This window comes from Rhea americana, unplaced genomic scaffold (assembly GCF_003343005.1).
Source record: "Rhea americana isolate MKP2758 unplaced genomic scaffold, rheAme1 scaffold_4, whole genome shotgun sequence".
In the NCBI taxonomy this organism is placed as follows: domain Eukaryota; kingdom Metazoa; phylum Chordata; class Aves; order Rheiformes; family Rheidae; genus Rhea; species Rhea americana.
In genome coordinates, this window is record NW_028186534.1 from 2190159 (window position 1) to 2253301 (window position 63143).

A 63143-nucleotide genomic window follows, 5' to 3' on the forward strand; every position below is an offset into this window, starting at 1 on the left:
AACGGCTTCAAAGATGCGAAGTGGGAGCCAGTGGTGTACTTTGTACTTTGGTTGTGGTGTACTTCCTAGAAGCCTCAGTCCTGACTCCAAATGCATCTTCATTAAATGTAGGTGAGTACTTCTGTCAGATTGCATTRTATTTTTGTGATGTGAGAAGAGAAAGTGGCTAAAGAATGAGTTAGATTCTTTAAATTTGTAACTGCAGAGTTAAAATTATGTGGAAAAATACAATAATTGAAAGTTTTGAGAGTTACACTAATCCTTGTCTGTTACTCAGAGATGTTGTGGCGAACAGAGGTTCACTTGCAGGAATTTTTGGCATTCTCAGGGCTACAGCTAGTAGACAACAGTTCTTGGTTKTAGTCCCCCAAAACACTTTATTGTAATAAAAAGAGTGTCCTTTCTACAACTGCCATATGAAAGAGGGACAGGAAGTGTAGTGTTAGATTTTTGCAATTCTAAAGGTCCAAGATCTAAAATTCTGAAGATACTTAGTCTTTGGCATAATAAACTCAACTTCTTAATTCTGTAGGCAGGTGGTGAGACAAATTGGCCTATTTTTTAGGGATACAGAGCAGTTGGGGCAATGATTGATTTAAGTGTATGGAAGAGTGTGATGCTGGTTTTGGATCTGATAAYATGCATTTACTTGGATTTTGATGTTTAACACTGACTTTTTGGCTGTTTGTAGTTGGAAAACTTTGAGGAAGAGCTGTCTTAAGGATTGCACAGACAGTTTGTGGTAGGTTTGATATCTACAGTGAAAGTTATGCAGATGTTCAGAGAGTCTGTTCTCAGTGGGCATGAGAGGTAGAGTTGCTTTGCACATGCAGATGTGATAACTCCAAAATAGCCTAGTATGGTATTGATTATTAAGAGGAACAAAATCAGCATAACCATTAAATAAACTCACGTTTCTATTTCCTTACTCTTCATTTTCTCTTTTTTTCACCTGTTGGCTATCGTTCTGCTTAGTTTGTAAACTCTTAGAATCAGGAACTGCTTGTATGTAACTCACTGAGCATAGTTAATTTTTAATGTGGCCACATCTGCAGCCACATAAATTCATGACAGCTGCAGTTTTGATAGTTAAGACAAAATACAACTGAGTAATGAGAAATAAGTTTAATGTACGCTGGCYGAGTTTAATGTTTGAGAAACACTGCTTCAGATGTATGTGTTCCACAAATAATTAATAAGATACAAACTCCTGGYGGAGCCCTCTTTCCTATCAGGTGTCTGAAGTGGGGAGGAAGGGACGTGCCAGGAAACAAGCTAGAATAGGCTCCGGAAAGGGTATCCAGTGTGGGCCTTGAGTCTGCCTGCTCTTAGTGGGAACTGAGCAACAACTAAGTGCAAGAAGTCCAAGTTGTCACAAAACTCTGCCATATCATCCACTGCTAAACGGAGCGAGTGCGGAGCTGCGTTGTGAGATGTGATTTATGTCAGGCTGTGGAGATGGAAACCTAAATCAGTCCCAGTTCTGGTTACTGGAAGARCTTGGATTGTCTTCTGCTGTAATCAGAGCTTGAAAGCAGCAACTTTCCCTACTGTAATATGTGTAAATACAAATAGAAGTGATTAATTTTACTTGGACAGAAGGCATGCAGGTAACCTGCATGGGAAATACTTAGTTTTTGTCATTGTACTTGATAGCCATTTTTATTGCAAAGGCCAAAATTATATCAGAACTGTCGTCTTGCCTCTCTTTTGGGAGTGAGCTGAAGCCCTTTTGTTTATAGTCTCAGAAAATAGGTCACATATAACATTCAGTGGGAAGATCTAAGAATGCAGTACCACAGCAGAGCCTAGGAAAGAATGTGCTGGATCTGTTAAGAAAGAGAATGGGATCTACCTTAATTCGGGGGGGGGGGAGACTGAGGATCTGTAGGAAAATTTGGTAAGGTTGTCAGTTTTATACATACAGCAATGATACATTAATTGCTGGTCTTGCTGGTCTCAACAATTGTAATATAGGTTACTGCAAGATACATTATTAGTATGGTGACTAGGTAAACTGATGAAATCCACAGTAATACATAAACTGTTGGGTTTTGTTTCTTATACAAAGGTGACATCTTGCAGCAATGATGAACTTGTGCTCCATTTACAATATTAGCTGTAATTTTTGAGGCAGCTTTCCAGGCTGTGAGCAGTCTGGTGGGTTCCATGGCACAGAGCAGGGAGGATCAGTTACTGGGAGGGAAGAATGGTACCAGCACAGATGATAAGGAATCTAAATTAAACCGTAAAAGAAAAGAGAAGACGATGCTATAATATTTAAAAATGGCAAACTAAATAATATATAATTTACAGAAAATGACAGGGTAATGCTGAGACTATTTTTAAATCAACAGCAAATTAGAATTCAAACCTCTGATAGGTTTAACAGATGGTCTGGATCCTAGAATCCAAAACCCACACACTGTATTTCCCAGTATGTTAAGAACAAAATAATGTTATGCAGCCTTTGTGGGATGTTTCTTGTTATTAAGCTATGTTGAAGATAACTTTAGACCAAATATGACTGGATTGGGAGTGGAAAAAACAGGATAAGCTGATCCAGTAAGAAAAAACCCCAACTATGTACCAGCATCATTGTGGACAAGTTACAGGTTCTAGGTAAGGGCAACAAGAGAAATTGGGAAGTTTAAGGAGTATGATGCCTAGTTCTTGGCTTTAGGAAAATGATTTCTGTCTGGCCCAACATAGTYTGGTTTAGTACTGAATAGTGAAAATGAGTGGATGTAATCTCTTTGATGTTTACAGATTTTTAAAAATGTCTATCATGAACACAGTACATGGAAGTATTCAGAAATGAGTGAGTTCTTCCTGGAAATATTCATGAAAACATCCTGAAAACTCTTTGCAGAGATGGGGAGAGTGCAGCTTTGCCATGACTTCCAGTCATGTAGCCAATGCGCCTTGTGTCATRGGAAGAACAACAACAACAAAAAAAGTGGTAAGAGGTTGAGAGTTTGCCAATAATAACGTTTTCTTTCTGATTTTTTTTTCATTCAAAGCAACATTGTTTTTGTTAAGATAGGAAATATTTATGTATTTCTAGGAAGGGAGAGATAGGTGGTGGGAGGAGCTTTCTGTTCAACAGAGGCACAAGATCCACGTTTAATTTCTTCCTCAGCTTCGAGAAGTGATACTGCTTCTTCCATTTTTAACCATTTTAACCATTGCTTAGAAGAATATTCTCTCTCCCCCCTGTTTTGGTACTGTTTTTTTTTTATTTACAGGAGTGCAGAACTCATTCTCCAACATAGGTTTAGGACATATACCTATGAACTGGGATGCCTGGGTTGCAGTTCTTGGTATGTGGAATATTTCTTAATGTAAAGAGGCAAAGATCCCCAAGAAAACCAGGGRACTTTTCATCCTGGTAACATGGATGATAATTACAGGCCTGGCAAATGAGAGTTACTAGTTCATATTCCTTCAGGTAGAAGAGATGCGTCTCCCAYGTTCCTGATGAACTCCTTAACCTAACAGAGGCATCTGGATAGAGCAGTAGTTACTAATGTCTTCATCTTATCTTCTTCCACTTTTTTAACCRAATATTGTATTGACTGAAAAAAAAGCAACTTTAATAATGGAAAACTTCTGCAACTGGGAGCTACTTTGGAAAACAGAGAACTCATTATTCACTTAGTGACAGTGACACTGGCACTAACTGGAAAAGATGGTGTTCACGTCAACACGAGCTGTTCAGCCGGCAAGTTCTGAGCTGCAAAGGCTTGGCTCACAGCTACTAATAAAAGTAGGGGAGTGCTGTCTGTGTCAAGATTTGTGTTCCCATTCGCAACCAGGGGACAGCAGTATTGCTGAGCAACATCCAGGTTTAAGGATGGCCTTCAGTGGCTGAACACACAATATAAATATTTAAAGAAGACATTACCACAAACTGTTTTCATCTGGACCGTGTTTATTTGAACCATTCATTGACTAACTTCTCATAATGACAATCTGTGATTGCTCAAAGATGATTCATGAATTGAACTAGGCTCTAGCAAAGTTTGTTCAAGATGACCAGTATGCATAAGATGCCTTTAAACTGTACTGTGAAGTATCTTTGTGACCAGAAATACAGCAAGGATTTGTCATGCAACTGAGTAAATGTAGGTCTCAGGATTACTTCTATGTGGCTTGTTTGACAGACACAATGATATTTTCACGGAGTGGGTTAATTTAGTTTTGTTGCAGATTACGTTCTATAGTCTATGGTAATTTGGGGAGAGCACTAGCGAAGGTGAACARGCCATTAGGCTAAGTAAAAGTCATACTGAGTAGCTGGGATGTTCTGATATGTCTGGATTAGGTGCAGAAAGAAAAGCAGAGTATTTATGAGTATTGGGGGCTATTTCTGGATGTTTCTTTTAAATGTCCTCTTTTGTCGTGCTTCAGAGCTTTGTCTGTGTTGAAGTTAGCTGTCATTTGTTTAAAGGAAAGGGTTTTTGTTTGTTTTTTTGAAATTAAAAGTTTCATTTAAATTGACACTTTCTGCTGGGACTCAATAGTTTTGATGATTTTATTCCCACAGGAAAGATCTTTTTATTCAAGGTGGAATTTCTTACCAGAAATGGTGAACAGGTAAAAGTGTAGTAGATATGATATGGAACCAGGCAGAACAAAGATGTGACCCTAAGACTTTTGTAGCRTTGGAAAATGCTCTGACCACCAAATTTTGCACTATTCTTGTCTSTGACTGTTGTCTTTTGAGGGGGAAAAAATGCAGAATGTTTTTGCACTGTGTAACTGATTTGATTTTATTATTACTACTACATTTTTTTATTTATCTGTTTGCAGGTGATATTTAGTTTTTCCTTCTTCTGGTAACTTCACTGTTTTTTCCAGAAGTGAAATTGAGAACCAGAGATAAGGATATTTTGCTTTGGGGGAGAAGTAGTGTGYATGTGTGTGTGTGCTTGCGTGTGTCCATGTAATTTAAAACATTCTCCAGCTGAATAGCTATMAATTCCCATTTAGTTTTGGCGTACRCAGAAGGTACAGGAGCYGGAGAGCTTACGTTTGTGTGAGGGGTACAGTTTAAATGGTAGCAGCACAAACATTCCTCAGCTTCGTCCATTATACAGCTACTTTATTTTTTGTCAAAAAGGAAGGTTTTATTCACAGGTGAGTGTCTAATCCCTATTCAGTCACTAGCGTCTCTGCTCAAAATGTTCTTAGTACCCGTTTCAGTGGCAATGGTTCCCTGACTGGCACCACCGTACTCTTTCACTTACTGTCCTCTTCTGAATAGGTAAATAAGAAATTGGGAATTGCCTTAGCRAATCAGATCCATAAACCTTCTAGGCCAATATCCTGCCTCCATCAGGAGCAGCCAAGATACTTCAGAAGAAACTCTGCATGATACCCTGTAACTGTGGAATTTCATTTTGCACATRAGGTATTTTTATCTCAGGCAGTTAATACTTGGCACATACCCAACCATATTTTTGTCTTTTTGTTGTAACTTATTGTTCTGATTAGCAATGCCAGTGACTAAACCTTTTTGGATCTTTATTCTTATCTCAGTGATACTTTATATGAGGCAATGAATTCCATAACCTGGCTATGGACTGCATAGAAAACAGAATATTTTTTATTGTCTATGAATTTGTTTTCATTCACCTTTACCTGATGTTCCTTTGTTTCTGTGGTATAARAGTAAAAAGAAAGAACACATGCGCTATGCTCTGTTGCTTACACTTAGTGATCTTCTCACCAAATCAAGTCTTTTCACCAGTCTCTTTCCCTGAATCTAAAACCTTTCCTTGTCCATTCTTAGGCTGCTTATTTAAACTACATCTGCTTTTTGAAATGGAGTGAGGAGTGAACATAGCCATTCAAGGAAGGGTGTGCCATCAAGTTACTGAATGTTATTAGTCTCACTATTKGCAGACTGTTCTAAAAATTGACCTATTTTCAAAATTCTACTGAAATTGGTGGTGGTGGGGAGCAGAATGTGGATTTCAAATATTATAWAATATTWTATAATATTATAAAATTAATTAGAAATATTTTTCTGAGTTACATTGGTTACCTCCATTTGGACTGGTGTCTTAGCTTGATATCACCAGAGAAATTATTTACTTTCCACCAATGGTGGGCTGAATGCAAAGAGTATAATGGCACAAATTAGTCTGAAATAATTGCAGAGACAAAAATAATTCCTTCTCTGCCTATTAAGATGCAAAAACCGTGGCCTGGATGCTTAGCTGGTTTGTCATGATTGGAGCAATGCCATTTTACACCAGTGAGGGAACTGGGCCTTCCCTCAACGATCCGCGTTCAGGAGATGGCTGGTCACACAACTGCTGGTGGCTTTGCTTAGTGACAGAAACCTGGCTGCTCTTTCAGCTGGAGAGAATGTGGGATTTGGGRAACTTGAGGAGCGTTGTGGCAAGAGTTGCCCTGAGATTGCTGATTCCATTCCTGCTTTTTTGTTTTGTTTTAGTTGGCTTGCTAGGATTGTTTTCACTCTTTGCCAGGTGCAGAGTTGAATGGCAGGCCACACTCAAAAGCGCGTCTTTCACAAATCCACCCACGCTACAGATTTCTGTGTTCATCACATTCTGTGACATGTAGCTCTTGGAAATATGCAACTTGGAAATAATATCTTTGAATCTGAATGTGCTTGGACTAGTAAAAGATGAATTTTAAACTGTCCAGAGAGGGCAGAAAGGGAAAACTACGAGAAAATAACTAGGAACATTAGATTTCCATAGAGTAGGACTGAATTGGAACATTTGATCTAAACRCAATGAATTCTGGAGGTTCAGACCCTAATAACAGAAACTGTGTTTATGTTTAAAACAAAGATGAGTCGTGGTGCCAAATAAAGATATCTTCTGAGGTTTCAATCAGATTTTGAATTCCCACAAATACATATCTTGGTGCATTTATCTGGCTTGCTCTTGTTTAGCTGCCTTACCCTCTAAGCTTTAAGATTTATTATATATTTGCTTCCAGTGATGCTTTTCTGTCTGCACACAGCAGTCAAGCCCTCTTCACTGTAGCCAGTACAGGGTGAAGTTCCCATCGGAGTTCATCAAAAATGTAAGCAGTGAGCTGAAGCATGAACAGTTGATTTTTCTACCAGAAATGCTTTTGGGACAAAAGAAAACAAAAGCAGAGCTGAATGTGTTCTATTTGGATTAATAAAAATCAGACTCTACCACCTAAATTCAGGATAGTTCTCTGCTCCCCTGCAAGACCCGATTGTCTCCTTTGTACTAATTTTACACCTGGTTAAGTTCATTGACTTTCTGGTAACTCGATTAGGATTTGTGTTGATAGTATGATAGAGAAGGCCCAGACTAGGCCAGTGTAAAATCAGAACAGGACTCTTTCTTTGGAGCATGGGATGTGGAATTTTCGATAATAAAAATATCTGAGAACTTAAGAGCACAGCAAAAGAAAAGGAGCAATAATTTTCAAACTAACATAACAAAAATAAGAAATTACAGGCAAAATTCAGAAAATTATGGGTTGAAAAGACAACTGAYGGTTTGGGGAATTTCATAATGTTTGGACAAGACTCAGGTCTGCAGTGATCATAAATTGCTACCACTGAGCTATTACCACTACTAGTCAAGATGAGGAAAATCAGCAGACATATACTGGAAACTGGATTGTATCCAGTATATCCTTATCAAAAAATAAAATAAAATGCAGAAACCGCAATTTAAATGAGGCATGATCCTCCCTAGGTTGATATTTTGGCACAGATATTGATACTGCCCTTGTGTTTTATCTTCATGGTGACTGTCTCCAAATAACAGAAGAAGGGAGATAGAGGAGGGAGRCTATGCTTTACTCAGTAGCGTTTATTTATAGCATTAACTATATATCTTAAAGTGCTTGAGATTGTCCTGTTTCAGCCTTTCTTCTTATAATCTACTAGAAAATAGTCTAGTGGGAGTTTTTTTAATATTACCCTCTGCCTGTAGCTCTCTGATTTTGATTATGCATTGCATTGCAGGTGAAATTTGGGTTAAAGATAATTGTAAATATGGTATTGATATTAAATGATGTTTTCCCAACATTGCAATAATGCTTGTTTTGTTTGCTGGAGAGTTTATTACTTTTTGATCAATAGCATGTGAGATTTGTGAGGGAAATTAGCATAGTGAATAACAATTAGGAGAAAAATCAATGGCATTCAGACAAATAAGTGACTTGAAAAAGTCCCATAGGCACACATACACTCACACAGATTCTTTAGAGTGTAATACATCTCATTTTGAATTCTAAAAGAGGAGAGAGCTATTTGGACCAGAACTGAAACTGATAGCAGTATAATTGAACTACTGTGGGGCTATTTGTTGCTATTTGGTGTTACTAATAGCTTGAATGTATGACTGCTTCATTCATTGACTCCACAAACTTCCTCTGACTTCCTTTTTTTTTTCTTTTTTTTTTTTTTTAGTCTGTACCAATCTACTTTCTTGAGGTTATCCATGCCATGTACTTGTGTCACCAAATGTACTTGCCTTTTTCTTCCACATGGTAAATTCTAGCTGTCTTGCAAGAACCAGGAGGGTTTCAAATGAGGTAGGCAGGTGAAAAGTTCAAGGTAAATAGATAGAAGTTGGTTTTCAAAGAGGAATTAAACTGTGGAAGTCTTTTCCCCAGGATATCACAAATATGAAAAGTTTTCATGGGTTCAAAAAGCTGCCCAGCTATTTCATGGAAGAAAATTCTGTYGAGGGCAATTAAACACAAAAACTCTTGACTCAGGAAGCTCCTGTACTGGATGTGGTCAGGAGGTCAGAGAGTATTTTGGTTCTCTAGAACCAACGTCACTCCATATTTCCCCTGTTCTTGTACTCTTTCCTRATCTCCACTTTTGGATGCTTCTGGAGACACAATAATGGGCTAGCTAGACCTCTGGCCTGATCCAGTAGTTTCACGTTTCTATTTTGAGACTATGGTGAGACTCTTTTCTGTTTTACCTTCGAGAGGGTAATGGCAACACTGATGAGAGGAGGGAAACATTATTTGGTGCCCTAAGTTAGTATGTCTCTATTTTCTGGCTTCTTCCACCTTATGGCAACTACAGCATTCTTTGCAGGAAGATACTATGAGTTAAATGTTCTCTGTGTATAGCTGTGTTTGACACAGCTTTGACCCRTCTTTTCATGTAGACATAATGAGGGAACTGAATTTCGCAGTGGCAGAAGACACTAAGACTCTAGGGGATGGAAGCAGCCTGTCAGAAGTGAAGCACAGCCCTGAGAAGGAGAGGATGTTGCCATCCTGTCCATAAGGAGAAAGACACTTGAACCCAAGAGGCAGGAATGTCAAGATACTCAAGGTAGCATCTAGGAAGCAGAAGTGCTTGTGCACAGATATGGTCTTCCCATACCTGTGGAAGTCTCAGGGTTGAGGACCCCAAGAARGGAGGAGTGTGCTTTCTCACAGTAATGCCCAGCAGATGAAATGATGATGCTGACAATGAAAAGAAATCAAACTGAGTTCAGCAATGCTGGTCATTATCACTAGGAAGAGAAAGATCAAAAATGGTCATCTTCTGATGATGAACATAAGCTAGAAGACTGGTGTTTTTATGTTTGGACTTCTCGACTTGCTTGGAGTGTCAGTGATACTTTTTGACAGTGAAACAGTCATCCGCAGTCATCTACTGTCATCCATGCTGTGGTGATGTGTGGCGGGCAGTCATGCAGAAGGCAGCTGAGAAAGAAGGCTTTGGGCAGTGGAGAGGATCTAATGGGAGCTTTTGTATTTTRTGCTTGGGAATTGGGTCTGAAGGAAGAGAAGGCAAGCCTAAGAGTAGAAAGCTTGGTGTTTAACTAGGTGTTCTCAGCAGCGGGTACCTTTGAGTTTTGGATGGTCACTTACTGAGCTGTGGAGAGACACAGTTAGTGCTAGCTGTGTCTGTTGCTAGGTGAGTCAAGCATAAGAAAACGAGGAAAGCTCCCCAACTTTATTAGCGTAAGCTGCCAAACAGCTACTGCCTGTATGAGACGATTTTTAGTCTCTACCACCTTGAAGCAAATTCAAAATTATAGCGACTTTGTAAGTCTTTGACCTAAACAAATAACACATCTTTCTCATGATATGAAATATTTTCTTTTTCTTTTTCTTTCTTTTTTTCTTTTTTTTTTTTTTTAATCACTCTAACATGTCTCTTGTTTTTTTAAAGGAAAACTGATTCTATGTGGAAAGCTGGGTCTTGGAACCTCCTCTTTTTCTTTTTTCTTTGGGTTGAGAAGTTTGCATGCATGCTCCATATATCTGAGCATACTCCTCTCCTGCAGTCCTGTTCAGGAATCAATGTTTAGAATAATGGCTCAGCTTTCCTCTGAATTGAGCTGGTTAATAACTATTTCTGGGGAAATCAATCAGCTCTATGATATCTTATTACTTACGCTAATTTAATCACAAGGAATGGGTCATTGCTTCAGTTCACAGGGCAAAAAGTATTTGTGGATGTGAGAGTGCATAGAGGAAGAAGCAGAGGAAAGGAGACTTCATGAACTGGAACACAAGGGATAGATACAGCATGGAATATCTTAAGGCTATAGGATGGATGATACAGAAAAAGCTCTGCATTTTTTAATCATATGTTGTTTTTTTTACCTTGGTTTCATGTTCCAAAGAACCTTGGTAGGTGGAGGCAGATGAAAGATTTCCTTTTCTTTCCTCTCTATGTTGTCTATCTGAAATCAGTGAAATTGCTTTTAGAGTTGATCCCTTTCTACTGAGAAGAAGTGAGTCAAATTCACTCATCACACTACAAGCACATGTCAGATTGTACTGAATTTCTCCATGCAAACAGCACCACTAGCCTGGCAAACAGATCTTGTACACTATTAGAAAAATGGAAAGCACTAGTGCTAACAGCTGCGCTAACACCATCTAATTCACTTTATTAACTAGGTAATGAACTAAAGCCATTGTGGTCTAATTGAAATAAATAAATACATTAAAGCTGCGAATTAAAGTAACTACATTTTGATGGTTTTTGGTTATTCATATTGCTTCAAAATGTTGTTTTTAATCCAAATGCTGCTGGACACATCTTCTTGTGCCCCAGGGACAGTATAAAGTATGTTATTGGCCTCTTTGTACTCCATTTACTTCACATTCACACTGCTTCCAGATGGTTTTTCCCTAGCAAGATCTGATAACTTAAAAAAAAAGAGAGAGAGAGAGAGATAAATGTCAAGTAACATTAATAATGAGTGCCAGAATTTGGCATTTTAGTATTAGGGATCTCTACACTTCCTTCAATGAATGTTGAAAAGTCAGATTTTCAAAAGTGTTCACTCTTAGCCAAACTCAATTTCCAATGAATTTGATGGGGATTCTACTATAGACTTAGGTAGGAAAAAATTGGGTGATGCAGGGTTATTTGAAATGCACCTTAAGTGTATTTTTCATCAAGTGCAGCATTTGGTGCAAAATCATATAATATTAAAGGTTAACACTGACCACGCAAAGCTCCTCAATTAAAGACTAATTTCCCTTCCCCTCCCACCCTCCCCAGCACACTGCATGGTCCTTTGGTGCTCTGTTGTTTTTGTGCATCTGTGCAATTCGGTTGCTTGGGGAGTGCAATGCAATGCCTATTAATCGCATTGTGTTAGACAGCTGAAAAATATATTAACTTTGTTCTTCCAGGGCGGTCAGTTGCTACAGTTTTTGCAGAGATGTTATTTCATCAGCAAGAGGGAGGGAAGTGGCCTCAATGGTTATAAGCAGGAGGAGAAGAGTGCTCTCAAGACTTTCTCCGTGAAGCTGCATTCTGAGCTGTAATGTCAGCCTTGCCCTTTGCTGAGGTTTCTCTTTCTCTGCTAACAAGGTTGTATGGCTTTACTTCAAATTTTTACTCAGCTAGCGATGAACTGGGCAGGTGCTAGTAGCAAAACCTTCTTCTTTTACACAACCTTTCTCATCCAAATGTGTCATTCTACTTAGAGCAAGAGGTGCAGGCATTCATTCTCTAGACTATTCCTCTGGACTTGTTTTTATTGGCACAAGTAGAAAGCTAGGGAAACTTTAAGTAAGAGTTCTAGGTTTGCACACAATTAAACAGTGATATAATTTATCCCTGTACATAGTTTTGTGTACAGAGGTAAGTGGTTGTTTGCTGGCTTGACCCTGTGGCTACTATTTACATCAGTCTCCTATTTCCTTCAGTGGAAAGAGCATTTGCAGGACGTGACTCAAGATTACTCTGGCACCAAAGGATGCTTGAACTGTAGGGTGAGAGAGTTAATCTTCACACTATGCAATTGATTAATCCTGGGTTTAGTTTTTCTTTTTCAGCTGATAAAGTTGACAGCCTTGGATTTATCAATTTGCAGATATCACTAAAGGAACATAAGTGAGTAATAAAAAAAGAAAGAAAAAAGAAAGACCATGGAATAAATAGATAACTTTTTTGTGGAAGCAGAAACATAAAATTACACCCAAAGGAAAGCCCTAGCCTGTAACCTACTACACTCCTGAGATACTCCATTGCCTCTATTAAATTTATTAATGAGGGCTGTAAGGTCTTAGCAGGAATGCTGGCACTGCCATTCTACTCTGTGGTTTTACAATTTTGGGGAAGGAATAATAACAAAGATGATTAATTGTAGGGGCAGGGGTCCATAGAAGCTTGAGGGTAGAGAAAGGGGCTTCTTTTTTGTTGCTAATTAATTCTATACTAGTTGTTATATAACAGACTCCTGATATCTGCAGTGTCAGAAAGCAGGGGCTGATCCTACTTCCCACTGAAATCGATGGGAGCTTTGTCATTGATGGAGCAGCTGAGCAAGTAGCTTGCAAGAATTCATTTATTCAACAAATCTGGCCGCTGCTTCTGCTTATCTCTATCGATCGTAGTCATGTCCAATCAGGTTTGTAGCATTAGCTGCATTACCTTACAATAACAGTGTAATTCACTCGGGTTATGTTCTTACCAAGTCCTAGAATCCGCACAAAGATAAACAAGAGGTATCCTAAGCAAAGATGGCTTTGGCTTCTTCCAGGATGGCCACCTCTCGTTAGCTGTACATCTCTACTATCTGTATTGCCACTTTGCAGTTGCCGGGCTAGAGGCAGAAGTGCAAAGTGGCTGTGGAAGTTCAGCTAGTACAGGAGATGATGTAGCAATGAATGTTGGCTGGGTGCTTGGGGAACCAAATTCCAGATTTCAGTTCTGCCACAAGCTTCTTTGTCACTGTCTGAGCCTGAGTCTTGTCATCTGTCAAATGGGGCCTGGATAACCTTTGTAGGGTGTGATGCAGTTGCAGGTTCGTAGCAGGCTGCACAGCCGTCTTGTGCAGGTAGCCCAGCCAGGGCTGTGCCCTTTGGCATTGCTATGCTGCTGTCAGTTGTACTTGTGCACGTAGAGGTAGGCAGCCAGCCCAAAGGAGAACCAGGAATAGAACCATGGTTCCTGTGGGGAGTCCTGTTCCCTGCATCTGCCAGCCTAGTTAAACACCCTTTGGGAAGGAGGAAGTGTGGTGTTTTCCATTTTTTTTTAAGGTGTTGCAAACCACAAGCACCAATAAAGCAAATACTTGAACATCTTCAGTGAAATGTTTGCACAAGTAAGGAAGCTCTGGCCTGGACCTGTACATGGTTAAGTGGATGCAGGGGACAGCCAAGCACTTCTTCCTCCCCGTGGGATTAGGCTCTGTTTCATCTCTTCCTTGCAATCAGGAAGAGAAAGGCAGGTTTGTTGCATACCGTGTGCAAGCAGCTGGGAGCAGAAGTGCTGCGGGGCAGGAAGTGTATGAAATCAGTGCAGAGCATTCTTTGCATTGTGCGAAGAGGCACTCTCCAGACCCTTGGACGTGTCCTTCTCTGAAGGAAATAGTTTTAAAAGGGTAGAACATCTATGACTCTAAGTCTGGTTTGCAAATAAGCCATCCAAGGGAATCTTGTGCAGAAGCAATTCTGCCAAATTTAGCACAACACATCCTTTTGCTCCAGATTCTTGCCTGAGCTGTGGGACTGAAAACCTTGATTACTGTTGCTTGTTTTTCTTTTGCTTACACTCTGAAGCCTTTGTTTTCTCAATTCCTTCTCTGCTTTCTGCAACTTGTGATCATAGAAGGTAAAGCAACTTAAACATTAACCACTTGTTTACCTTGTGCTTTAGATGTGGAGTAATTATATCTCTTTTTGTATTTCTTGGCCATTCAAGTTTTCCTTTGTTTAAGGGCTGTTGTATGCCTAGGTTTTAATGCATGTTGTATGCCGGATTATCATGGTTATCTCTCTGGACTTCAGAAGATATGTACTGATGGTGGAGCAGGCTGCTGACAAGCCTAAAGAAATCTAGAGTTCCTTTCAGATATTGTGTTTTAGTTCAATACCACTAAGTAATCAGGAGATCTAGGGGAAGTGCCTATGGGTACATCAAATATTTGAGCCCTATGTTGTTAAACCTATACGAAGTGGCAAGAMAGCAGCTGTATAGGTACACAACACATTCTGTGAGAGCATCAAGTACCTTCCAAGTCATGGCTGTTTGAGTGTCCTACTTGATGGCTCCAAGATTACCCACTGGGCTGTCATCATTTAGAAGAAGTCTGAATCTGATCCACTTCTAGTGCTATGCTTCCTACAGGGAGGAAGAGGGGTAGCTGGTCACTGTTACTGAGGTAACTGGACATAAGTTTGTCTTCTGTTCTCTCTGACATTTTCCCTTCCAGGCCAGATCTTTACTGGACCCTACAGGCATGGGAGAACATGGCCTACCCTGCAGTCATACTCTGTATTGAGGAAAACTTGCTCTATCATACAGCAAAGCATGAGGAACAGATTCTGCTCTGTTACTTTCCCATAGTGTCTCAAGAGGGATGTTAAAATTATCAAATCGTTTACTTTTGGTCCTATACTGATTTTTGCTGATACTGTTTTAATTCCTTCTCTTTCAGCTACATCCCTAACATTTTTTTTTTTTAATTATTTGAAGAAAAACAGAGCTAGGACATGATTTAGGATCGGACAAACCTCTGTGGCTTGCTTTTGCRTAAAGAAGCTGAGCACAAGATTCTGTGCAAACAGCCTTCTATTTATGTATATAAACTAATTATGGAGACCTTGATCCTGCAAAAAGCTCTGTGTATAGTGCAGTGAAGTACAGGAGTTCTGCAGTGGGGCAGAGCTTGTAATATAAATAGAGCTTACAGCCTTGCCTGTGTTAGAAAATTATACCACTTTAAGCATGCTGTTATATTTTAAGTAGTGAATTCTATACAGATGCATTTATATAAAGTTGCTGTTTGAAGATGTGTTCAATTCTGCATTCCTAGTGAAATAATTAGATTGGAGAAAGTAATTTTTATACACACATAACTGAGTCTTCATTAAAACTTTTATCAGTACAACTTCGCTGGTTCAAAAAAAATGAAGAAGAAAAAGAACTGAACTCAATATGTATAGCCAATGTACTTTTTAAAGTAAAACTGACATGTCTGTAGATGATACTGAATACCAACAGTGTTTGACAGTTAATTCCTGAATCCCTTACATTTCAGTACAGTAAAAGAAGTCGTTTATTGAGATTTAAGAAAAAGAAGTTGATGAACATTCTCTTTTATAAGTGTTTGTTCTATAGTTTAATCAAATTTATTGTTTTATTTTAGAAAAGTCTTTCAACAACTCCAAGTACCTCTTGGTTTATATAAACCCTCCAACAGATACAGCAGGGCACAGTCTTTGCCTTTCTTAAATGCAGTGGTTACAGCAGCACTTTGCCTGCCTTAAGTTGACATTCCCCAAAATATGTATTCTTGTAGTAGAACGGTTGTTGTGAAGATTACTCGGGTGATTGCTGCCCCCTCTGTGTGCTTGCATGCTGAATAATTGATAGGCTTGTGAAACAGTTCCTTGAAATGAAGCCTGCTTTCATGTGGCATTTGCTCATAGGAAACCCCATTACTGAAAAATTTGATCCACTATATTCAAGTTTCAGAAGACTTGGGACTCTTAATAAATCTCAGTATTGAACGTTAAAATGGAATTTGGCAAGAGAGGTTAAGCTGAGTTTGTTTGCCTGTCAGCTGGTTCCTTTAGTCGCTGCTCTGTTCTCAGCAGAATAATGTTATGAAAGATGCCCTGTAAATGGGAGCCGTTCTCTTCTCCTGGGGCTTGCTGCATTGCACCGCTGTGTCAAGTTTCCGGATGTCACGGACTTCACAAAGCAGCACAGATGGAAACAAATGACAGCTCCCATTTCTGCCTTGTGGTCTTGCAGAGGTTTGTTAGATAAGCAATAGGTGACTGAAACACCAATCAGTAATTATAGATTAATTGCGTTCAGAAATAGTGGCCAGCCAGTGGCAGAATGAGTGACTCATTATTCTTTAACTTGTCATTTACTGCATTTTTTACATATTTCGTATGAACTGTGGCAGAAGCAGCTTTTCAGAATTGATCTGGAAATGTGCTGTGTGGACAGAAGGATGAATATGTCTCAAGAGATTTCTAGACAAAGGGCCTTGGGTCAGGCTAATGGAGAAAGGGTGGAATCGGCTCTAGCGCACAGCTGAAATTGTGCTAAGAGGCCTGAAGGAAGTGCTGAACTTCTTTTGACTTTTAGTAGAAACCAAATCCCCAGCAGATTTAGACTTCTCTTCAAAATGCTCACTGAAATTARTAGTAACAATACACACTAGGAGGAAAACGCATTTGCTTGTTCTTTACTCCCCAGATACTTTTCTTAGATTATTCTGTCTCTCTGTTTCCCCTCTCCCCTCTATTTCATTGCATAAATTTTATTTAGATGGGTCCAGGCTGATAAGATGAATGYTGTTGGGGAGGAGTGCTAATACTGCCCTTAAAGTTTCTGCACCAATTACGAGCACATCTACAGTATGAAGAGAGGAGAGAGCTAGTGGACTGGAAGGCCAGAACGGCTTTCAGATCAATAGATGAGCTGACACTGAGGCTAGAGGACTGATAGAAGTAGTGGAAAGGATAGACATATTTGGCAGATTTCTGAAGACATTCAATAGTGACACAGAGATGGAGCTGATAAATCAATATCTCTTTGAGTACATTAGATTGATATTTTAAATGTATATGGAACTGTCTTAGCCAGGAAGACTGAACAACCACTGAGGGAAAAGATAAGCARAGAAACATTAATTCATATTTCTGTATTATTTCAGTGTGGCTTTTAAAGGAATTGTGTGGAACTTGAACTGCTTTCCTTGTTGCAGCTRGGATGCTGAATCAGATGCAACTTCGAATTGCACTATTGCTCTGGAATTCCTTGGCCTAGCTGGTGTGGGTTAAGTTAGCGATAATGAATAAGTGATTGTTATAGTGAGAAAGCATTTAACATAGAAGTTGTCAGTTAACAGCAGGACAGGATTGGGACAACTGTGCAATACTCTTAGGGGTGGAGTGGACGTTGGCCCAGACCCACCATGTGTATTATCTGTGTGTGGGTGTTCTCAAAAGCACAAGGATGTAAAGGAAGGCATTATGGCAAACCTTCAACCCACGTGATCAACAGGACTTAGAATCTAAATTACGCTGTAGCGAAGACAAGGGCAGTTTTGTCAGTGATTTCAATGGGAGCAATACTGGGCCTTTGTGCACCAGGCTTTGTACTACCTCTGGCCAATCAGGCCATCTCCTCTTGCTACCAATTAGATCAGTTGTCATAAATGAGAGACAAAAAGCTATAAAGTGGTTTTAATCATTCTGGGATTCCTGGAGTGATTTGCGGCTTTTGCACTGTGCTGATCAGTGTTTGGCTCTCCCACGACGTTCCTCTGTCTTCCGTAAACACCTACTAGAAGTTCAACTTGAAAGGTTTTCTGCAAGCGATAGTGGTGKTGTGTTCACCAGATGTTGTGAAGCTAAATTAAAGGAGAGCCTGTACTAATGGAATTTCCGAGAGTTCACAAGTGAATTATTACAGTTGGAAAACTTGGCTATTTAATATATATTTCCATAGAGSCAGAAGGGGAGGACTGTAGAATGAAATAGATGTATAATGATGAGGCAGGAAGGATGTCCTTGATTTGCCTTCTCTTATTCTGAACTTGATGGAAAGTGGATCAGCCAAAAGATGGATCAGTCGCTCATCCATCCAGATTACGTTGGTTTAATGTCTTTGTCTGCTACTGTTTCACTGTCCAGGACTCACTAGACTGGGTTGGCCTGGTCTRTTTAACAAAGAATAATTTTATAAAAAAAGAAAAAACAAAATGAAGGGAAACCAATTCCATGAGAGCAAGGTTAGAGTAATCTTGTTTTTATCTGCAAATACCACTTTATTATATTTGCATGTAAATAGATGCCAGATAAGTATTTTGAATGAAGAGACCATTTCAAAGTCATTTGCTTTCTAGGAAAAAAGAATAGCTCAGCAGAACTTGGAAAGCCCCGAACTTGAAATGTAGCTTGTTCTCTGTTGATTGATTTTGTCTTTGCTAGTTCATAACCCTTCGAAGTTATCCTGAGATACAGCTGCCTCTCTGTAATGCCTCTTGTTGATCACTACTCAATTGCAGTGTGGTATAATTAGGAAGAAAGGGGAAATGAGGCCTGGCAACAGTGTAGGGTTTCAAACACTGTTTATTGGGCTGACAGAATGGGTTTCTTAAGAAATCAATGCATTGGTAAAGAAACCACAACATCATTTTCTCTGCTAGATATTTGTGGTTGGACACTTGATCTTCATTCTCTTGACACAAACACTTGTTTCTGCTTACGTATACCATTATTGCTCAATTCATGATCATATACCAGTACTAGACAGGGCTTGGGACCAACTGGTTGCATGCCTAAGTTACTCTGTAGGCACCCTYGAAGATGGCAAGGCCTGCCTGGCTCTACTGGCTACGTATCTGTTGGGTTACAGAACCTCCCTCTGTAGCTGGCAGAGGGTCTGACCTTGGACAGGTCCGGGTGGAGGCTGAAATGTCTCCTAACTGCAGCCTAAGTGACTTTCATTGCTATGTAGTGTGTGGTCCTAGGACCCCCAATGGCTTCAGTAATCAAGCGATCACCCTGCTTGTACACATACAAAACACCAAAAGCTCTGCTGGAAGTGTTGGATTAGACCAGAATGTTTTCAGGCCAGGATATTAATGTTTAGGCTAGTTGTTTTCTCTGGTGACCCTGCATTCCCAAGTGTGGAATATGAACCATCAACTGGCTTCAGTCTGTTTGTGAAACTTGCAAAAATTGGCTACAGGTTAGTGGCAAATGTGAAACTAATCCAAAGAAATTTGGACACAGACCCACTCAAATTAGGAAAGGGGGCAGGGGGATATGTTATCGCTAAATATGGTTAAGCCTGAGGCCGAAACACTAAATGCATTAACCAGAGCACTTCAGCAGGGTACTGTACAAGAATGCCAAAACATATTTTGCCTGGATTTCTTTTTAGTTCAGCTCTTTTTAGTTTAACCTTGTCCTTGAATTTTCCTAAAATTGACTTTGAAATTATTTCAACATGGCAATTTCAATCCTACTTTCGCTTTAATTTAATTTATGCCTAGGAATGTACATATATGTACCACCTGTGCATGTGCATTCAGGCTTATGCAGTTTGGGTGCACACGGTTGCATGTAGTTGTGACCTCAGACCTAYGAGACCTGGGTTTTATTCTTGATTCTCTTCCTGCTGTGTGGCTTTGCAGATCTCCTCCCCTTCTGTATCTTGCTTCCCCTCTTGCTTGTGGAGGCCATGGCTTTTAGGGGAAATCTTGCTCTGCTTTGCTTTCAGCGCATGGTTCTACTAGGTGTGTTTTGCAGGTTGTTGATGGAGATGGGGACTTTTTGGGCACTACCAAAATCGGGAGGAGGGGTGAAACCTTAGGGAGTGTTCAGCTGCAGGCTTATGTTAATGATTAGAGAACAGCTTACTATTCATGAGTGTTAGAGTTAAAAATAAAAACATCTGCAGGGTTTAAACTGACATCCAAGCCTARGGAGGACTAAACACATCCCTTGTGTAATGTTCCGCAGGCCTTGCATTTGGCCATCTCTTCTGCAATTTAACCGCTCAAAGACGAACTTCAGTTGTTAAAGATAAACAGCCATATGCGGTGTTCCCCGAAGCTGCCCGGGCCCTGGACGCTGCGCTCTCCCGGCTCCCCACCTCGGTCCTGCAGGGCCGTGCTGCAGCAGCCGGCAGGCTCCGCTCCCCCTCACCGCGGCGAGCGCCGACGGTCGGCTGTCTGACGGGCGCGTGCTGCTCCGGCTCCCTTGATGTCGCAGACAATAGATGGACGCATTTGTCATAATTATGCGCGAATCTCTGTTAATTGGAAAGCATGTTTCTCGCCCTCAAGTCTGTGTGGCTATCGACGGCAGATCACCACGCTGTGGTTCCCAGGGGAGACTATATCCAAAGAAAACAGGACTGCTTCCAAAGAGCTGAGCAGCTGCACCCTGTCAGCCTGTTGAAAAGCAGTCTGCCTTAGCGATAGACTAAAACACGAGCGCTACTGTACGGACATCACAGGCTTACCCTCCCTGAGCAGTATGTTCGTGTATCTCGGGGCTGCCACATACAGGACCTTACCCATCCATCAATATCATCACTTTAGGAAGAAAAAAAAAAGTCGCAGAGATGTTCCAAATGGTTTCACACTGAAAGGAAGTGGCAGACTTTGCATTTGGCACAGCGTGCTGGAAGTTCCCGTGCTGGGCAGCACCTCTCACCGTGGATGGGCAGGCTGAGCCGCCTTTGGGACATACTGCCTTTGATTAAAACTGGCAATTCCGAATCTCCTGCTGCCCGAAGGCAGCTTGGTGAAACGTGACTGTTTGTGACAGCCCAAGTGCAGAAGCCTGTCGTTCGGTTTCCAGCCTGCCGCAGCGTCGAACCAAGCCTTGCCAAAAATAGTTATCCACAGTAACACTTAACAGCAAAATACCCTGTTGTCCTGCAACCTTTGCATTAATGAAATGAAAATAGATCAAGCAAAATCAAAGGTTTTCTTTTGGTGATTAAACCACAATTTATGTATCGAATATCCTCTGTTTGTTTACAGAAAATGTTGGCTTCTGATTTAATGCTATGCCACAAACTGCAGCCACAGGCTGCGCTAGAGCTCTTGAAACCAGACTCGATTCTCCCCATGATAGCATTGCCCCACATTGCCTCATCCCCTCCCTTACCTGCCTTCCGCTAGGCAGAGTGGAGGCAGGTTTAACTGCAGAGCTGAATCTTATTGAAAATGTAAAATGAATATCTAATAACAAGGCAATTTAATAGAGCAATTCCAAACGGCTGAAAGCAGATTTATATCAGCACATTGATTAGTTGCTGGAGACTTGCAGAATCTTGTATTTCTGATTGGTCCTGGCCAGATGAGCTCTATTTGAGGATATTATTCCTGTTGAGTTTTACACCAATCTCTCTTTATTACTCTCATTTCCTTTCCAAGTAAATCTGTGGGTATCAAGAGTTTGAGCGCTGTGGTCATGGCCCACCTGAATTCCATAGAATTTGAAACATATCTAAGAAATTCAAACTTCAGAAGGACAAAGAAGATTGTAACACAAGCAGAGGTGAGAAACGGAAATTGGATTTACCTGCTTTGGTTTTTTGGTTTTGCTTGTGGAGCTCAGATTCTGTGAGGACAAAGGCTGGTGGGATAAACCTGAAAAGAGAGGATAACTAGAGATAGCCACAGAATGAAAGGTGCAAATATCAACTGATACTTTAGATATCTCAAGGTAGGGAAGTATTGGAGTGGAAATAGYTGGAGCAGCTACTAGTTCCGTGCAAGTTGTTACTTGCAGGCATACGGGCATAGTGTTGGAAAAGAGAAGGCTTCAGAAGTCAGATGGATGATAGGTTCTGCAGTGAAAGCAGGGAAAAGCTATTGGACTTGAGTGAATCCTAGTCAAGACTAAGGACTGAAGCAGCAATGAGATTGCAGGTGAGCTCTCCGATACAGAATAGAATTGGGCTCCCCAGCACATGGAGTGCTTCTTCGTAGCGTGCATTACTCCTCAAATATTTTTTTTCTTTATCTGAGCTGTTCAGACAGTCAACCTAGGTAAAAACCAAACCTTTTCTTTTTTTCTTTTTGCTAACGAGTTGAGTCAAGTCTTAATCAAATTTCTTGAAAGTATATTTAAGCCTTCAGCACCAATGAATCATCTGATATGAAATAGAAAAAAGGGAAAATAAACACATTTTAAGATTTTATTAGCATTTTGATCAGCATCTAAAACTACTTCAAAATACATATAAACTGCCCATCTCAAGGAGTCCAGATAATGCTGCGTGGTGCTAGAACATGACCAAGCAGGTTGTACAGAAATCATGAGGTATTGGGTAAAGCAACATGTGGCAACACAAAACTGCAGATTGCTGATGTTGCCATTGAGCGTACTGAAAGGTGCTGGCAAAACTGTTGCTCTTCCTCATGATTAGAGGTAAAGGCCATGGTTTTCAAGCTTATAAGGCTCTCCTTCAGCCCTGATGAGAGTGCAGACACCTGAACTTCCTCTGAGTTCAGATATGCCAGATTGCGTGCTGGGTTAAATCATGCAGCAGGAGTGGCTATCTGGTTCACTGGCCTTTGTAATGGGTTCGGGCTTCAGCTCTGGGTTGCAGCTGGGCAAGTACCTCCATGTAGTGTCCTTTGAACATCGCTGCTCCTGCTGTGCAGTCCCAATGAGTTTCCCTCCTTAACTCAGCTGCTCAGCAGATCATAGTTCAGCCATGTCTGACGTGGGGTAAGAGAGCGGGAAAAAGATCATAACACTGCTCTGTGAATTCATGAGATGGTTTTACCTCTGCAGAAAGCGATGGTCTCCAGATGCCGCAGGCAGCTTTGAAAATCTCAACCTCTGTGATGCTGAAATTCTGATCATCAAATAATTTTCATTCAAATCCCCTTTCTTCCATCCCATACTTTGTGTGCTGAAATTTTGGCCAAGCTCTGTAGAGCAGACTGCCCTTCTGCGGGTGGGATGCCTAATGTAATAGGATCCTCAATGAAGGCAACAAATAATCTGAGCTTTCTAATTCTATGGCTTTGATTTGGGAATGTTGAGTTTTTGGGCTAGCTTGGGTTTTGTCTTTCTCACCTTAACTGTTCAAATTAATACTCTTCACCAGCTGCTGATACAGCTTAGATCAGAAGGAAAAAAGACCTGAAAGTTCATACAATTTCTACTGTGAACTTTGACCCTTGAAAAAGAGATTGGTAACTTTTTTAATAAATATTTTCCATTTTTACTCAGTTCACTTCCTGGCTATGCCTGGGAACAAGAAGCAGGAAGCACCATAAATCTTGTGGAAAAGCCTGTTCTGGCAAATTTCCTAGCCCAGCTTTCCTGATCATTGAGTTTTGGATCGTTTGGATAAACTTCATGTAAGTAACCAAGCTCATGTACTTCTTCAACCTATTTGCAAACTTCAGATCCCATGAAGCCAGCTCATTGCTTACTGTAAGCAGCCTGAACTCTACCTTCTTTTGCCCAGCTTGTATATAAAGCACAAGTTTAGGGCTGCGTTGTTTTTTTGGATGAGCTTTGTGCTAAAATGACTTAGAATCTTACAGTGATTGCTACAGCCAAGTGTAACGTAAGCAGGCGTCTTGCAACCTTCCTCTGTGCAGCTTTGCTAATGCATCCTAATCCTGTCTGGTGATACCTTGTGCTGTTCAGAGACTGTACTAACCCCCAGCGGAGTTTACCAGTTGCGCTAAACCACCATAAAACTGCTGCATAACAATCCAAGGCTCAGTTTGAAGCTAACAAGTTGTTCCCTGTGCAACAGAAAAAAACAAGTTTGAACCCTGAAGAGAGAAGCAGCTCATGAAAAATGACTTAAGAATAGATTTTAAAGTTCCTTCTCTTCCCCTCTAAGGGTGACATATGGTTCTGTGATAAACAGTTMAAGTAAGTTAGCGTGGCAGGCTACCAAGGATCATATTGCCAGAGGCTGCGCGTACAGGTACATGTATAGTCAATATCCCCAGATGTTTGCTCAGTAATGCTAATAGGCTGCTATTATTCTCTCAGGCATTAGGTCCATTTTAGTCCGGGAAGAATATGGTGTTTGATTAGGGCAGTACAGCACACCCTGACAAAGGGGTCTACTGCCTGTCACACCTTGACTTGTTGAGCGCTAACACAGCCTGGGGGATCACAAAGCTGTCATTACAAAGCATTAGCATGAGAAAAGGAGCACTCCTCGTGTTTTGGCATGTCACACCCAAGTGACAGGGAGCACAAATACAGTCAGGCACACAGAACAGTGCAAGTCAACGTCGGCTTTGACAGTGTTGGGCACCAAGGCTGTCACTCCTTTGACACAGCCCCTCCTTCCCCCCAACCCACGCTGCCATTCGCAACAGCAGCTCGCCCACCGCTTTTATTTCTACACAATGTGTCAATAATTACTTGTCAGGCCTCTGCTTATAGACCTGGGATGGTGAATAAACGCTTATTATGCCTGAAAAATGTTGCAAGCTTTACCATAAATCTTGCGTTACAAATGCGCACAATAGGGGCTATTGACACAGAGGCAAACACTCACATTAACATGTAAAGTCATGCTGCCCAGAATGGAGTTTGACAAACTAACTTGCAGCAAAGGATTTGTTGACCTTTTCTTTGCCTTCCTGGCAACTGGACCAGGTTTGTGTGTATTAAAAACCCAGATGAACGGGAGATGAGAGAAGATACTACGCATCTTCCTCTTTCTCTAAGAAGCAGCGAGGTAACTTTGTATCTGAGAGCACTGCAGAAATGGTGTTGTTTGATGTCATTCTGCAAACATCACATAAGSTGCTGTAGTCGCATGCTAAAAGCGTTTTTAATTTTTTTTTATGGGAGTTGAGCAAATTTAAAAGCAAAAGTTGGATGTATTTGAATATAGCAGCCCATAGACTTCTGCCTATGCCTGCGTACCTGAGAAGGGCTTAGCAGCTGAAGCGTTATTCTGGACTGCTAGCTATTCATGGATTGCCTCTACAGGTTGCATCTCTTTAGTTAGCTGTCTACCAATTTAGGTTTCAGATTCCTTCTTGAAATGGACTGGAGGTTTGATTTGGTATACTGGAACAAATTGTATGAGTGATACTCTCTATGCCAAACTTCTTGAACACAAGCATCTACACTCTGTACTGTTAATAGGGATAGATGAACATCTCCAGAGTATGATCCTAACTGCAGGTAATCTGAACTACCCTCTATAACATTTCATTGGTTTCCCTTTATTTCTTTGTTTTCTAATGGCTTACTTTATCTATTTCATCTGCATCTTTCATACTTTGAAATACTCTTGTTTAGGTCATGCCCATACAGATGTCTGGGATCTGGTGACTGAAGATATCCTATAATTGTGCTTAACCCTTTCATGTTTTCAATAATCTTCCCCCCACAGCTGTTTTCTATCTTTTAATATCTTTCTCTTTCCTTTTTTATTTATTTTGGCATTGAAAGCTCAATTTCATTTTTATTAGTGAGTTTCYCATAAACTTGCTGTCCTAGATATCATATCTTCAGTCAGTGATCTAGAATTTGTGTTTCAAATGGTAGAAAAGAATACTTTTAAAGAAATACTGCTTAAATCACAATGCTATTAAGAAAATAGGAACATATTTCTTTTGATTGTAGCTTTTATGGAAAATAGCTTCTTTTAAGAAAACAAGATTCTATTTTGTTTTTAAGAACATWCCACCTGAACTGTGGAATGAATTTGACCTAATCCCTTTAAGCAATCCAAAAACTCTTTGACAAATAAAGTTTACATTGTATATGTAAATGAGTGATTTACATGCATGTTGTGGTACACAGATGAATATGTAAAGGTGTACATARATGCATAGGTACCAACCACAATCAGAATTGCATGGGAATATGCATATCTATATGGCTTTCAGTTTACCTTGTAAAGTCATTCTAAGGTTAAGATAGCCTTTGAAAAAACATAAGGCCGGCATTTGAGGTCTGGTTCCACCACAGTTTAAACCAATCTGAACCTGTGCTGCTGTTGTCCCACTGTTCCCTCCTGAAACRCGCACGTGTGTGTGCACACACACTCCTCCTCCCTTGCCTCTGGTCATGGGCTTGGTGAGTTGGTTCAGGGAGCTAAACTGGCAGTGAACTATTGGCTTTTTTGTATGATTAWTTTTCTTTTGGTTTAGCTCCCCGAACAAGTTCTGCAAAAGCACTAATGTCAGCACAAGAGAAGGGTCATAAATGCAGCGAGAGGAGGGAGGCAGGGCGGGAAGAGAGTTTTAGGTTCTGTAGAACCGCACCTTTAGGCTGCAAGTAATTCACCGAAATAAGTCTAATTATCCTTGTCTCCTTCTATAGTCAGTGAAAGCAAAAAGACACCACTAGAAAGCTTTTCAGATCTTAGGGTTCCCCAAGTTATCTGTCCTGACATTCCTTCGTTCTGTGGGCATTTGACACAATGAATTTTCATCACTGTTATCTTAAACAGACCTTGTCTGCTTTGTTTTAAGTTACGCTGATCTCAGTTTAGGATAACTCCATTGACTGCAAATGTTTTTATCACTGTAAATTAGATTATTGGATTGCCCTGTTGCTGCAGTGAACTAGGAAGCTCACCTCTGCTTGCTTGCAGGAAGGAAGGTTTTTTTCTCTTTTGACTCTGACTTCCCTTGTCATGTGAGAGCATCTGAAAGGCTGGATAGCTGTATCCTGGGGCCATGCTGAGCTGACCTAAATTCTACCTAGAGTCCTGAACCTAATGTTTTCTAATGGCTAAGTTTCTAAGGCCCTGGGGCTAAAGCACAGAGAGCCGTGTAGCAAGACCAGATGTATGCAGCCTTGATAAAATGACTTCTGTGAAATTTCTGTATAGGAAGTGGATCTCTTCCATACCTTTTTGAGACCCTCATTCTCCTGTAAGAGTGGTAAAAAGCCAAAATCCAAAACATGGGCAAATTGGGCTCTTTAAGCTCTGCAGAAGTTCAGAAAGATGAGGGTTGTTAGGGTAACTTGTAGCACAGAAAAGTCATCTGCATTTGAGAGCCCTTTTTGCTTTACCTGATATGTAAAAAGAATACCATGTGTGTTTTGTATTGTAACGTTTATGGCTTTTCCCTGTAACCTAGTGCACAAGAGGGTTTTGACTCACTTTAGTCTTCAAAATAGTGAATGAGGTGTACAAGCGAACAAATACGACTGTGCTAGTTCATAAGCTTGTTTACAGAGCGTTATGCTAAATGAAGATCCATGTTCCACGGATGCACAAAAGTGATAGCTGTCTCACCGTCTGCTGTCTGTTAGTGAACGTTTCAAACTGTTTACCTGTTTCACTAAACCAGATAAAAACCTGTTGATCTCCCCACACACACCATGCCAAGTTTCAAACTTTATGGAAAGCCATAATCATCTCAATCACTGAATTCTTTATTCAAATATAGATACATATATTCCATCCTCTCCGTCCATCACAGAAACAGAAGGTGCCCTGGAGCAGAATATGGATGCGGTTTAATCGTACAGTTAGTGAACAGTGCATCTGACCTAACCTTTTCTGCCATTAACAGTTGCAGAGAGAACTTGAAAAGACAGAGCTTAATGATGACCACTGGAACTTGGCCAGAAGAGAAAACTAAGCCCAACTCGTAAATAAAATATTTTTTTCTTGAATACAAGCGGCCAAGAATTCAGTCTTACAAAGGGGAGTTTCCAGCTGAAAGGCCTCCAGTTCTTGGGGCTCAGAAATGTTGCTGCCCTGCCCCGGGTATCAAGATGTTGACATTTTAAACTGAGAAGCTTTCATTCTCTACCTTTTTGCCTGTGGCTATTTACAATGTTGATTTGGTGCCATTMGGGAAAATAGAATAAACAAAGAGTTAGTCGCCTTGTTTTGTTTTTCTTTTCTTTTTTTTCTTTTTTTTCCCTGCAGTTTCTGACTTTTTAGTTGATTGCAGTCTTGTTTCAGGGGCTGTGTTCTATAATAGAAAGCCTGTGCACAAGTTCAGCTAACAGAGTCTCTGTCGATAGCACAGGCATCTGCTAACAGGGGCATACCGGGCAGAGATGGGCTGTGTTGGGATTCCTGGCTGACTTAGCTATTCTAAGAGAAGTCGCTAGTGTAAGTGTAGTTATACAAAGCTTCTAGACTGTAGTTTTGTCACTGTATGACATGACCTTTTCTACCCCAGATAAATGGAAAGCTGGATTGTTGTCTAACAGCCACTGCCTCCTGTATGGGCTCCTGAGATCTTCATGTGTAGCTGTCGGTGGGAAATGGGCAAAGGGCTAGTGCTGGTAAGTCTCTATGGATAGTGATACACTTTTTATGACCTCATGAAAAGTCTTTTGATGCTATTATACTTCTGTGTTGAATTCATGCACTAGCTCTCTTTAAATATAGAACTCCTGAGGTCTCAGGCATGCAGTTTTTAAGGGTGTCTGGTAAAATATAGGTACTGATCCCTTTCTTTGTTTCACCTTAAAGATTTATAAAAGAGGAACAGTAGAATGGGAGAACCTCTTTCTCTGGAGATGGTAAGATCTAAGGTCTGCATGCAGCTCATCAGAAGGATACTTATTTTGGTAGCGGCATTCAAAATGTACTTTTAAAATGTGACTTAATCATTTACTCACTGGTCCTGGCATAGTGTCAGTTTTTTAAATTTCTCAAAACAGGATTTTAAGAAGCGTTACCATTTTGTGTGTTAATCATTTTTGTCTTAATAACTAGAACTACTAAAGTCACCATATTCATATTCAAACTGTTAAAAGATACTTCTTTTTTAAGTCATCTCAGCATAGCTAGAAAATGTCATCTTGTCGTCAGACCTGACCTTCCAGTTCTGAGACTAATATTCCCTGAAGAAAGATAGTGAGATAGAACAAAATAAAGTGTGTTAGTAGAACCCTAGTAACAAGTCTATGGAGAAGCTGATGCTTCATATCTGGAATACTGAAGCAAAATGCTCATCAGAATTTTGGATGGTAAGGAAGCAAGTGTCTTTTAAAACCCTTTAGTAACTGTTAAGGACTCATAAACATCAAAGGCACAAAGTGGTGCTTTCGTTGGAGACAGTGATTTGGGGAATGCTGGACTACATATTGGTTTTCATACTGTCTGGTTTCTTTCACTCCAGAGGCTTGATTTGTAGTGATTTGCTCTTTGCTTCTTCAGTTCCCCAATCTCACTATGATAGACATGTGATTTCCTCCCTCTATGTGATATCCTCTCCCTCTGCTCAGCCCTGGTGAGGCTGCATCTGAAGTACTGTGGCCAGTTCTGGGCGCCCCAGTACAAGAGAGGCATGGAGCTACTGCAGTGAGTCTAGAGGAGGGCTGCTAAGATGATTAAAGGACTGGAACATCTCTCTCATGAGAGAGGCAATGGGCACAACTGAAACACAGGAAGTTCTGTCTGCACGTAGGGAAAACTTTTTTACTGTAAGGATGACTGAGCACTGAAACAGGTTGCCCAGGAAGGTTCTGGAGTCTTCTTCCGTGGAGATATTCAAAAGCCATCTTGACACAATCCTGGGCAACGTGCTCTAGGTGACCCTGCTTGTGCAGGAGGGTTGGACTAGATGATGTCCAGAGGTCCTTTCCAACCTTAACCTTTCTGTGACATACCATTTTAGAATTTCAGATCCACGTCTAGGTCAGACTTTATACACCATACCAAACAGAGGGCTTTGGCTGAGATACTGACGCTTGCAGTTCCCCATGGTCAGTGCTAATTTCATGCCATAGTGTACAAGTAATTCCCAGTAACTCAGTAAAATGTTTCAGGAAGCAAGACTGAGGCATCTAATATGGAGTCTGAATTTGGCCTTGTTTTATGTATGCTCCGAGCAACTGATCTGGAATTTCTGTATGAATTATAGCAGATAATTGATAAAGTGCAAGATGAAGAAGAAAAAAACCTTGTGYTTATTTTTCATAAGCATTACCATGAGTCAGCTGCATATGACTGTATCCTTCAAGGTTACATCTGCAGGAGAGGACAAGAAGTAGAACATTCTGTTGTCCTGAGCGCGAGAGCACGCTTTCAGCAAATTCCCTGCCCTTATCTCTTGCTATTTATTGCTCCTTTGGGAGGATTATGACCTTCTATCCCCTTTCCACTGAGGGCGGATTGTGTTTTGAAATTATCCTTTTCTAGATGAGTGTCACAGCCAGTTGGACTCACTTTCAGAAACCTTACTTCTCAGAACGTAGTACCAGCAGACTATTGGTTTTTTTACTTAAAATGGTGATGAGTCCCCTAACTATGGAGTGCATTAACCTCTCTGCTGCTGCAATTTTGTGTATTCTGTTGTTTGTTTTCTGAATTTATTTGCCTGAATCGGATTTAACCACTGTGAAACTGAAAACCTCAAGTTTAAGTGCAGACTACTATAAACTATTATTTTCCAGTCTCTTGTAGTGGCATACCATTGCTACAGGGCAAATGTATGTGTGGTTACTTCAGATTATAGTTCTGTCCTTTTAATTATTGAGGGCAAAATATATAGTTTTAACTAGTTCCTGCATACCAAGCCCAGTTCCTATGCTTTCTATTAGGTATGGAAGCTCCATTCTTTTTTGGAGAAAGTTACCTATAACTGCTATCTCTCTGTAAAATAATCTTTCCAACAGAATGGCATTATTTTGCCATCATTCTATGCTGAGCTTTCAGCATCTTTATTTCAAGAACAATTTGTAAATTTTGTTACAACTTCTCAGATATTCTGGTCTTTGGGAACGAGATATGGGAGAATCTCACTGTTTAAAAAAAAGAAAGAAAAAACAAAAGAAAAAAAGGTTTTACATGGCTCATCTTCGCCTCTGAGTCTATAATCATTTGGTAGGCTTGAACTGTTTTGAGTGAAAAAGGTCTTCAACCCATGTCTTTTAACTCAACCTCTAGCCTATTATACAAAAACATGCTATAGCTGCTGCTAACATCTGCTCTACATGCCATTTTTTTTCAATGAAGAGAGCTTTAATTGTGGTGTTTYGTACTGATCATGGTGTTACTGGTATGTTAAGAATGCTTAAGGCACAACTACTGTATAGAGCTCCTTAAGGCGCTCTGGGATAGCCATAGTAGCAGGTCCTGAACTACTCAGCTAAGACAAATAAGTAGCAAAAAATAAGTGCCAGGATGGGATTGCATGGATTGCTCTTTCAGTTAAATGCCTGAATTCTACCCAAGTGAGAATAAGTAATGACTCTCCCATCTATTTTTCATTCTTTCTTGAATAACTAGTCCCGTAGGTTAGGAGAAAAAGTAGCTGTGATAGGTCTCAATTTTAGTGAGACTTTTGACAGTGTATCTTAGAGACAGAGTAGGGAAATGTGATCAAGATTAAGTGACCATAAAATTAGGTACACAGTTGACTGAAAAAAGGCTTTGAATTAATGATTGTAAGAGGTGTGATGTCAGACTTGGAGGACATTTCAAAGGGGGGGGGTAGTTCACTCTCCTGGGCTCGCATATGATCAACATTGTTAATGAGTATCTTGGGTTATGCATTAGAAGAATGAAATGTGCTATTTACAAATAATAATGAGCTGGGAAAGGCTACCGAAGTTCTTAAGCATGATGCTGGAATTCAAAAGTTCCTGATAAATGGAAGAAATCTTTGGAAATTAAGAAGYTGAAATTCAGTAAAGTGAAATGCAGAGTATCATATCTGAGAGAAGAGAAAGGTGTGGATACTTGTCAAACTACAGAGGTGGATACTTGTCAAATTTTACATCCTTCTCTGCACTATTACATGTTGAAAAGGATGTGAAACTTGTAATGATTCTCAGACTGAAGATGAGTCAAGTATGCTGTGCGGTTGCACAAAATCTTCTAGCACAGATYTGTAGTGTATGGAAAGCTTAGGAGGTGGTTATCTTTGCTGTATGTAGGAAGAAAACAAGGATATTTTCCACCGTATCAGATGGAGTAAGTCAAGAAGTAATTGGATTCAATTACTGCAAAATTGCAAGTTGATTTATGCCAGATATTAAGCAGAATTAAATGATGAAAGTTTTGAGGCACTGAAAGAGGTATCCAAGGAGGCTTAGAATTTCCTTCACTGTACATTTTTAGTAACAAATTAGATCGAAATCAATCAGGAATGGTCTTGAAATACTTACCCAACTGTTGTACAAGGGAAAGAACTTGCTGACCTTTTGAGTCTTCCTTTTCAACGTTAATCTATCACAAAAATCAATTCCTGCTATTTTGCTGGCAAGAAAATTCACAGCTTCTAAAATTGTCATGTGTTTCAAGCTATTTTTGTGACTGTTTTTGGCTTTTGTTTTTTCCCCTTACATGTTTTGGGGGATTTTTTGCATCACACTTGTGAATGCCTGTTGGCATTAGACTTGCACAGAGCTGGCTGGAAGATGACTTATTCACATATTTAAAATAGTGARATTTTTAGGATGCTTTTATCCACCTATGAAGAAAGAAAACTTGCTGAAAAATTCCAGAAAATTTCAGAAAGGTCAATGAAAACTACTTGTTTTGATATTTGACATGTCTTGGTGCATATTGGTAACAACACAGGGGCAGATTAATGCGGAATTAAAAGGGAGGAGGGAAAAAGCACTGATTTTATTGTTAGACTACTAGCTTCATGTCACTGATTCTGAACGCACATGACAAAGCCAGTAGTCAACACAATACTAATAAGTGCTCGGACAACAGATGTTAAGTGTGAGAGCTGGAGTTTGAACACGCAGTTGGCATGTACTAGCAGAGAAAACCACTTCAGGCCATGTTACTCTTTGTGCCAGTGCCCATGCTTTTGATGTGGCTGCCACATGTGCACAGCCTTGCCAAGACYGAATTAGGCAAACATTTCATTAGGAAGAAAATTGTCAGCCGCTACTTTTACATGATTCCAAGAATGAATCCTTCTGTCCGCCTCACYCCCACTCCCACCACTGTTATTTCGTGGGTGCAGCGTTTTCGGGATACAAATCTGAACGTCCTCTTGATTGTATGAATAACTAGAACTGGCCAGATRCATTTGGAAGAATTTGCCACCTTGATAGCAGTAATATCGATAGGAAGGCTAGGACTTCTCGAGACTTCAGTGAGAGCTTGGGTGCTCATTTTCTGGAATGATAGATAGGCAGCTTGTGTCTTAAGAGAACATTGGCAGACATCAGGTTAGCTGCAGGTATGACAGCTGAAAGAGAAAATAAATCAGTCGCTGAAGCTCTGTGATTCAGTGCTGGGTATTCATGTTAGAATAGACCTTTCTCACCCCCCTAGGAAGCTATGTGACCTCATAAGCCCACAGGGGAGTCTGTTGGGTTTGTTCCATTTTGTGTAATTTTGAAATTCATGCAGTTCATTGGGAGGATTAATTATGTATAAGGCATGTGCCTGCRTGTTCTTTTCATCTGTGAATGTTATCCTGCATGCAGTTATTAGGGGTCTGATTGGAGTGAACATTTTGACAAGAATTCAGTGACAAAAGGGGCCCATTAGTCTTTGAAGTCATGGGCCAAGGAAGAGGAATGCAAGTAACATCAGTAATGACCTCATTTAACTTGTGACAGAGTACAAGATAATCATGAAARGTCATTGTAATGTAACTGTGTTGTATTCTATAAGCTGCACTGCTCATGTTTCAGCCAGTCTGTATTGCAGTTTTAGTGAATGCTGAAATCCTCTAATGTTCAAATAGAGGAAGGATGGACTGAACAAGACAAGAGAAACTGGGAAGACCCTTCTTTCCTCCAAATACTTAAAAGTAACTGTCAAAAAGCTGGCAACAATGAAGGAGTTTTACCTACTGAGATTTTTCTTGGAAAATTTAATTTTTGACTAAAAGAAATATCTTGTTAAAAGAGGGGAAAAAAAAGTATTTTCCATAGAAAATATTGTTTTTTCATAATAGCTACAAAGTGAAAAGATTTTACCTTTTAGTCAAAAAGCCRTAGGGACAAACACTGTAATCAAAATTGCTAGAGGGGAAAAAAACAAAACAAACAAAAAAAAAAACACGTTAGGACATTTCCGTGAACCTCTAATGCAATTACCTATCCAGCTTTATGAGCAGTAAAGAGAATTTAATAGCCTACTTTGGGAATAGATCTCCTATCTCTGTAACAGTTGCATCTAAAAGTAACTAAACTTTTGGGAAGAAAAATGGAGAACCCCAAACAAATTCTGTTTCACTTTTTCTCTATATTTTTGCCATCTTAAGACTCTGGACACATGTACACATTTAGATTTTGGACTAGACTTATGTACAAAGCAGATAATTCTCCTGGTATTTTTGTCCTGGTGAGAGATAGGAATTACTGGAAATGTCTTGGAAAACACCTTCCCTCACCGGAGCAAATCTCCATGCAGCCCTGAGAGATCCAATATTTTATACAGGGCTTAGGTTAACATAAAACTTTTACATTACTAGGTAGATACCAGCACTTCGGTGGATCAGCTTTAACTGCCTCTGTGTACTAAAAATGCAAGCAATTTCTGCTAGGTCACAGACTTGTTTTGCTGTTTAGTTTCTTAGCTGTGTCTTTTCAACAGTTAACTTTATTACGGTTTCAACAAAGTTTCCATTTCAATTTTTCACATCTCTCTAGTCAGGAGGACTTGTCATCCACAGAAGCAGACTTCTGTTTCATAAAATTTTTGGAATAAAGAGCATTTTGCCATCAACACAAGAAAAGATTATGTTTCCTTTGTTTAGCCTTTGGTGGGAATTTTTTGGACACGTGCAGTCTGCAAGGGCCTGTTTTCCAAAAGCAGCTCTCAGATTGTGCCATCAGCTTAYTTCCCTCTGTACAAAATTGGCTTTGTGTTTGTGTTTTAAGTAGCAGGCCATCTAACAGCCAAGGTTACAAGCACAGCCAGTTTTGTGTGGATGGATTTACAGAGGTCAGTCAGCAGATCTAGATCTGGGCAGACTTGAGATTCATCAGAGTTGAGATACCTCCATGCTGTGTCTCAGAATCACGACCCCTTCAAGAAATATGCAGAGCTTTCTGTCGTGCTCCAAGTATGCCATCTCTTAGAGACCAACGAAAGCAGGAGATACATATGACTAAAGCCTTATTCATTATTTTTGCCTCACGCACAGCAGACAAAGTTGCTTGGAAATCAGCATGTTATTCTGATGTTTTTCATGCTATTTTAAGTTACCTAAGTGCCAGTGACACAGTAATCACCATGTGTGCTATATTCTCTAGTGATCACATCAACGGTGTATGAGTTCCCACGCAGCAGTGATTACACTCCATGGATCCTGCTTTGGGATGTATTGATTGTAGGGCAAAACACAGTATGGATTTTTTCAGGCTAAATCCTTCTGTAGATGTTTCATAGTCCTGGTCAGGAGTTTTTGAAGGGACCTTTCTCATCACCGTCCCCTTCTCCCCACCCGCTAAAATGTTAAGCAATGCTACAAATGTTAATTCTACAGGTTTGCTTGAGTCTCCCGACAGTTCACTCTTATTTCACAATAGACAGATGTTTGAAAATATTCAAGTGTGTAGAAATACTGCTGTACTAATTGAAATGTCCCACAGTCGAGCCTTGCAGTTGTTTGTTTGCAACACGTGCCTTGTAGCATTCAGCGTTTTACTGGAAGCAAAACAACTGGGGCTAGCGGAAAACATGTGACTGTATCTGTTATTTACTTCTCCCTTCCACCCTCACCACCCACACCAGGCAGCACAGTTTGAACATGAAAGTCACTGGAGGACAGCAGCCTATAAATATTCAGACAAATCCAGGCAGGGCAAAAACGTTGCAAAAACCTTTGACTAACAGTTCACAGACCTAAGAGTTTGGACTAACCACTGCTGGCCAGGGATACAGGCTGAATTCAAACAAAGACTGATTGTAATTTTGTGGTTGGACATGAATGTTTTGCACAACACTGAGGCCACTTTGAAAATTGGACTAGGATTGTAAAATAACCTATTTACTGCAGTATGCATTGTATTTGAAAACACAAGGAAGCCTTGTAGATGCTGGCAGGACTTGGTAGAGACATTATGGCTGAAAAACCCTTTTCTGAGTATGAGGAGCTGTGTGGACCTTGCTTATTTTATTTGTCTTAGATTAGATAAGGCAAAGGAGATTAAACACAAAGCAAGGAATTGGGTATTTTTAGTTCTAATTCCAGTTTTCCCACTGACTTTTCTCTGTGACCTTTGCTAAGTCACTTAGCTTTTGGCCCATTTCTTACCTGAAGAACAGGCGTAAGACTGCTCACCTTGCAGAACCTGGTGTGAAGACTGAAAAACTAATGTTGATAAATTAATAATTGTAAAGCCTGTAGTACATTAAAAACCTTATATTAGTGGCAAATGATACAGGAGTCTCATGAGTCTGTACAAAATTGTCTAAGTCATCTTCCATTGATTTACTTTGCTGTCTCATTTAAACCTGTGTGACCTATGGCACTGGTRCTATGACCACCTGTTGCCTGAGGCAAAGTACCAAAAGCCAGCATCTTGAAGGTATCTCGGTGCTGAAGGATGCAGAACGGCTTTCTGCAAGGGCATAAGTGCCTGAAGTCCCCTGATCTCTAGCGTTCTCCCCCGAAGCCTGGCTACAAGCAGCTTTATTGAGTGAGACGTCAGTGCCGAAGAGGAATCGTTGTTGGATGAGCAACCGCAACTAGAGCAGGATGAAATCCTTGCTCTCCTGTGTGGTGTTACCTGAGGAGACTTGGTCACTTCAGGAATATTTCCTGGCATGGTTAAGGGAGATGAGGAACAAAGGTGTGTCCTCTCTCCCCACGCAAGGAAGGAACATCTGCCTGCCCAAGTCCCAGCCATTATAAAAAGGACAAACAGCTTTAGTAAGTGGGTTTGTTTGCACATCTAAAGATGCTGGGTGATCATTTCATTGATCCAAGTATCTGCCTGTCCTTAAATAACAGCAGCCTGAGATCTCAAAGTAGTATTGTTTGCAGAGTGGGCCTCTGCTGAGGGACTAGTCCTCATGTCAGCATGTGAAGTACCTGCCTGTTGGTGTTTTGGGAAGCTGAACAATTCCCTGCTTTCAGTAGTTACTATGTAGTAGTCTCCCTTATCCCCTTTCCAGTCATTTATTGGTCTGAGGGAGACCCTAATTAGAATACTTACTTTAGTAAGAAAAAAAGTATCTGACTAAATTCCAATGGYAAAGGCAAAAATGGCATGGGAAGAAACAGGTATTGTAGAAGTTCAGCATAACAGATTTKCTTTTGAGATGTAGCTTTGGCTTCTCTCTAACCTATTTTGGCCCTAACAGCTACATATCTGCTCTGCATGATCTGCCTCCATGTATTTATATGTGGTCTGTGCAATTTCGACACAGAACGAGCTATGATAGAAATCTTTCATTTAATTAAAATTGATTTTAAAATTCCCTTGATCAATAATGAGTTAAAATTCATCTCAGCAGTGATGGGAACAGCAAACCTTCTGAGAAAAGCTTTCAGGCCAGTGGTTTTGGCTCTGGAGACTAGGTCTTGCCTGAAATTATCCCTTTCTTGGCTCCAGGCTCCGTGATGCTTGGCGCATTATGGTTTACCCTATAGCCCAGCTTGTCAACCACCCATATGAAAAGCTGAGACATCCAGGCTAAAGTTCTCTTTCATTTTCTGTCTTTTGCAGTGTAGATGCTTTAAACTCCAAACTCTTTATGTCATCTAATGCCTTCAGGTTGGTAGTACCTACCAGGCATCAAAATGAAATAAGCATTTTGTGGAAAATGACCCAGTCTTTCTTCTTTGATACCTACACTATAGCCTAGCTAATTCTTTTTCTGAGTGTTAACTTATGGGAAAATGGGTAACAGCTAGGTTAAAAAAATTGTRAAAGGGCTCCTCTGTTTTTACATTCTGTTCCTGTATAGAAGAAAGACCCTAAGCGCRCATATCTATATCTATCTATATATATGCATATAAATATATATAATCATGAATTTCTGTAAGGAAAGGTTACAAGAACAACATTGTATTTATATATTATGTGCTATATATTTTATGTATTTTTATATATATATATATAAAATATATAAGATTCTTGTAACCTTTCCTTACAGAAATTCATGRTTAATAAAGATTGGCTTTAAATGTCAATAATACTCTTGCTCATGCTCTGGGTGCTTCCAATTAATAGTCTCAAGCCTTCACTGAGAGATACTTTACCAAAAGTACTATGATCCAGGAAAATTAGGGGGCTGGAGTACTCACTTGGTGCTGCTTCTCTCATGACAGTTACCAGTTTAGTCCCATCTCAACATGCGATGAGAACTTTGTTCCTGATAGGCAAATAGATCACCTTACTTGATTTTCTCTGAAGCCACATTAACTTGAAATCACAAATTAACTTAGAGGATCTGATAGCAGGATTGGGGCTCTCTCTAACTCTGCGGTAGAATAAATACAGAAGGTAGCACTGCTGTGATTTTTTTTTTTTTAAGTGACTAATGTGTAAATAACAGTGGCTTATATAAATGCATGTGGGGTGATGTGATGCTATGAAGARTGCATTGAACAGGAATTCTAGATGGTTGTATTAGATAGATGATACGGTCAAACAGGAATGAAAGGAAACGTCAGATATAGTAGAAAGGAACGGCGCTATCTCTGATCTGATGTTACCATTTTATTGCTGATTGGAGGAAAACTGGTTTATTGAATTGCTAATTTACATTTCATATTGAAAATATGGTGGGATTATTTGCTATGCTTTGCTGTGCTATGCTTTCACAGAAGTTTAAAATACCAAACCAAATGCCATGATGAGAAAATGATTTTGGAAGCAGAGTAACAGGCATTCTCTGAGCAGTCTGTAGCATATGATAAAGTGCACTAATCACTGTTTCAAGTCTAGAAAGTCAAAAAAATGATTAATAAACTCTGTATCGGTGAGTTTTTTCTCCTATTGAAAAGAAAAACATCTTCATTTTAGTAGAAGTACTAATTTCTTAATAAAAAGCATCTTAATGAAAGATGAGAATATTTTAAGGGGCTTTGAGAAAGTATTTAGCCTATATGTTTATTTACAGAGTTTGCCTTCAGTGATGGTAAATAATACTTACTACAATTTCTATAGCATATGTATCCAGAGGTCTCAAAAGCACCCTGCAGTCAGTCATTACTAGAGTTGCACACAGTGCCCCATTGATGAAGCTTGGTGTGGTCGTACCCTGAGCCTTTGAGACGTTAAGCCAGTTGCGTGGTGAGCCGCTGTAAACTGATGGAGGAATAGCATACAAGTCTCAGCTCCCGTGCTCTCACCTCTACACAACGCTACTCTGCATTCAAAAATTCCTTTAGAGAAAAGTAGACTTCTTTTCTTTTTTTTCCCCTACGCTATCACACTTTTACAAAGCCAGTAAAGTAGCCAGAATTTACTTTATGATGTTGAACATTTTTTGCAGCTCTGCTTGGTAATAGAATTAGATGCTTGATGCTTTTTCGATCAYGTGTTGCGGTTAGGGATTTGTTTTATGCTTGCTACACCCCAGTTCCTTTTAGCATCAAGGATGCAATGAAAGGAAAATTCTACTCATCAGAGAAACAGTTCCTTATTTAGTGTTTAAGTATGCTTTCTTTTCCCTAAGAGCATTTTGGAGCCTCTACCTTCCTTCCCAAAGACATAGTTGGGGGAACATTTGCCAACCTATACAACCCCATATCCCCTCCTCACCCRCCTACCTGCTGCTTGTTTCTTCTCTGATGCTCCATCCCTGTAACTGTGCCATTACAATTGTCGCTCATTGCCACACTGGGGACTGGGTAAAGCTGAGGTAGTTTTAAGGGAAATAACAGAAGAGAAAAACATAATTGTCTTAATTTTTGGTTTGGTCAGTACATGTGTGCTAATGCATATGCCTTAAAAAACACCTTGATGCATTTCAGGATGAGGAATGGTCAGTACTGGATTTTACGCAAGATGGGAAGAGCAAGACCTCTTAACAGCTTGGTGCCACCTACCCCTGCTGGGTTGAGAAACTTGGTAAGTCACATGTCAGAGTGGAGTGGGTAACCACCACCACCACCTCCTGGGTGAGGAATTCTGTCCTCTTTACTTACTGTCAGCTGAGCATATTTTTAAGTTTCCTAAATGACTTCATTAAAAGATACGGGTTTTGCTCTAATAGAAACAGAATATGTATCATCTTAGCTATGGAGAAATGGTGGTTATTTCCTACATTTAATTGTATTTTGATTGGAGATAAAAACAAACAGTGCTTCCCAGAAGAAAGGTTGACCCTGTACAAGGCTATATTGGAAGCAATTTAGGGATTATAGTTTGTGAAACAATTGTCTGTTGTGTGGAAAATTCAGTTTTCAAAAAGTCCACAAAATTGGCCAAAGAGAGACAGTCCACTATTTTCAATCCTCAAACAGTTGATTAAGATGAAAGACCTTGTTCTCTTTGTGTTATGATTCCTGTCCCAGTGTTCTTGCTTGTGAGCCATATATGTACAGTCTRTATATCTGAGAATGCTACCTAGGTCTTCGTGTGTCATTTTATCTGGAGCGTCTGGTGACTTGGTTTGTTGAAAAAGACTGACAGAGCTTACCTGACCCAAAGGTAGAAAGCTTGGACAATATTTTGAGAAAGCTATGAGAAAGGAATAACAGGAAGACAAGCTGCTGCTTTTGCTTTTCATGTGTATTATTAGGTCTTTGGGTTGCACCTTGAGTCCTGTTACTCTTTGGAGTTCTCTTGTGGTTGCCTGTTGTTGCTTCCTTTCAGAACCCTTTTGACCATCTGTGGCTTGTGGAGAATGTGAAAGCTCCTTCCTGTGTCCAAGATCAATAGCTTTAAAAAGAGAGCACAAGAAGCCACTAATCATCTTTTCCACCAGGCGTGATTAATTTCTGAAGTGCTTCAGCCAGTTTCCTTTGAAGTTCCATTTCCATCTTTTTTTTTTYCTTTTTTTTCTGCAAGTGTCCAAAAGTTGGAGGCCCACCCACGTGTGTCCTGCAATAGACTGGAGCTGGCGAKGGTTCCTCCAGAGAATCTGTGCTGTTTGGATGTGGGTGGGCCACAGCACTTTTTGGAAAGCTCTCTCAGATCTTGGAAATAAGATTTCAAAAGCCAGTTGAGATGTTTCCCAAAGCACCCTGGCTTCAGTGGAAAATGGGCCTGGTGCTGCTTTCCTGTCTGAATCTTGGATTAAGAAAAGAAGGAAAGAGAGATGGGGGAACCCAAATAGCCACTCTACAAACTTAAATTGAATGTGGTTCGATTCCTGAGCTCCCCTCCAACTGAATAAGAGACTGAAAAAAGTTGTGCCCCACAGCCACCTCCTCTTTATGTGAGTAAATAGGACATTTCAGCAGTGCTGAGGCTGGGCCAGTGGAAAGAATTTTTCTTTTTAAGTTCCCACTAAGTCATCCACAAATCCACCTGGTCTCTTTTCCTGCTTCCGCTACACTCCACAGCAGCACTAAGAGCTGCTATTACTGGAGTATTACTTACACAAACAAGGATTACATGTATGGCTATGTGAAAAGTTCCCCTGGAACTGTGAAAGTACACAAATTCAGCAACATCTCCTTTGCAAGTATAAAAGACTGGTTGTATTGGAAATTGGTGACACGGCTCACTCAGAAATGAGCGTGTCGCTATGTTGGAGTGGGTATGTGTTTGAGCCTCAATATAGCTTCCAGTTGTGTTGACCAGAATGGTCYAGTACATCCTTGGCTCTCATGGGTGTGCACTTGTACAGAAGCAGTTGATCGCTGGATTGTAGTTGTTTAGTGCTCAGTTTACAGGTACAAAGGCAGGCAACATGCGCACGTTTCATCCTTTGCACAGATACTGATAAAGTTTCTAATGATCAGGCTTTATAAATGTGTTATATTGTGTTTGTATGACTGAAGTCATATACTACTAACGTGAGACTGCCGCTGAATACTAGGAAGGGAGGCATCCAKGAGCTGTCACCATGAGATACCTGTTTGAAAGCTATCGTTTATTTTTAATATATTAGATTTGTTTATTTTTTTGTTGTTATCGGTCTCTGTCATTTCTGCTGCTGGCTGCTGTAGAAGTGCTGAGGCTCTTTAGGAAAGCCTGTTATCTTTGCTTTTACAGTATTAGTTTAAGTGGAACTGAAAGGTAATGAGGACGCCTGTGCTGCCAAGATTTCTTGCCCAAATATATCAACTTATAATTGAATTGAATTTCTGGTCATCTGTGTTCARTGTGAAGCCCCTGCTCATGGAAGGTATGCTCTGTAAAGATGGGATGGTGACCCAATTTGCCAGGAAGAATTCCCACGTTAAAAAAGATACTAGCTGAAGGCACAACAGTGAGCAATGAAGCACATGTCTCTATAATGCACAGTGAAAAAGAGGATGAGAAAGCAAGCCAATATAACAAGAAAAGAGGAATGTATACATGAAATTAAAAAGTTCTGTAGTGATTGCTGTAAACAGCTAATGTGTGAAACAGAAAAGTGGTTTCCCCTGTGTTTCTGGAAATGTAAAACATGCTTTAATGCTCTCTCTTGAGAAGAATGACCCCCTTCTAAAGCAGTTGAATCATGACAGTAGACTTAAGTGAGGTTGAAATTAAATAGATACAGCTGTAGATGTTTTCATAAGAGAAAGTCTCCCAGGAAGTAAGTCTTAGGAAATCTAGGCTTCATTTTCTAGATAACACTAGATGCGTTTTCTCTTGGTCTTGTTAGAGATGTGTATTTGTCAACCTCTAGTGTAGAAATTGTCTCATTTAATCCATTCCCTCTTTTTTCTCTCTAACCCTTGTAAAGAAGCCATTTTTTTTGCTGCATCTTCTAAGACTGCTTTTCATGTCTTCAAGTGAGGAGGGTTCTCTGTTCTTCAGGGACTTCATGTTCCTGGATTTCTTGCTCATGCTGCTGGTGTCTGCTTCCTTGTGAGTGGACATTACAGGGGAATTGTGACAGCTATTGTGATTTGGAGCATATGCATAAACTGGGATTTTCAAGGTCTTATAAGAATAAGCCAGGTGGCAAAAGACAGTCTTGATTGAATTACATCATAAATTATATATAAGCGTTTATCCAGTTTTTCACATGGAAAAAAAAATCAATCGTTACTGGTCAACCAATGTGAAACCAAATTTCCTGTATGATTAATCCAAATCTCTGTCCAGCAGCATGCACAGCCTGTTGGATGATATCCAGAAACAGACTTAAAGTGAAATCCTGATCCCAAGGAAGAAAATGGCAGTATTGTCAAGGCTGGGCTTGGATTGTCACTGAGGCTTCTTGTGGATCCATGGCTTAGGGAAACGTATGAGTCACAAACTAGTTGTTAGTGCAGAGACCATCTGAAGCTGTTAACTCCAATTGCTTTATGCTCTCCTAGCTTCAAAAGAGGCATGTGATTTTCTGTCTTAATTTGGAAGTGGGGAAAATATTTGCTTCTCGGGCTATGACTTTGTACTAAATACCAAATTTGTCTCCTATTCAAATACTTACAGATAAGTTAAATCCCCCTAAGGGTCACCAACCCCTCATTGAAAAGAATGGGGCTATTCACTGGGGGAGCAGAAGAGGCATGTAAATCTTTAGGAGAAGGCTGTTAATCCCTTTATCTCCCTTTTTACTTCTATGCCATACCACCATTCCTTAAGGTTTCAGGGCAGTATTTTTGGTTGTTGTTAGCTGTCCATTTACCACACATTTTTTTGCACCTTCTACAGGAGCTCTTGGCAAGSAGTTTGGGGTACAAGTGCTTATGTTTACACTGAAACATCAAACATCCTGGACATCAGCCTTTAGAAGGGTAGTTGGTTTTATCTCATCAAGACTGAGTATCTGAGTTAGTCGATCGCTTCTCTGACTTCCTTAGATGTTGTTTTGCCACTTGAGCCAGACAGAAGTGAGCCCAGTGACAGAAATAGTGTCTAATCAGGATGGCACCGTTTCCCTTGGTCTGCCAAGAAAGGTGAAAGTGGGAGAGAATAAGCTCCAGTGYTGGCTGTTTGGATGATATTTGTTTAACGTAATGAATAATTTAAGCTATTATTTTTTTGGTTGTTTGCTTTCCTCATCTGTTACAGGTGTTCATTTCATGTTTCTCTGGGGGTTTAYGGATGAAGTTGTGGTCTTGATGAAGTTAGTAAGAGCAGGGTTTCATCACACCTGCAGAAATCATGATTGATTGGTGGTGCATGGTTTCTATACAMATGTTTCATTGAATCTGTAGCTGTTGTATTAAGCTGCATTTTCTTCCTAAATGTTTTTAAAATGGTTGGCAAGAGACTATTTCGTGCCTTTCAGATCCCCTCCTTCCTAGTAAAATTAATGTTACTGCTGAATATTTTGGAYGAAAAAATAATTCTAAAGAAATTTGCTTTGAAATACTGTAAATGTAAAAATGTAAGKTTTTTTCCCTGTGATTGTTACGTGTCTTTATCTTGTGCCTAGAAATGCTATTTTGGATGCATGTTTGAAATGGCTCTTTTTTTAACTCCCTCCCCCCTTTTTTTGAGAAAGAAGCTCATTGCAAAAGAAAGGAGGTAAAGAGAGGGCCACATCACTGTAAGGGTAGATGATGGAGTGCTAATATTGGCATATACACTAGCATATGCGCGGGTCTCTTACCTGTGGCTAACTGAAGTGCGTTGGGTGTAACCCTCTGTAAGGCTGTACCTGCCTTGGTTTAAGTGCTCACTAATATTCACGGAACCAAAWAGTGCATGAAGATATGTTTATTTTCTCTCTCTCTTTCCCTTGTTTCTTCTTCCTTTTGAAACCTTAAGGTGTTGACTGGTGGCTCCMTATAGCGCTTAGTATGTTACCACCCGTTCACACCTCTACTTGTCCGCTGTCCCCACCTACTCTCACAYTTCTGCTGCTGTAATGGCATGTTGCAGAAATACCGTGTTGCACAATGAATGTGTAGAGAGAACAAGAGGGTATTTAAAAGCTGAGAAATAGGAGAGTTAATATGGGAAGAGAGAGGGAGGGAAGTGCTTTTGGCACATTGAGCTGGTACTGTATTGCAATTCAAGATAGATGACAGCTGCAGAGTAGGGATTATAGCATTCATTTGAATTCTGAAAGTTGGATTCAACAGGAAGGGAGTGACAAGTCCAGGATTTGGGGTGCTATTTGAGAGTTTGCAAGATCAAGGGTTGCGTCTCTACTTTTCTCTGGGATTTATATGAGAACGATTTTAAAAAACAAAACAACAACAACAACTTACCTCAGGTCTAGATCCACAGAAGATCCTAGGGTGAGGGGGGCTGTGAATCCTCAAAAATGCCATTCAGAACCTTGGAGATTTTACTGCATTTTCTTCAGTGAAAGGGAAGTGAGAAGTTCTGAGTTTTCACTTTCAGGTCCACAACTGAGCATGAGAAATGAGTTGAAATATTTTGCATTTCAGCCATGCAATCGTAACACTTTCTTATAATTGCACGTCGTCTTGGGAAGATTGTGCCCCTTGATCACTCTTGGAAAGAACTGAGGTTGAGTTTTGCCTTCACAGCACAACTGGAAACATGACAACTTTTACATTCGAGGTGCCAACCTACTCAGTTCACTCCTTGGAACCTGATACTGCAAGAAACGATGCAAAAGTTTATTAATTTTCTTTCCAGTTCTGTTAAATTTCAGTGAGCTCAGAATTTGAAACGATGGCTTGCCCTTAAAGAGATGGTTGTACTTGACAAGCGTGTGGCAAGACTTCATTAATTACCAGCAGCCCCTCCCAGCACTGCCTCCGTGTTAGGTAGGATATTTGTTCAGCGCACATAATTATCTCTCTGTCGTTCTATCTCGTATTGATTCATGTGGAAAAATATGATTAAAACATGAACATCTACAAATGATTCAGAATAACAAGAGAGGAAAGGCCATTGTTTTTTTGCACTGACTATACTAGATTACTATAATTACAGTTGAATGGTTATACAGTTCTCCGTGCACCCACAAGACTGCGTGCTCCTTCACAGCCCCTGTCGTACCATTTAAAAGTAGAGATGTTTGAAAGAAACGTCCTATTAAGGATGTTTCTTTGACCCATTAAGAATCTTTACCTTGGCGCTAGTACATATAATCTCTGGCATAATGTCATGCAATAAGGTGGGGGGACGAGGGGGGTAGGAAAAGAAACACCAACTCTTCAGACATCTGTTCTGGCGTTTCGGCCAAGAGCTGGAGAGGGAAGGCTGTGCCAGTTCGGCAGCCGCTCCTGCAGATTGCAGTCGGCTTGCTTTTGATGCCAGCGTTAATAATGTGGGCTTCCCGCTGTGGGGACGCCCCTGCCAGATTCCTAATTAGCACCCATGAACAGCAGCGAAAGGTGAAGTGGTCAGTTCTTTCCCCACCCTGCATCTTCATCTCTTCTCCGGGTAGATTTGTTTAGCGTCGTTTTGATTCTGGCCACTTAGCACAAGGGAAAAGTGTGGAGCAGGGTCGTATGTGCTCTTGCCTTGATCCTGAATTAAGCGACTGGCAACGCTGATGTGCTGAACCCCTCAGGAAGGCCAGATTCACTGGGGTGTGTGTACACATGACGGAACGAATTTCACACTTCATCCATTGCACACAGTGGGTTCCCTACTTGTTTGCTCTTGCAGCTGCTGCAGGCTGCTATGACAGGACATCATTTTCCTCTTCTGCTTTACTATGGGCTACACCTAGTTCAGAGGGCAAGAAAATTTGATGTATTATCCCATTAGCAGTTCTTTCCTTCTCCTATGAAGATGTAAGTGTGCTTTCAGAGRACTTGTTTATTCCTAAATTGCTTCAGGCAACTTCTTTGTCAGTTCTGGACCACTTGGAGATCCTTGAAATGTTCTAGCGACTGAGGCTGGGAAATAATWGCATCATAGGATTGCTGGTGTGAGGTGTTACTGGTACAGACCCATGTGCCTATGTCATCTGGGCGAAGAGGCCTGGAAGCGGGCAGGACAGAGGCACAGCTTGGAGAAACCAGACCCGAGTAGTACACRTCAGTCTGGATTTGTTTTGGCCCCTCAATAGACTGGCTGGTGGCACTTCCCAGGAGCTCTTTAGTGCTGCAGAGCATAACAAATTTGATGGAAGGGGAAGAACAGTTTCAGAATTGTTTTTTTTTCTTACACTATGTTAATTGAGAGGTCTTGTAGAAGTTCATTATAGAGCTGTCTCTCCAATTCCTTGAGAAAGGAGTGGGGTTAATTGTGTGAAAAGCAGGCAAATGCAACCTGCAGAAGGTGAGCCAAAGAATTCAACAGCAATCGCAGACCTGCACCTAAAGTGACTGTCACCAGAGCCCTCGTAAGAAATATGCAGCGCTTTCATCCTGACATGAAACAGGGCATTCAGCTTTCGCTCGTGAGGTTTTGAATTGCAGAGCTGGAGCTTGGGCTGCATGAAGTTGTTATGAATCAAAACTGAAGAAAGGAGTCCCATGAACCCTTGCCAGTTAAAATTACTTTCTTTCCCTTGGCTTTACCTATAATTTGCTGTTAGAAAACCTGTGATCAGGTTTTAGTCTGCGAGCCAGGAGAAGCCGGCTAATCAGCAGCCATTCCTGTTGGCTGATTAAATGAAATCCTTCATACTGTCATGCCGTTTTGATTAGTAATGCAATGTGATGTATATTCCAGTAATTGTCCTGAATGCAGAACAGTATGAGTCTTCTGCCAGGAGTATTTTAACACAACTGCACTGCCCACAGGCAAATAATATTTGATTAGCTGACCTTTGTGAAGGAAGCAAAATTCTCTTTCTTGATGTCCATAAATGCCTTATCGTTAGCAAGTTACTTCAGTACTTTTCTATTAGAGTCCTATGAAATAAAACAATGCCAACATAGTATTTATTATAAATGTATTGGAAGAATGCTATAACATATGTACAGATAACATATCAGAAAGAGCTAAAAAGCTGAAAAAACTCCAGTTTCCATACAGGATGAGACAGGGAAATATATTTTTATGAGACAGAGCAAATGCATATCTTTGGTAATATGGCAGCCATGCAGTGACTCTGAAATGGCCACCGTTTAAGTTCATGCTACATTAGGAAAGCAAAGTGGTTTACATTGAAACTTAATAGAAGTCAATTGTGTTTGAAACATCTGATGCAGAAATAAAACACCTTATGTTTTATGGAAGAGAGGAGCTGAATATTTGGCACTCGTTCTTCTTTCTAAACACGTGTGCTCTCTCTATCAGTTTGAGATAATCCAGGTCTGGCTTCTGCCCAGTCACTTCTCCTAACTAGAATTACGCGAGACATTCTGTACTCCCTGCACACGCATGCGTGCRCACGCACCCCTCGAACCAAAAATTTACTTGAGTGAGACTTAGTTGGCTTCTTTGCAAATCTTCATCCTTCCAGGAAAACATTATTAACATAGAATATTTCTTTCTTCATGAGTGAGATCTTGTTTTATTTGAGAAAGGCTTGGGTTTTTCCTCTACAATTGTAGTATTGACTAATCGAATGTGGTTCGTGATGCCCAGCTCAAACTTCTGAAATTCCCATTTCACTTTGTTCTGGCAGAGAACGATCTACTGGACTGCTGAAGCTTTGTTTGATCTGGTTGCCTAGACTACAGGGAAAAGTACTTTCCCGGAGAAAACAACTGCATTTTATAGATAGGTATGGTATGAATTGATCTTCCAATTGAGCTATGTTTTCATGTGGACATCTTCCAACTTCTGTTACTGCTTTCTCTAAATTACACGCTGATTTTCTTACACCTCTACTTGACAGGCACAGGTTTTTACATAGTTTTACCCCTCTGAAATCAAATTGAAACTAAACCTCTGCTGCGTTAGACATACAGAGACGCTCAGCCCTGCACAGTGTGCCAGGGTCTGAAAACAGGGGTCAAGCGATGAAAATGTAATCCGTGACTTTACAAATTCTGACACATTTCTGGACCCTCTTCCTGCTAGAGATCTGAAAGTCAATTTAGTTATTGCGATATCCTGTTTAGTAGATGTTAGGATTTGCATTTTATGAGGCGGTTAACATTTTTTTCCTACAAAGCTATGTGGTGAGTCTACAACAGAGCTGCAAATAAGCTGTGGATTTGCAGTTCTGGTTATTAATGCTTTCATTGTGACTTCATGCTTCCTCCCATTAAATTTGGGAAAGTCTTCATCGGGAATAAGAAGCAAATAAAACTTCATGATCCAGTTGTATACATTTTTAAATTCAAACTGATTTACTAAATAATTTGAAGTAAATGATGTGCTTGTTTTTTCCTTGTTTAAGATAAAACAGGGAGACTAATGTGTAATAATTTGTAAGAATCTGTTAGCAGTCAAAAAAGAACTAGGAAATATGAGCTAGTCAGCCAGAGTTAAAATTGATGCATTTTAGTCAAAATAAAAACTTTCACAGTTATCCTTTTCAGATAAAAATCTAACTTTTATTGGAAAAATAAAGAGTTTTCTCTAAGAAATACTACTTTTTTGTTTACTCACCAGAAGATGAACATTTTTCCTTAGGAGACTCRTAGGCATTAACTTGTTCTGTGCAGCTCACAGGGGTTATATGTAGTAACATTTTCTATGCTTTCAGTACGTTTTAGTTTGCTGTTAACAGAATTAAGACAGGTCCTTGAAATTCACACATTGTGCATTATTTATGTGAGTTTCTGGCTTTTCCAGTTTACAAAGTGTTATTGGAAACTGGGATTTGTCTAGAATTTTGATCTGTGCACGGAATAGAGATCAGGATGTTGTATTTCATATACCAGTACATTAAAGCATATTCTCCTAACAGCTCTTTCTAATAATACAGGAATTGGTCTGTTTTTTACTATTTCATGCCATAGCAGTTTCATAAATAGAAGAACAATATGTTTTGTGAAACAGTTTAACGAATGTGTGGAAATTGTAATTCCAAAGGGGGGGCATGATAAAGTAGTGAACTGTTGTGTCAAAATTTTAACTCTGCTGTAGCTTTGCCTTTCCTGAGGGATTAATTTCCATAGCACTGAAGTTGTAAGTCACCTTCCGTTACCATGCTTTGTTTTTGTTGGCTCTCTTGGAGATTTTCCTTTTTCTTCTGCAACGCGTTGGTGAGCATGTGAAGACAATCTGGTTTGCTGTGCGCGAGCGTGTGAGGAAGGCAAGTCTATCTGTGCAAGAGTGAGTGGTGTTCTGCATGCTCGAATCGTAACCTGTGTAGTAAAATATTTGTCRTGAGTAAGGTAACAAACTATTCCAGAAAAAAACAAGTGCTGAGCACACAACTGAAAAGGAACTTGGCTGTAGAGCGTTGTATTTTGAAGGCTAGTCCTCTCTGAATAAGCCTCCAAGATTCAAAAATCGTCAATTTGCAATTTTGTCCTGGCTTTAGTTATGGCTTCTCCAAACTTGTAGCAAACTTTTTGTAACATGAGAGTGATTCAGTTCYTAAGACTTTCAGCTTTTCTGTTTCAATCCTTGTTTCTCCCTCCCTCCTAAAGGGAAGACTGACCCAAAGAATTCAGTTTACACCACTGTATATGTAGTGTAAGTAGGSCCAGAGTAAAAGCAAGACTCAATATTGCCCTGTGCCAAAATCCAGAGGACTCTGTGCAGTCACCAGGAGAGGAATCCTTCCTTCCCCTAAACTGCTTGGACATATGGTCAGCTTATGTGTCAGCCCTTGTACTGTCTCCCCAAGGGCTGCTGGCTGTGGGTAGGGAGATACGATAGTCCCCCACAGCTGGCTAGCATCAGTGCTGCTGTCAGCAGCAACTACTAGCCTGAAGCACACACTGCTCCCGTGTGCAGAAAAAGCCAAGACCCAGCATGGTTCCCTGGCCCGATCTGCTGAAGGCAGTGGGTCTCCCCAGAGCTGGGAGCTTTTGTCTTTGCTCCCCTTGATCATACTGACACAACTGATAATTACAAATACATTTCATATATGATGTCTGTGGAATTCGTACAGTGAGGCAGACCTTAATGTTTCCTGAGTCTTTTAAGTTCTCGAAGCTAGCTTTGCATTCATCTAGGACAGTCTATCTCTTTCCTTCATCACTGCATTTGCAGTATGGCAGGAAATCCTCTCTTTTGGGCCCAGTCATCACTGTCTCCTTCTTCCTTTTTTTATCCCTGCACTTGAGTAATCCTGTTCCTTGATTGCTATCTAAATTGTCCTTATCATATGCCAGACGCTGCACAAGCTGCAAGGCATCATTTCCTGCAGGRCAGTGCCAGGCACATAACATATGCTAGACATCTACAGGCAGATGGGGTTGGTTAGGGCCAGTGAAGCATGAAAAAACAGGGGTTTTGGTAGGAAGAGCCTGAAGAACTCTATGAACTGGTTGGATGCCATACCCCAAGCAATGTTAACAGCTCATTAACATTCCCTGCAGGGCTCACAGGTCAGCACAAGAGGTCAAAAAAATTAAGAATTATTTTCTTAAGGAAACAGAAGGTAAAAAGGGTTAGATACATACAGCTGGTATAGGACACAATGTAAGGATTGGTCTGAGAGAAGGCAAAGGGGAATGCTTCACTTCAGTCTGTCTGCTTAACTAGGACCAGCCATCTGTCCATTTTCTACCTGGGATTCTCTTCACGCTGAGCTGAAACTTGCTTTACTATTCAAAAGCAAACTTGCCCAATGCCACAAAATGTTGAGAGGCAGCTGATTCGTGACCTAGCCAAAGACATCGGGAGGAGGGAGGGAGGTTTTCCTTTGAACCAGGCTCTGCAAGCATATGGTAGGCCTTGTACTTCAGGACGTGATCCATATGCTGCTCTTCAGTGCCCATATGCTTTATATATTTTCTGTATTTATTTATTTTAATCAGGATTGAGTCTGTGATCTTGATTTTCCTTTTGCTGCTGGCTGTAATTACGTTTGGTTGTGCTACTGGGGATAATGCAATGAGGTCAAAAATGAACACCAGTGTGTTCAGTTGTGTCCTTTTAACATCATCTTGTCCTGTGCATTTTGTGGAGGGAATTGTATTCCAGGTTAATCTATAATGCTATTAGTTTATGTTTCTTCTTGTTGCAGCTCAGAAATGGGGCTTCATTGACCCCAGGGTTAGAAGAGGGACAGGATCCAATGATAAGGTTCTACTAGCATTAACTAATACTCACAGTTTCTTGGGAAGCTGAAGGCTGTAATTCAGTGTATTCTTACTTCACTGGAGAAGCAGTGAAAATCAGAAAGCAGCCTGGGTCTCTGTTTCCTAACAAGGTGGGAAACCTTTGACCTAAGATACCTAAGATTGTTTGGTACAAAAAAGTCTTGTCAGCCACTTTCTTTATTTTCTTTGCTAAAATGGTGATATTTTGCCTTCAGTAAGGCAGTATTCCCCCTCTCTATAGGGAACCCTTCCTCTCAGATGGGCTATGTAGTGGTATCAGACACGGCTTCCTAGATGCCAAACTGAGCAAGAGCAGTGCTGTTCAGAGCCAATCTCCGACCTGCCGCCCTGAGCACGGGGCTGAGCGTGGCAGGGTCACCACAGCCGGGAAGCGTCAGTCTAGCCTAGACCTGGAGGAGCAGCCTCAGTCATTTGCTAATGAAGCACTACAACAGAGAGTAAAGGACTACTGAAGTAGCAAGATGTTTTTCTACCGTGGTTAGCCGATACCAATCATCTGCAGAAAATCCAGCGTGTGCTAAAACAATGTATTTGAATGCAAAATAAGAATTCAGAAAAAAAGGAAAGTCCAAGTCCAAGAAGTCTGCAGGACTCTGCAGTCCAAAAAGAGCGACACTCACCTACTCACCTACGTTGTCTCATGTTTAGCTCTTTAGCCTGCAAGAAGTTGAGCTTGTACACTGCCTGCTACAGAAGCAGCGCAGAAAACAAAGTCACTCTCATAGCCAAAGGAGTTTGTGGCCAAATTATTTTAACCATGTGCTTTTTCCTTTTTTCTTGAACCTCTTAATCTAATTAGTAGTGAAATTGGATTTCTGTTTTATTTCTACATTTCTGTCTTTATAGCAAAATGACTCCTGACAGAATAATTCCTATTTCAGTTTTGTGATACTGAGGTGAGGAGATATTTTTTTTTGTGGGAAAGAATGCACTGTGCTATGGGGCTAGTGTTAATGCAACCATATTCTCTTGAGGATCCACACCAGTAATTAAATGCATATTCCTTACTTTTCATTGAAAACAAATAGAGAATGAGCAGATTGAGTATTTCCTGCACGAATTGATAACATCTGTGTATTATTGGGGGATCAGTGGGGAATACTTAAGCTCTTTATCACAGTGTAGTAACACACATTAAAATTATATGGAGTCAATGATAGTTTTGTATGAGCAAAAACTATGTCTTGGCTTCTTAAAGGTTGGAGTGTTTTACCACCACAACATTCTTAGACACTGAGAAGATCCTATGATGTCAAGCACTGAGGACAAGACAAGGGGTTTCTTTGAGAAGAATCGTCTCAAATCTTCATTTAAATCTTGGACTGAAAAGTTTTGAGGTAAGAATAAGTTAGCAATATTAATCTGCAAATATTTTTCAATTTTACACTTCTCTGAATGACATTATTGGGAAAGTAGAAATATCAAAATAGTGCATGGGAGCCTGGTGTTTCCATTCCCAAAGGAAGTAAAACATACTGCAGACCCTCAAAGAGAGCCTGCTTTTGTGAGAGTTTTGAGATCTTTTTCTATGATGAAGCCTTAGAAATACAGATATTCCAAGAGTTTTGTTCTGAAGGCCTTTTGACAGAAAGCATCCTTTCAAAATCAAAGATTTTTGCAAGAGAGGTGTAACATCGTGTGTACAGGAGAATTGGGGCCATGGGGCCTTGAACTCTGGCTCCTGTGAAGCATGACAATATTTGAAGAAGAAGCACTTCACTGTTAAGTGGACTCTAAATTGGTTTAATTTGGAAATTTTAGAGTACTTTATATGAACATCAGATGTAAAACAAAACGCTTCTGTCTTCAGTATAATTTTTTTGGAACTTTCTGCTTTACCCGGCCTGTTTGTTAAATGTTTTATTTTCATCTCAGTTAGGAAGTGAGAGGAATCAAATCAAATGAAGAAATCCTGGAGTCTCCATTAGTGTGCAAGTTCCATTTTTTAACAAACTCCAATTAGAAAAGATAGCTTTTGAACAGAAAACATGGGAATCCTCATTTCAGACCTTTCAAGGTTTAGCTATTTCTCTGCTTTAGAGCTTGCTTTATCACATTAATGTAGGATCTCATTTACTCCTTTTAGCACTTTTCTGAGGTGAGAATTTCTGAGAACAGAACCCAAATTTCCTAAACTACCACAAGATAATTCTCCAGGTAATCCTCTATGTCACAAACAGCTTAGGAATATGACAACCTTGCTTGGATTTTCCACATGGGGAGCTAGGCTCTGCTTTGTTAGCCTGCACAAGCCCAACACTGTGGTTAAATCAATTACTAATAGTGGTTGCAATTGTTGCCTTACTAAGGCTTAAATGACAATCCTTCCTTATAGTTTTGGAAAGAACAGTGTTATTTTGTGACATTTCCTGAGAAAATCCACATTTTAACTCTCCTAGAGAAGTCATGGGAAGGATCCACTGTGTTTTATGGCAAGCCTTAGGTGGGATTTTCCAAGCCTAAGGCGACAACAGAGGGCAAAAGCAGTCTTGACCGGATTTTAAGAATCCRTTTCAGGCAGTGTATGCCCTTGAGACCAAGGAGAAGTAAGCAAGATCCTGAATATGAGCTTGATTATGTTGCTAGCATGCTGTAAATATGTGTTATTGGCCTGGCATCCAAATCTGGTACCTTAGGCTCTGGGTAAATGGCAAACAGAGGAACACCTGCATTGTGCAGCTTCTGGGAAATCCATCCTCCTTGTCCATTCTGGAGAACTGGAATTGAGGAACAGCAGGGGAAGGTCTGAGATGTAGCTCTTATCTCTCCGAATAGGAAATGCTATCATTTTCTCTCTACTCCCCCCATGAAGTTTCAGGGCATCTGGTRTGTGTGTGTGTGTTTTTTCTTTTTTCCTTCCTTTACTATTTAAATGATAAGAACCAAACAGAACTGGAAGTGTCTCCTGCAACTTATAGCACTGAGCTTTGATTCACACTTCCTTTAATTCACTGCAGTGAAAAATGGGCTCACRTCCCACTGTGAATTTAAATACTCCCAACCCAGGAATAAATGGATCCCATGGCTCATTTATCCTTCAGCTATTAATTAATAGTGGCTAATTGTAGTTATGAACTGCAGCATTCYAGTCTCCAGCATCCATACATTTTATTTAATATATTCTGATTAAGGTGGAGCCAGCGAGTTGCAGAATAAGTGAAAGAGCTCCTTGCCATTCTTACAGAACTTCAGCTTCCTCAGGAACTCTCTCCTATAAGAGTCGAAGACAATTGCATCTGCCTCTTCAGTGAGGAATTGTTTTGTGACTAAAACATAAAATAAATAAATAAAAAAAAAMTATAAAAGATCCATTTGAACCACAGTACTCATTCACTTGTCCTTGATGTCACAGATAAAACTCTGGTTAATTTTCCCAGAATTGCACTAAGAGAATAACATTGCACTTAATGACTGCAGTCCTGTTTGCAATATAGATAGGGTAATTCGTGCCTATATAAGTCTGCAGCCAGAGATAATTCTTTGAACAGCTTCTTCCATGGTCACTGTGAAACCTGTTGCCACCCGGAAAGGAATGGGCCATAGAACAGTGCTGGGGCAGTAGATTACTTAAATAAACCAGGTTGCCTTAGTTTACTATTCACATTTCCTTTTTCTGGAAAGTTTTTCGGTGTTTTATTGAGAAGTCCTTTATTGTTGTAATAAATAGGTGTTAGGTTAATGGAAGTACAAAATGTTATTTATTTGAAAGCATCGAKAAGCTTTGGTTTCCAGGCTAGTCCCCAAAGTTTTATTTTAGGTGTAGGCATATGTTTGAGGCACTTTGCAGGCCTCCACTTCGCCTGGAGCCTTGTAAAGACAGACAGGTGTTCAGGGCACACTCATTGCAAGGTGCAAGAGCTGCTTCTGGTGAGATTTCCTCCTGAAGAAGGCAGCTCTTGCTTGTTTAAGACAAAACTGTACTCACTGAGCTCCTGGGGGCACCCTGAAACACAGCAACACAGCAGAAGTGATGACTCTCAAGATGATTTGACRGTAAAGCTGCCCCCCACCCCTCTGAAATGCTTGTGGCTGAGATCTGGCAGAGAGATGTCCCGTTGGAAACTGAACTYGGCTCATCTGTGCTCTGGTGAGAACCCTGTCTTCAAGATAAACATGCTAGTKCACTTTGAAGTTGTTTGCTCATCAAAAGTGCAGTTATTTTATTTGTATTATGCTTGTTACTCCTGTGAGATGTAAGTCAATTTATAGTATAAAATCTTAGCCAAAGGAAGGCAGTTTCAAACCTCCTTCCCAGCCCCCAACAAAACCCTTGCACTGCTGAGTGGGTGGGAGTAATGCCCTTAGAGTCCATCATATGATTCTTTTCATGTTAAGCAATTTTACTTGTACTGTTTCCATAGACAGTGTACGTGAACTATCTTCCTCACTCCTCTCTAGTCTCATTACTCCAAGACTTATCAAAGTGTTCTTGGGTAAGTTAGATGTAAAATCTCTTGAGATCTTGWACTGGGCCAGAGACTGTGGTCTGTTAGATAACATATACCATCTTTGACTCCTGTTGCTACAAGTGTAAAAATATCACTATGGAAGCAATCATTTGTGCCTTCTGTCTGTCCCCCATAGAAGGATGAAAGTTATTGGCATAACTTTAGCTATGATTCTTAGATGCCTTCATTTCCTTCCAGATTTGAAAACAAATCTAAATGCAAACTCGGATCTCATGCGCTATGTCAAGATGAAGTGCATGTGTTGCAATTAGAGCATCAGGAGGCGTCATGGTGGCTTTATGGCAGAATGAGGGTAAGTAATGTTCCTAGCGAAGACACCATCCTTCCTCACGTGTTCCAGGACATATACACAAATGCTAATGACCAAAGATGGTTGGAAGATACTTACATCAAGCTCATACAATTCATTTCAGATTTGTGCAAAGACTGGAGTATGTTCCATCCCCCTACTCACAGCTGTTGGGGGTTGAGCTTCACCTGCAACAACTATCTCTGTCTACAATTTAARTGAGTTTTGATTGCAGGATGGCAAACCATAGTTTCGACCTTTTAGTGTAGACCTGTTTTTTCCCACAATTTGAAGAAAAAATGTAAAGTCTTCAGAATGAAATATTTGCTCCAAAATACTAATTTAAAGGTTTTGTACAAAAATAATTATATAATCTCTAAATGTGACCCATTGGTGAGTATTGGTGGTTTATAGACAGGAATATACTGTACTGTATTTTTAAAAGTGGATAAAAATGCGTTCTAAACAGTCCTAATTTGTTTGATGGGAGTTTGTCATGACTTACTATATGCTCAGCAAGCTAGGAAGGGAGTATGACTTATTTTTCTTCTCGTGTGTTTGCCTTTTTTTTTCTCTAGTATTTCCCTTCTATTATTCTAGTCTACATTAATGAAAATTGATATATCTGAAGAAGTAACAATAAATTAAATAGAATTTTAAGCYTCTCCAGTGCCTCCTGAGAACCTTAAAGTAATTTACTCTTGGTAAAGAATTTAAAAAGAACGCCACTGTTATGAAAATGACCATCATTGTAATGATGATAATTTTTTAAAAGGTGGGAGAAGTAAATCATACAAAAGCTAAGCTTAGGATTTTCAGAGCACTTTAAGTGCATCATTTTTTGTGGTTGCTTTCTTTGAAATTGCTTAATGTAGTCATCTAAAATTCAAGACTCCTAAAATCACTCCATGGAATCACTCTGCCACATGTGGATTTTTCCCAAGATCACAGTGGGAGTCTGTTAYAATTCTGGGCCCAGAACCTGCATGCTGATTCTGACCTTACTTAAGCTAATCTTAAATCTTCTGTAGCTATTAATGTCAGTAGATTTACTTTTAATCTGTCCCTGAGATTACAGTTCAGATTTCCAGACTTTTCATCCTTTAGCTCAGCAGAAAATAATTCTTTCCCAGTGTACTTTTCTTTTTTTTCCCCTGTAAGCCTAAAAAAAAAAAAAAAAAAAAAAAAAAAGTTCAGATGCTTATCTCAGTCTCTTCTTTTGGCATAAGTGAACTGGAAATCTCAGCTGGGGCCTTTTCTTCCGGTTGGGTCAGAAATCTCTCAAGAGGAGCTTTCTTTGCAGGGTTTTGGTGCTGCTGTTTCTATTTGTATTCACAATATCAGCAAGTACAAAGCAAAACTGATATTCTGGGGGTTTATACTTAAGAAAAGTATTCTACCTGATTCATTTAGCAATTGTTTGAAAGCATTCATATTTTTAAAGTAGTGCTCTGTAGCTTGGAGAAAACATCACGAAACTTTTTTAGTAGACTTGCCCTTTCAGAGGCAAGTCTTCACATCTTCAGCAAGCTCTTCTTGACTCTTGATTTAGGTTCAGGTATTTACGATGCCGTGTAATTGTTCTCGTGGCCAATCTCATGTATTGTGCTAACGGGAGGCAATGCCAGGTAGCCTGGCTTGCTCAAGGTGGCTCTGTGTTCTGGGTTGTGCTCCTGTCTCAGCTTGTTTTACTTTGTGTGTCATCTTAGAGGGAGTTGACTCTGAAATTAAGAATTGATGGGAAAAGTTCAACAGAGAACAAAAGAATGTTTCCAGTATTCTGTAGTGTCCATATAACCTGGTTTTGGACAGCATGTCTCCTGAGGAGTTACTGTATGCAAGTACTCATTAAAGTGGTTATTCCTTAATGTAGTGTCCTAGATAAAGAATACAGTGTTATTGAGTGGGTGGAACTACACTTTCTTTACCCGTTCCTTTAGTTCAGTATTTCTTCATCTGAAACATCTATGTTTCAGTCCTCTATTTCTATGTGACTTTAGATAGACCTTTTGGTTCTGTTCTGCTAATGAAAATCAGAAGTCATCTATGAATCAGTAAGCACAGAGTTAAGTCAGGAGSCAACAGCTGAATACTTATTGCCTACAACTGAGCCATCTATAAAATGTACACCTACGAGGGRTTGGAGGCCTGTTAGGATCCTTTCGTCAGGATCTCCCCAGGCATGGGTGGTGGGGGCTCTGCTTGCAGGGCAGCTGTGGCAGCATGTGGGCTTTGGTTYTGCCATCTCTGGGGCATCAGCGGTGGAGACAGAGGAGTCCTTACAAGCCAGAATATGGGTGTTCTGGTGCATGGACTAGTCTTCGTGCRCCTTTCTCCAGCTGTGCAGGTCTCTAGAAAGAGTGATGTCAGCAGAACACGGGAAGCAGTGATTCCTGCTTGCTACTAAAACTTCATGGCAGTGACTGCAGTAGCTCACTGGCTTTCAGAGTGTGTGTTGAGGCTGTCTGTATTAAAAAAAAATGTTTTAAAAGAAAGCTAAGAKTCTTTCTGACTGACTTGCTTGGTTGTGGGAACTGGGATTGCAGCTGGAGGTTGCCTGTAGTTTAATTTAGTGTCTTGTAACTTCAGCTTTTGAACTTGCTTCTTGTTTGATCAAAAAGCATATCAGTTTATTGTCCTTCGGTACCTACCGTGTAGGGCCAGTCTGCGCTGGCTCTCTGAGGCTGCTGTGRGCAGGTTAGGGATTGTTGGGGGATTTTGATGCTGTGTTAATGTAGGAAAAGGGGATGCRTTTTCCATCTCGCATTTAAGAATTGTCACTGGCTACCCTCTCCTGTCCTCCTCAATGTCGGTTCATTTAGCTAAGGCCTTCTTAAATTTTTCYCTTCCATTCAGCAGCCTTCTCAACTTGTTTGCACCCCCTGGAGTTGCTGCAGTTGCGTGTTCCATTTTGGGGGATATATTAGAATGTTTATTTATGCYGAAAACTGCTAAGGGAAGGTCTGCAACTATGTTTTCATGCTTCCTAGCACAGACAAACCCTGACCAATGTTTATTTCAGCATGTGCTGCAGTAAAAACAATTGATGTTGCGTGCATTAATCAAAAAAGCTGTAACACACTTAAAGCCAAATCCCTTTAGTAAGTGGTGGCACCCCAAGTCCATGGGAATAGGCCAGAGAATGGCAAACATGGCCCACAGCAACTCCAACACATGGCACAGTAATTGCTGCTTTGAAGAGAGCAATTCACCTGCTCTCTCTTCCTCGCTCGTTCCCGGCACTGTCTCCACTTAAAGCCTGTACTCGTGGTTCCAATCAAGCGAGCACCCAAATTCCTGGAGGTACCATTTTGCAGCAATATGAGCCTAATTGTTTCTAGATTGAATATTTTCATGGGATATCAGTCTCGGTGTTCCTGGAATTAGCATGCTCACTGAAGGATTGAAGATGCTTATCGGGCCCGACAGCTTTAGTGTCAGCGGGATCGTCGACAGCTCTGCGAAACTTAGCTGGGCTGGCGACAATATTTATTTATGCGGAATGGAGACATATGGCCAGAATCATCCGCTCCCTTTCCTCAGTAATTAAAACATCTGGGAGCACAAAAGGACTGTAAGAAGAAAAAACTTGCTCTCTGCTAAATAAAACAGGAGCGTGGTGCCTTTACATAATTGCCAAGGCTTTCTTTTGCAGTCGTGGCGGGGTCTCTGGAGGACCAACCTTCTCTAATGTTTTTTGAATGTGTGACGGTCAATAGAAATACAACTGAACTAGCACAGCACTCAAACTTTTTATTAATACTGTATCTTACTTTATTTTCCAAAGGACAGATTTTAATGCTCCTGAGAGGAATGGGGGATTATTTAGAGTAGCAAAAGCATACTGAAGTCATCAGCTGTTTTACAGACCATGGTTACACGTTGATAGCTTTCTCTGCCTAGTGCTCTGTAGATGTATCTTTGATAAACACTATTTCTCTGAGAGTTTTGAGGTTCAAATTCAGACCAAGGCAGTATGATGACAGATGTTATTGTGAGGTGGATGTTCAGTACACTATGTGAAGTGTATTTAATACAGTTTTATGTAATTTTCAGAGATTAGGTGTCCCAAACATAAAAACATCACAAAAGCAAGTGATCTGCTAACTTCTTGGCCCTTAAAAAATCCCCAAATGAGCTGAATGTGCTCAGCCTTGCAGGGTTGGGCTTTAGAGGAGGGATCTTATTTTTGATATATGACATTTTTAAGTCCTAAAGTCGTCATCTGCAGAGATGGGTAGCTGTTTTGAGAGCCATTAGTGCTTTATTATACACAGGGCTCACACTGTGCTCTCTCAAAGAGACTTTATTTATGTTTTATTCTTTCTTTCTTTAATCAGAATTAGGATCATAGTTTGAATGATCTTCTTAAAGTACTCGAACAACATCCTATCCTTTTTTGTAAGCAACAGTATATTTATCCTCAAAAGTATTTCCTGTGGGAAAAATGAGAAACTTGGGCAAAGAGATGGAATAGGATTTGCCCAAGATCATATAAAAAGTGTGTGGCTAACCTGGAAGTCGCATAGAGCTCGTCTGAGGCTACTGCAGTGGTAGCTCTTTGGCTTCTGAAAATGCAGCAAAGCAGCAAGCCCAGCGAGGAACCTGACTTGGAGTGTCATAACGGGCTTTTACGATCTTAAAATCTGTGAAAGTGAAAAAGCCACTGCTGTCTAGGAATGACACAACGGCATATTTCCGGGACAAACGCTCATTTGTCAATCCCAGTCTGAGATCTGTGTGTGTAAGGCAGAGTTGGACCAAGCAAAGACCGAGGGGGTAGTGAAGGTGATCAGTGCACGATGCCCGAAGTGACTTGTCAGGACCTGGTTTTGTAAGGCGCGGTGAGGGTGTGAAGCTGTAGGTGATGCAGGTGTGCGACGAAGGGGCGGCTGTGGATGGGTGATAGATCTGTTTTCAGGAATACGTGCCAGGGGTTGTAAGGAAGGGCATGGTGGGCAAAACTGCAGAAGAGGGGCAGTGATAAGGAGAAGCGTGTGAAGTTATGACTGGCAGTTTAGGAGAAGGTGTGTGGCCTCTGAACCGGCTTGTTGATCTGGCTGGGTCATRCTAGGTGCGCTGCGCTTTGGCAGTACCTTTCGAGGTAGAAGTGAGACATATAAGGAGGGCAAAACAAGGAATCTAGTTATCCAGTTTTTGCCTTGCTGCTCCTCTTGCAGGTATTCTAAGGTTTCTGCTAGCTACCGGTGGCCAGTCCTTCATTCTTAGATTCTTAGCAGCTATTACATTTATTAGAATATCCAAAGCAGTCATAGTAAGAGAGAGTTTTTCCCTAAAGAAAACTTATCCCCATAGARGTCCGGTCCAATATATTTAAATGACGAACAGTTGAAGTCTTGGCATTGTCTAGCTAGCTCAAAGATTCAGTTAAACCTAGTCCAGTTATAGGTGCAGTTCCTAATTAAAGTATTTGACATCCATACAGATATAAATATTTATGCTTGGTAGAACCTATCCTGAATGGCAAAACAATTTTATCTGACGACATGGAAAACATGAATGCTCTCCATGTGATGGCTCCATTATCTGCGCTAATAGCTTAAGTTTCAGCAGGTGTCGTTTTACAGGCAGCGAGGAATCTGTCAGATGGGTTCAGAAGGCAGCTGACATTGCAGGGGTGAGTGCCAATTTTAGTGGGCGAGACAAAGATGTCTGCAAGAAGTACCTTGGGCCCAGTTGTGCCACACCAGAGTCCTTTTGGCCTGCCCGTGTGCTGTAAGGACCCTGGCAGTGCACACCGCTGTGGCAACAGATCATTTTTAGCTTAGGAAATAGCAGATGAGCAGTTCGTTTTGGTGGGTTCCACATTGCTGCCTCTCCCCTCGTGGCCAACGCCTCAGCCAGATGCATGTTCTGCTYCCATGATTCCTGGCTTCCTAACTAATCCAGCAACCTTCCAGTCCCTAATAAATTCCAGTGCTATCAACCCGTAATTCCTTCAACCCCGCAGTCTAGTACAGACAAGCACTTAGCAAAATATTTAGGCTCTGTTTGCTGCTTGCTTTGGAAGATATAATTGCTGGCATAAGTGGAGTTTTTCTTAATTTATAGCATTAGTTAATTTGCACTGGAGACTCAGGATCCTACACTGTCCTAATTCTGTATTTAGGCCATATCAAATGGCATAATGAGGGTGATCATGATTTACTGTTGTTCTGGCAGGAGTTAACTAAGGCTCTTGGGTTCAGATAGACCCCGGTGGTCAAACAAAAAACAAATCTCAGGAGGAGAGTTCTAAACCAACATATGCACAAGATAAGATGTTTTTGCTTTGTTTCTTTATCAGTCTTCATTTAACCCGTAATCTTCTGTCCGCCCACCCCCAGAAATGAAAAAAAAAATCCTGCTTGGAATTTATTTCAGTGTAAAGGCTCTCTTCAATACATGGGATTTTAACTGACTATCCTTTTATAA

At 40.4% G+C, this 63143-nt stretch overlaps 1 long non-coding RNA gene across 1 annotated transcript; it reads left to right on the forward strand.

Moving 5' to 3' along the window:
* Window positions 1-28160: 28160 nt before the first annotated feature.
* Window positions 28161-57856, forward strand: LOC146590656 (uncharacterized). The gene is made up of 4 exons (XR_014896924.1): window positions 28161-28224; window positions 53149-53287; window positions 56597-56711; window positions 56833-57856. It is a non-coding gene; the product is annotated as an uncharacterized LOC146590656 (long non-coding RNA).
* The last annotated feature ends 5287 nt before the right edge of the window (window positions 57857-63143 follow it).